This window comes from Lemur catta, chromosome 15 (assembly GCF_020740605.2).
Source record: "Lemur catta isolate mLemCat1 chromosome 15, mLemCat1.pri, whole genome shotgun sequence".
NCBI classification, from domain to species: Eukaryota; Metazoa; Chordata; class Mammalia; order Primates; family Lemuridae; genus Lemur; species Lemur catta.
In genome coordinates this window covers 38803085-38872407 of record NC_059142.1, presented here as the reverse complement: position 1 = coordinate 38872407, position 69323 = coordinate 38803085, and the positions used below count along the sequence as shown (strand labels likewise).

Sequence of the window (69323 nt, the reverse complement as noted above, 5' to 3'; positions counted from 1 at the left end):
ACCTGGTGGCTGTGCAGCTCGTGCTTTGAGACCACTGAAGAGCTTCAGCAAAAGGTAAGGTGAGGCCTGGAGCTCTGGCATCGACGGTGGGGAAAGAGGGCTGAGCACTGCTGGTGGGAGGCTTGGAGGGGCTCCCTGGGGGGCGAAATTCCCTTAACGTTCATGCTGATGGATTGAAGATGCCAGAAACAAACTTTGGTGCCGCCAGGGGCCCAAAAACTTGGCTCTACATCCAGCTCCACTCAGCCAGCACCGCTGCTGCCGGCTGTGATGAGAGGACGCTGGTGGGGAAGTGGGTTTCTCCACCATCCAGAGCCCGCCTTATTCAAGGATATGCTGCCATGCACTCACCAGCTAGGGAACATCAGTGCAGGTAATTGCCGCGCTGGGCGCTGTGGGGCAGACGCCGCCCACGGAATGAAGCCTCAACTCTTAGCCTGGCCTTCGAGGCTGCCGTGTTCTGAGCCTCAGTTCTCTTTATGGCTCCCCTCCCTCTAACCTTCTCCAAACGTCCCGTGCTTCTGCCAAGCTGCTATGTCACCCCCCAAAACATTTGTTCGCATGTGTAATGCTCTCTTTCTCGTCTTTGCATATCCACATTCTAGCTGGGCTTCGAAGTCCAGGTGAGATCCTGGCCTCCTGGAAGCCTTTCTGGGGGCTCACCCCACCGGGTTGGGTCTCAGCTTCCCCCGAACAGCCCACAGCCCCGTATTTAAACATCTCTTACGGCGTTCTCATCTTTCTCCTCTGCCCCGGCGTTCCCACTCTGTACAACGTGGTGGGAAGGAAGAAATACCTAGCTTCATTTAAGAAAAAAATATTAACCAATTATATAGTATTTTCTATTAAGTGCTGATATTCACTGGGTCGTGCCAGTCTGTGCGTGGTCGTTTGCACTAGTCTGTTTTGTTGCGGGCAACAATGAAAACAGTGGTTGTAATATTTCTGAAATCACCCTTGATTCTCCTAGATTTTCACATACCTCAAAGGGTTTCTCTGAACCCTTTTAACAACCCTCTAAGGTGGATATTAATATTTCTATTTTATTTTACCAGCTCTAAAGTCACAGAGCTGGTAAGCTGCTGAGCTGTGATATGGGGCCACATGACCACTGCATTGTTGTCTGGAGGAAGTGGACGAGGAGAAAAAGGGGGGTCAGGTGACCCTGGTGCAGGGTCATAGCTATGCAGAGCTGGGGTTCCAGTCCAAGGGACTGTCCCTGTGACCGCCTCACTGTTGCCGAAACCGTTAGTGGTGGTCCATCACTTCCCTGCTCCATAGTGGAGCAAGACGTGAAGCCCCACCTGTGTGTTTACACAGGCCCAGGGGTTGGCCTGTCCCATCATAGGTGGAAGCGAAACCTCAGATACTTCACACTGAAAAATACATCAGAAGGAAAGTGATGGAAACGTCCCTGTTATGGCCCAGGTCACTATTTATTCATTGCCATGAGCACATCCTCACAAATCACAGCGTCTCTTGTTCCCAGATCCTAAGCAGGAGGGCAGAGAATGCTGGCTTTGCCGTCCAGGTGGACAATGTGAAAAAGGCTGCGATGACTTTGGGACCCAGAGGGTTCACTGAAAGCTGGGAACCGCTGCTCCCAGATTCCCTTCTCTCTGCTTCTTTCGCATCCGGTACAGGACCTTCTGTGGAGGGAGGAAGGAGATGCAGCCTTTCAAAAGAACTCACCCAAGAAAATGTTTCCACTGACCTAGGAAGTAAAAAAATCCAGTCCCCCCCAAATTTTGGGATAATTTAATATGTGTTTGGTTAAGAATCAAGGCCTAATAAAAAATTAAGTCAGCAAGACAGGGTTGGGTCTGAACAGTCCCAGCTGTATTTGTTGAGTGTTTATGATGTGTCAGGCTCCACCCAAGTGCTGAACACAGATTATTCCATCTTCACAACAACCTGTAAGCTAAGAACTGTTATCCCCATTTTATAGGGGAGGATATTGAGGCTCAGAGAAAGAGACTTGCTCAAAGGTCCACCTGGCACGAGGTGGCACTGGGATCCAAACGACAGTCCACCTGCCTCCCACGTGTGTGATCTTAATTGCTGTCTTTGTGTGTGAAAATGTCTGGTGCATAGCAAATGACCAATAAGTATTTTCTTATTTTATTTAGTATCGAAAGATTTCCCCAATCAAACCTGACATACAGGTGCCCCTGACCAGAGAAGAACAAAAGGAGAGGGACGTTGGCTCAGATGCTCATGTGCCTCTGTTGTGACAGGTGCCCCCATGATCTTGGCCTGGTCAACTGGGGGAGACCAACAGCCTGCACAGGCTCCTGGGTGCTGTGAGTCTGCACCAGGGGGAGCTGAGGGTGCAGCAGGAGGCCCCGAGGCAGGAGCTGCCGTGTTTGGAAAAGAACCCTGAGCAGGTGTGAGCAACCAAGAAACCACAGAGGCCAATTTAAGGAGCTTGACCAGGAAGAGCGACAGGTCTTTTCCTTGGGTTTGCACCTGGGTGCTGTTCCCCACCAGATGAATTCTTCTCTCCTTCAGCTGACCTCACCCCTGCTTGGAATTAAAGACCCTTGGACCCAGGATCTTGGAAAGGCAGTGCTGACAAAAGCCACACAGGTGTCTCTGGTCCAATGCTCCCATTTTAGGGATGAGGAAACTGAGGCCCAGAGAGAGGAAACTGCGGTAGATACAGAAAAGATGTGGAGAAAGTATTTTGGAGGCTGGTCTCCTGCTTTCCGTGGGGAATGATTCAGATGGCTGATTCAAGAACTCAGAAAAGGATTAGATGTGGAGGGTCAGAGAAGGGAAGTGACTGACCCCAAGCCATGCTGCTAATCAGCAGAGTCAGGATTAGAACTCATGTCTCTTTCATGTTCTTTTCTTTCTTTCATGCTGCCATAGCTCAAATGTTTTTTAATAGGTAATGATTGTAAAAGGACAAAGACAACTCTGTATGGGTGTTGCTCTTTCTGATAAAGTAAAATTAGAGATAATTATGAGACCTTTTCAGACATACAGAGAGATGTGGATGAGGGGGCTGCCGTGGTGGCCCTGCCGCTCCTGGGGGTGCAGGTCTTCAGCGCCCACCATGCTGGTGGAGGGCGGGTGAATCCACAGGAAGCCCACACTCTGAGGTGCCTGCTGGGGGACAAGCTCCGGATTGAGCTGGACACAGAGCCCCCCACAGACCTGAGCAGGGTGCTGGGGGAGATGCGGTGCCAGTACGAGGCCATGGTGGAGACCAACCGGCAGGACGTGGAGCAGTGGTTCCAAGCCCAGGTGAGGGCGGGGCTGCCCAGCAGGTGACCCAGCTTCCATCTGGGCAGGGAGGTGACTGTGTCTCTCTGTGTATCTGTGCTCCAGTCCAAAGGCATCAGCCTGCAGGCCATGTCCTGCTTTGAGGAGCTGCAGTGCTGCCAGTCTGAGATTCTGGAGCTGAGACGCTCAGTGAACGCCCTGGAGGTGGAGCTGCAGGCGCAGCACGGGCTGGAGAGTCCCTGTGCATGTGTGGGAGACTCAGCTTGGCTCCATTTTCCATGGCGTGAGGCTCCAAGAACTTAACTAATTTGCCCCTAGTCAGAGAGCCGGTAAGGGGAGAGGGACAGACACTGAGGCTGGGGCTGTGGGATGCCATGCCATCCACGCGCCGCTCCCTGAGGCCACACACAATGGTACCCGTGTGACCTGCACCCCTCATAGCATCCCCTCCTTGAGCCCATCCTGTGTGTCCACCTGAGGCTTCTGGGGCATCAGCAGATTCTGCACACGGGGTTACCTGTCATCGCTGATGAGAGGGAGGCAGAAACGAGAGACTCACCCATGGCTGTGGCCCACCTTACAAAAGGCGGCTCACCAGGTGGGGCGGGTGTCCTGCACCTTTGCAGCTTCTTGGGAACCTTCCACCTGTGCTTTGACTTTCAAGGAGGTGCACGGTGGGGCCACTTCCCTCCTTTAGCGCTTGGGAAACTGCATCTTTCTTCTGGTTCCTGGCCGATAAATTAAATGAAGTTGCATAGTGAGAGTGAGTCTACTGTGGCCAGGTTAGCTCGCTGAGTCACAGTGAGTATCTGGTATAGTGTTCTTTTTAAGATAAATTTTATTGTGTATATTTAAAGTATACAATGTTGTGATATACACATATATAGTAGAATGGTTATTATAGGGAAACAAATTAACCTCCATCATCTCACATAGTCTCCCATTTTCCCCCCTCTGGCTAGAGCAGCTATAATCTACTTGTTTAGCAAAAATCCCTAATGCTATGAAATTTTATTAACTATAGTCCTCATGTTGTACATTAGACTTGTTCACCTTCCATATCTGCCACTTTCTATCCTTTGGTGTTCTTTAGGCTATGGCTGTGACCATTAACCATCTGTGAAGTCATTTTAGTGGGTTTTGATCAGCATGAGAGAGAGAGGGAGAGGAATGCACGAGAGAGCACACAAGCTACAGAATGAAATGAAACGATAGAAAACAGAAGCTTTTTTATGTAGAACTGGGGTCTCAGCATGTATGTGTGTGTCGGGTTGCAACGTACAATGTAATTCTAACTGGGTTGTGCTCACCAGAGTTCAAACATATTTCAGATGGGGAATGGGGTGCCCAGAGCAAGCTGACTTGTTTCAGGCCGCACAGCTCGTGGGTGGCAATGCTGGGAGCAGAGTCTGTATAGAAACTCCTCCCGCCACCACTTGAATGAGAACAAAGCCCTGATCCCACCTTGTTAGCCTGGAAAGACACTCTCCTGGGGGGAGAATGGGCCAAATAATTCAGTCCTGCCTGCCTGGGTCACCTGCCCTTGCTGTCTGTCACCAAGTTCCACGGCCAGGACTGGGGAGTCTCCTGTCACTAATCCTGGTCAAGGGTGGACAGACAACCCTGGGTTCCCTGTTGCTGGGTGGACGGGGGTGCTTCAGAGGAGACTCAGCTCCAGGCTGAGAACTGACAAGGGGTCTGGGGATCGTGAGTCTAGATGATTTGACTCATAGCCTGCTTGTGGGACACGCAGACCTGTCTAATCTCATGGCTCTAGGAGGAAAATGAACTTGTCTGAGAACCTCTCCTTGTAGCTCCCATTTCCCTCTGCTCGCTTGACGCCGTCGCCAACGCTGTGCTCCCAGGGGCCCCAATCCAGACCCTAGGCTCCTGGACGTCTAGAACAAGGACGAGTTAGCTTCCAACATGCTTCTTTCCCTTCCGAGAGTGTCCGTCCTCTGCAAGTGACTGACGTGTTGGATGGCACGTGCTTTCACCCTCGCAGACCTCAGCCACACATCAGCCCTCTAACCCTGGCACCCACACGACAGAGACACGAACAGCAGCGAGAGGGTCACTCTTCACACAGCCCCAGTGTCTGGGCTCCCGTCCAGACCTCCGGTGGGTACGGGGAAGCCCTTGTAAGCAAATGCATTGCTGATTCTGCCGTGCAGTGCACGGATACTCATACCAAGTGAGATAAATAAACACTATGCAAAGACTAACGAGTTACGAGACAACTTGGTTTTCAGAATTTTCTGGATTTCAGAATTGCAGATAAGGTCTGGCAGCCTTGTACTGCTTTATTCAAAGTAGTTGCATTAGCAACTGATGACCACTTTCTGGAATGCGAATCCTCCCAAGTTATTCCCAAAGCAGCTTTTATAATCCTTATTTCCAAAATGGGAAAATAAAAGCTCCATGGCTTAAAAGGATACAATAAAGCCAGAATCTGCACTTCTGTCTGACTCCAATTTTTTTTTAACCACACCACCTTTCCCATTCCCTCTTTTCTTGCTCTTCTAAGTCACTGCTTCTCGACCCTAGCTGCACATTGGGACCACCTGGAGAGCTTTAAAAAGTACTGATGCCTGGGTCCCAGCTCTAAGGATTCTGATGCCGTTGGTCTTGGTGTGGCCTGGGCATCAGATTTTCTGAAAGTTCCCCAGGGATTCCAGTGTGCAGGCAAGGTGAGAAGCTGCTCTCAATGGGTTTTCAAGGTGAGCGGGGCATGTTCACGCCAGATGTTTCCACTCACTGTGATCGGGATTGTCCCCTTAGAGCAGTGGCTATCAAGCTTGAGTGTTCATCAGACACTCAGAGGGCTCATTAAACTGCAGATCTCTGGGTCTCAACCCCAATTTCTGAACCCAGTGGGTCTGGGGTGGGATCTGAGAGTGCGTTTTTCTAACGAGTTCCCAGGTGTGGCTGATGCTGTTGGCTAAAGAACCAAACCTGGAGAACCGCCGTCCTGGAGGCTGACACAGCTAGCCTAGGGGAACGTCCAGACACTGATTTTATTTCAGCACAATGTAGAACCAAACATACAATTTTCTTCATCCAAAGGCATCTCCTCTGTGTTGGCTTATCCCTGCCTGATGCTTGCTAAATGCCTCGCTTGGGTCTGTCCCTTTCCTGGGTCACTGTCAGTATGTGAGAAAGGTCAGGAGTGACTCTTGGGGGGCGCATGCAGTTTCAGCAGGGAAGGGTTGTTTCTAGGGGTGTATGAACAAACCAGCTACTTCTGCCCTTTCCAGGGGCTGCCTGAGTTTGCGAGACCCCCAGGATCCAGCTAGGACCTTGGAGCTCTAAGGGGAACGGGAGCATTGCAGTGGCTGTTGAGATGATGAAGCAGTTATCCTTAGAGAGCGATTTTACTAGCATACTTCAGATCATGTATTTATTTTTTCCACACTGCTTAAGAATCCATGATATTACTTCCTTGATTTAACATGCAAGCGTTGTCTGGAAAGTATCCAGCCATTCATTGTTCATATAGTGAGAACATATTACGGGGCTGGATGTACATTACTTGTACGAGTGCCTTTGCTTGGTCATCTGTGTTGCTCATTACCTGCTTACTGAATTAAACCCCTACTGGTGGAGGACCTGCTCTGCTCTCAGACTCTGTGCGGGGCTCTGGGGACATGGGGATGAACGAGGAAAAAGCAAGAAAACAAACTCCCTGGCCTCGAAGGCTCCCAGGTCAGTGGTGGGGAGGAGCAGCCAGAGGAGGCTTCGCAGAGAGTGTGACTGAGCCCGTGTGTCTGGGATAGACACCAGCCACCAAGGTGTTTCAGACTCAGGATATTTCATAATCATAGGCTTGTCACGAGCAAAATAAGGCAGAGTGTTCATATTTCCCCCCACGAGGATCTTTGAACTCCGCCCAAGATCTGCTTTTTCTCTGGCTGAAACACAATTCTATATTTTCTTCTTTTCTTAGATCCCCGATTATCAAAGACCTTTCAACTCTCTCAATCCATCTTCTGAAGCCTCTTTCCCTGACCATCTGCCCCGGGCAGGGTGAGCCTCACGAACCTGAGCCCCCCGTGCTTGGGTTGCAGAGAAGCCGTGAGCAGCAGATGATGCCATGAGAGGCCAGTCTGAGGCTCCCAGGCAACAGCTCCTGGGCCTGGTCCCTGTGCCTGTGTGCAGAGCTGGCAGCTCAGGGTTGCACTAGTTTATACCCCATCCACAGGCCACAGCGGGACCCGCTTCCCTACACATGTGCCAATGCCGTGGGCTATCATCCAGCTTAAACAAATCTGACACGGAGAAAACAGCATCTCATTATTCTTTTAGTTTATATTTCTTATTCATAAATGAGCATACATTAATATATAGGTAAAATCCTATTTAATTTGAACAAAGAGAGTGCCTTTTCCACGTCAAAGGCTCAAGAGTAGGGTACCTAGAGTAATAAATTGATATGCTCAGTCTCTTCTCTCAAGAGTCTTCATGGCTTCCTTGACCTACGATTGTTTGGGGCACCATTTCCTAACACCCAGGAGACGTGGCAGTACTAGGATCTCTACATGGCGGTTGTCTTAAATCTCTGCATGTGCTATAGCGTGTGACGGGTGATACTCCCGCGCAGGGCGCAATTCCCTGGGTGCCCCCGACATCTTCCCGCAGTAGGAGCTGTGATGTAGACAAGGTAAGCTCTGGGTTAGGCACCATCTCCAGGTGCCAGCCTGCAGCTCCACACCTGTCTCTCCTGCTGGGTGAGATACACCCTATGCACCAACACTACGTTTGAAAGTAGCATCCCCAGACCACAGCTCCTCACCTGCACCTGTGGTAGACTTCATGCCTCTAGAGACTGGTCGTCTAACGTCAGAATCCATGCAGAGAACTTTGTGCTCACAGATCAATGAAGGAAGAGGGACTATAGGCTCCCATCTCTCACACTCTGTCTTCACCACTTCTCATCAATCAACCTGGCTCATACTTGATCATCAGGAGCCACAGGGACTCTTTTTAAAGGGTTGGGAAGGAAGACAATCTTAGGATTCCCACCCCACGTTGGCCTCCTTTGAGAAAAATGCAAAGCAGTGGAACCAAGCGACTTTACAAAGGGACATTCCACACGCCACACTGGTGTCATTATGCAAAGCAGCACACTCAGTAAAAGCCCCAGCCAGGGTCACAAGATCAAGCTTTAGCAGAGGGGGCGTCATCCGGATATATGAAGCTTCAGCAGTGATGCTCTAAATTAACAAGCGTCATGTATTGTGATTAGAAGAAATCACGGCTTTTAGCCTATGGAATGAATCCTGGCAGAGGATAAAGTCAAAAGATGGATTCTACTTAGCAAATCAAAGGAGACGACTTTAAAAGTCCAGTTCTCTGGTTTATAGAGGAGCTTGTTGCTATGTGATGAGGTGGAGGAGAGTAACAAAGGGGTGTTTGAAGATGTAACGTATGTAGATTGCACCCAGTGGCCTCTGAAGAGGGGGATGGCCTGGCCTGGCAATATCTCCTAATGCTGGTGTCTGTAAAGGGTTACTCGCTGGTGAGCTCTGACTAACCCTGAGGTTAGAGCTGACCACGAGTTACTTTCCTGGGAAACCCAATCTGGACAGAATTCTCAAATTCTATTTCTTGATAGAACTCCAGTAGAACTCACATAGATAGAACTCACATATACATATCTGGTCCCTACAGAGGTACCTGTTCAGCTTTTGTTCTGTGCTCGGGGTACTGGAAATAATCATTTTTCCAAACACCTAGTTATAAGCACTTTGGGGTCTTGTTCCACATTAGGTATTTCTTAGTCCTAGGGGCTAATTTATCTACTGCCACAAATTTGGAGAGAAAACTTTTGGTATCTCAGCAGTCAGCTGTCTTGGGTGCCCGATACCAAGAGCTATCAGAATGTGGACTGTAAATTATAACCATTTTAGAGACAGGGCTTTCCTCTGGGCATTTTTCTACTTAGTCCTTGGAGAAACCCTGTTCTGTTGCAGGGTATTCCAACATCTGTATTTTCTGAGACACAAAAAGAATAACACACAAGTTCAGATTTTTGTTTTATATCTTAATTTCAACTTCTTGGCCAGTTTCTAAGCCTTTTAGCCCTTCTTTGTTCTAGCAACGATACAGTTGTTCTCCTTGGGGGTGGGGCACATGGTGGCGATCGGTCTCTGGCGTCCAAAGATACGGATATTGAGAGCAGGCTTTTTACCTTATAATGGGGTTGATCTTAGAAAAATAACCTCACACCTCTAGTCCTCAATGGCTAACGCGTACAGTGGGTGCTCAATAACTGACTTTGGAATCAAGGAAGCAAGGCATGAAGATAGAGACTCTGATCTCTCAATGTCCTTTGACCCTCATGGCCAAGTTCTTATTTGGGGCTATTATTCACTTTTTGTTGTTGTTATTGTTGTTGTTGTTTCTGAATTCTTGAGCTCACCCTTCTTGGTCCAGAGAAACCATGGTTTTCAGAGTCATCCTCATACTGACGAGCTTCTTGGGCACCTTGTTTGAAACATCACGTCAGCCCAAGTTATGGTGGTTTCCTGCTTAACCAAGTGTATGTCAAGCATGTGGCACAGTGCCTGGCATATACAATGTTGCTTATGAGTGGACTTATCTAAGTCTTATGGCTCCTCAAAGTGAGTCTGAGAGGCAGACGACTGAAGAGAGAAGAAATGTTGATAACCAAGCACCATAACATCCACCAATAACAAGAATCAGTTTCTTCCATGCATAGGGAAGGCTGGTTAAATCTTAACCAGGTGAGCACCACTGTCATCACAGGGGTCTCCTGTGAACTGTGGACCAGCAGGAATGTCCACCCCTCCAGGATGGGCCCATGCATAACGAGGCCAACACCCAGTCAAGGTACATGCATCTGGTGGCTAAAAGAACTTTTCTTCTTTGAAAAATAATAAAAATCTTCTAACTTCCCACCACAGCCAACCTGATATCAAAGAGTCAAGAGCCACCTCAGATTCATCAACATTCCTTTAATGAGGTGAGCAACTTTTAATGGTAAACCCAATAGCTGAGTAACAGGATGATGGCACAACAACAGTGAGGTCAAAGCATTTGCACCAACACCCACCTGGGATGGGTATAAAAGGGCCGGGAGGTGAGGAGGTTCTCAGACTCCGTGGCTCGACCTTCCCTGCTGTTCTGAAACTCCTGTGCAGCCTCAGCCCAACACCATGACTTCCTCCTGCGTCAGCTTACCCTGCTCTCTGGGCTGCACCAAGCCTCTGGGAGCAAGAAGCCTCCCCGTCCCTGTGGTTGAGGTTGAGTGCCCGACCAGACCAGAGTGTCTCTTGGCCAACCTGGCCCACGCCAACCGAGTGCGTGTGGGCTCCACCCCTCTGGGCCGACCCAGCCTCTGTCTGCCCCCCACCTGCCATGCGGCTTGTCCCTTGCCGGGGACCTGCCACATTCCCGGCAACATCGGAATCTGTGGGGCCTACGGAGAAGGCAGCCTGAATGGGCATGAGAAGGAGACCATGCAGTTCCTGAACGACCGCCTGGCCAACTACCTGGAGAAGGTGCGTCAGCTGGAGCGGGACAACGCGGACCTGGAGGCCAAGCTCCGCGAGTGGACCAGATGCCACGAGTCGAGCGTGTGCCCGGACTACCAGTCGTATTTCCGCACCATCGAGGAGCTCCAGCAGAAGGTGAGGCTTAGGGTTGTCGGGGCGTGCTAGGTCTGAGAAGGTGGAAGGGCGTGGCAGGAAACGTCCACGTGAGCCCCAGAGAGCTCTGGGTTCTTGGATTCTTTTGAGACGTGGGTGTAGACACCACACACGAGCTGGAGCCCAGGGTGTGATGCTTTGTGCGTGAACTGTCTTCTTGGTTTTCCTCAGATCCTGTGCAGCAAGGCTGAGAACACCAGGCTGATTGTACAAATCGACAATGCCAAGCTGGCTGCCGATGACTTCAGGATCAAGTGAGTAAGGTCACAGAGGGCCAGGGGACTCCTTCCTCTACCCCATGTCCCAATGCCCCAATACTTATTGAATGAGTAGATTGTTATCCTTTTTCTGCTTTGCTAAATTCCCCAAATTAAAATTTTTTTTACTACCAAAACTAACAGAAGGTGGAACAGAAAAATCATCATTAAATCAAGCATGTATGTTAGTCTTCCTTCATGTATTTCCCTGAAATGATAGATAAGGCACTTGAGTTCCATTAAGCAGGAGAAAATAAGGTGATTTTGAGGATGAACTGAGCGGGACAGCCTTGAATTTCATGTGTAAGTCAGGGGAGCATTTGCAGATGAGTCATTGTCCACATTTACCTGTGGAGCCCTAAGGACCAGGTCTGTCCACTGGACAAAAATGAAAGAAGGAAAAGCAACTGAAAACAAGGAACACAGGAGCCGCAAATCATTGAGCAGGCGCTGGGCTATTGCTGTCCTGGCTAACTGACAGCTTTGGCATTGGCGTGAGTGTGGCACTGGGTCCTGAGATATGTGATCTTAGGCAAGTGAGTTGATCTTTCTGTTGCCTCAATATACAATGGTGAACCTGTGCATTGTGCGAGGTACTGTTGTGAACGCTTTGCCGGACCACATACTCTTTTAGAAGAGGGGCTATGTCTAATTCGACTTTGAGGTCAGAGGGCTCAGCAGAGTGAATGAGTGAGGGTCCCAGGTGGCAAGGAAGGTGGGCACCAGGGCAGCCGGCAGGGGCTGTCGTGGGCGTTCTCGTTGACCCGGCTCCTCCCGTGACGGAAGGTACGAGAGCGAGCGCGCCCTGCGCCAGCTGGTGGAGGCCGACATGTGTGGGCTGCAGAAGCTCCTGGACGACGCGACCCTGGCCAAGGCCGACCTGGAGGCCCAGCAGGAGTCCCTGAAGGAGGAGCAGCTCGCCCTCAAGAGCAACCACGAGCAGGTGTGGCCCTGAGCGCACAGACTCATGGGGTGGCTGGGCAGACAAGGGGCACCCGACCTGTGGCTCTCAGATGGGAGCCTGGGCCCAGCTGGCTTCAGGATGAGGCTGGTGTGGGCCTGAGGGTCCAGGTGGCCTCTGCAGAACGTGGCGCACGTGCCTCGTGCATGAGGAAGGTCTCCACGCGGCTCTTCCCACGGGGCCCTGGGCAAGACTTTGGCGTGTGCTTCCCTGTGGGGGCTCCCCTCCTGCTGCTTGTCAGGGGTGGGGGCCGGGTGCTGCCTGCTCTGTCAAAGGCCCTTCCCGCACTCAGGTATCTGTCCCTTCTGTCCCTCAGGAAGTGAAGATTCTGAGGAGTCAGCTGGGAGACAAGATCCGGATCGAGCTGGACACTGAGCCCACCGTGGACTTCGCCAGGGTGCTGGGGGAGATGCGGTGCCAATACGAGGCCATGGTGGAGACCAACCGGCAGGACGTGGAGCAGTGGTTCCAAGCCCAGGTGAGGGCGGGGCTGCCCAGCAGGGTGCCCCAGCTTCCATCTGGGCGGGGAGGTGACCGTGTCTGTCTGTGCCCCTGTGCTCCAGTCTGAAGGCATCAGCCTGCAGGCCATGTCCTGCTCCGAAGAGCTGCAGTGCTGCCAGTCTGAGATCCTGGAGCTGAGATGCACGGTGAACGCCCTGGAGGTGGAGCGCCAAGCCCAGCACACCCTGGTACGTGTCACCCTTCACCCTCTCTGCCTGAAGTCGCCACACTCCCCGGCCTGGTAGTATTTTATTCTGGAGGTCTCACTCCCTAGGTCCTCTGTTAAGTTCTTTTTTGTATTATTGTCAAGATCAGGTCAAACACAGAAACAGACTTTAAAAAATCAAAAATATTTTAGGATAGGCATTCAGTGCACAAAAATGTATTGAGTTCCAACTTTCTGTTAGGCGTTGGATATATAGGGATGGATGATACGCAGCCAGTTAAGCTTTGGCAGCAGTGCTAGTCCGGGAAAAGTCTTGTTCACAGTCAGCTTGGTTTACTGAGAGCTCTGGGGTGTGAGTTCCTGGAATTTGCCCTGTGCTGGGTGAGTTTTCATGTTGCAGCAATGGTGGCCATTGTTAGCGTCATTACGATGTGGTGCATGTAGCAGTTTCGCTGGAGGTCTCGGGTCTCTTACCCCCTCATTTCCCACCGCAGAAGGACTGCCTGCAGAACTCCCTGTGCGAGGCCGAGGACCGCTATGGCACGGAGCTGGCCCAGATGCAGAGCCTCATCAGCAATGTGGAGGAGCAGCTGTCCGAGATCCGGGCCGACCTGGAGCGGCAGAACCAGGAGTACCAGGTGCTGCTGGACGTCAAGGCCCGGCTGGAGGACGAGATCAACACGTACCGGAAACTTCTGGAGTGCGAGGACTGCAAGTACGTGTGATCTGGGCGATTCCTGGCTAAATCATTTACCCAGTGTTTGTGAGGTCAGGGCATCATGAGGGCTGTCTCTGCATAGAACAGGCTTTGTTCACTCCTTTGCAGGGGGTCACTGTCCTATCCTACCATGTGCCTTTGTGTGGTTGACAGAGTGTGAAGGGAATGACTGTCCACTTAGAGGACACTTGCCAGGTCTTTACTGGGGCTGCTGGGCATAGATATTGACTGATGAGAGCAGAAACGTGGTTGTTCCTCACACAGGAGATGTGACTATAGATCCCGCAGGTTTTTGGACTTGCTTTTCCTTTCTTAAATTCTTCCTAGTAATTTCTATCCTATGAGATGGAACCTGACTCTCATCTAGAAAACTTTAATTCTGGAAGGCACTTTAGAGACCACCGTGCCTAACCCTAGAGGTGCTCAGTAGGCGCTAGTGGCCATGGGCATCCGCTGGTCCATGCGCTGCTGTTTTGGAGGAGGGACCCCTTCCTCATGCCCCCAGTATCACTGAGGCTCCGTTCACTTCCCATCTCTAACTCTGCTCACCTTGCTACCTCTCTGCAGGCTCCCCTGCAATCCGTGTGCCACCCCACCCTCCTGTGTGGCTCCATCTTGTGCTCCTCGTCCGAGCTGTGCCCCTCGTACCGTCTGTGGGTCTGCGTCAGTCTGTGGAGCCGGCACCGGGAGCCGATTCTGAACACCTGTGGACCGGCAGGGGCTGGTTAAGGCGGGGTGGTACCCAAAGAGAAATGCTTGTTACACATTGAGAAAACCCGGCTTCTGACTATCACTGACTTTCTGAATGCACAGGACTGTCCAAAGGCTACAAGAGGCTGGGAACAGTGGAATCTTGATGGGGATCCTTCCTTCCTAGGTCCTGGCCTTCCCAGAGGAGCTCCGTGCTCTCGGTGGCTGGATTCCAACTGCCCGTTGTGGCTCAGAATATCTACACTGGAGGGACTTAAGGATGGGAATTAGGCTGAAGATGCATTTTAGGGTAGGAATAGGGCATGACTTAAGGCTGCATTTGCATTTCATGGACACCAATTTTAACTTGAAATTTTTATAGTTTGTGACAAGGGAAGTGAGGAACAAACGTCACTGTCTGGAATTCCCCACATTCATTGGATGGTTTATAACATCTCCAGGGGGAAATAGACCCAGAATCAAACACCTAACCATTGCCTCCCTTTGCCTTTCCTCCTGCCTCCCTGCCTTGAAAGTTGGTTAAGCGGAAACTTCCCTTGTACCAAATTCTGAGTTCTGTCTACTCAGGGCTCCTATCTTTGGCAAGGGACCAGGCTTGCTTCTTCTATGACAGCCTGGCCTCTTAAATATGACTTGTGTAGGTTCTTGCTAAGCAAAGGGAACTTTCAGATTAAGAAATCTCTCTTTTTTTCTCTATAAATTCTGACTCTTAAGACTTATCTGGCTATAACCCTTCTCCTTATCCAATTTTACAGTAAAATTTGAACAATGACTTCATTCTTTCTAGTACTTTCTCTGGAAGTTTTGGAACTATCTATTCAATGGGTGGAGAGCTACAGGGCATGATGATTTAAGGCAATGGAAAAGATATCATTACAATGTTTTCAAAAGTTCTATGCTTGCATACCCTCTACGCATCCACCTCTTCTCTTCCCACTCTCTGCCTTCCTTACCACAATCCAGCCACGCTGGCCTTTCTGTTCCTTGCATGTGCCAGGAGCCTGGCCCTGCTCCTCCTCCCTCCTTGTGGCTATTCAGGTCAGTTGAAATGTCTCATCCCTGAGAGCTCCGGCTTGACCATCAGACACCCTGACACACTCTGTCTTATTCATTAGTATCTCCCAACAGCTGAAATTTGCTTAGATATATATTATTTCCCCAATTAAAATGCTTACTCAAATTAGCAATTGCTTGTTGCTGTATCCCCAGAGCCTAGCCCACTGCTTGGTACAAAGTAGATGCTTAATAAATATCTGTTGAAAGAACAAATGCTTCGAGTCTTGACTTTATCTCTGACTTGTGGGACTTTAGAATCATCACATGTCTAAGCTTCAGTATTTTTTTCTGCTATAAAATGGGGATAGTGTTATCTTTCCTACTTACATTCCAGATCTGACGTGGATGCTAAATGAGATAACAGAAATGAAACAAAACTCTGAGAAGGAGAAAACACCAACAACACCTCATGTGGAGCCAATACACAACTAACCATTGTGTAATGGTTAGTTAGGAGTGCGTGTGTTGAGCGACACTGGCCAGGTTCAAGGGCCACCCATGACCTCAGGCTTCTTCCTTTAGGTCAGCAAATTAATTCCCTCTAGCAACTAAATTCAATCAGAAACAAAATGGTGCACTTAATCTCTTCCTTCCCAGAGCAAACTGTATTCGAATATCTGTGTGAGTTCAAAGGACGAGAGAACTTGGCTTTGAGGGGCCAAGACTTCTTAGCAATTCCCTGACCTTGAGTCCATCCAAGCAGAGGGGACCCCATTTCATGGTGGTCTTGTTTCTGTTTTCCCCGTTGGGTTCACCAGGGCTAAAGGGATGAGAGAACACACCTCAGCCCTGCGAGGCACTCAGTGATTCCAAGGGCCATTACGATTCCTGCAGATCTTCATTTTGGAGACTTAGAGGGAATGCAGATTATGTCCATTTGGGGTCCTGATTTCTGAATGTGGTTACCGGCTCGTTGGAAAAATAGCTCAGGTACTCTGTCCCTAGCTCATTGCTGCCTAACTCTTGCTAAATGCCTTGTCTGTGTTGAACATTTCATGGGCCAATATCAGTATCTGAGAAGGGGCAAAGAGTGACTCTGGAGGGGAGCGTAAGTCTTGGCAGAAAAGAGTTCTTGCCAGTGCTGTAAATCCAAACCAGCTGGTGCTGCTATTTCCAGAGGCACCTGAGTGAATGGTGGGGTGAAGCAGTAGTGGGCTACAAGGTGACCAGATGGCCACCTTAAATAATTCTATTCTTTCATCAAAGACATGGGTTAAATGCAGAATTAAATGATATCTACTTTTGAATGCTCTGTAGGATTTTTCACATAAATATTAATATGTTCTCAAATGAAAACAAATCTTACACTAATTTTGAACTAACTGATTAGGACCACCAGGTTTAGAAGTCAAGGATTTTGTATCATTGGCACAACATGCTATGGTTTGGCTTCATACCATGTCTATTCATTCATTCACACATGCATGAATTTCAGCCCACATTGACTGAGCATCACTATGCACCAGATACCAAGGAGCAGTGGTCCCCAGCCTTTTTTGGCACCAGAGACTGGTTTCGTGGAAGACAATTTTTCCATGGACTGGGGTGGAGGGATGGTTTTGGGATGATTCAAGCACATTACATTTATTACATTTGCAGCCGCTTCCCAGTGCTAGCATCACCACCTCAGCTCCACCTCAGATCATCAGGCATTAGATTCTCATAAGAAATGTGCAACCTAGATCCCTCAAATGTGTGGTTTACAGTAGGGTTCACGCTCCTATGAGAATCTCATGCTGCTGCTGATCTGACAGGAGGCAGAGATCAGGCAGTGATGCAAGTGTTGGGGAGCGGCTGTAAAGACAGATGAAGCTTTGTTGGCTCACCCAGTTCCTAACAGGCAATGGACTAGTACTGGTCTGTGGCCTGACAGTTGGGGACTACAGCCATGGAGGACAATACTGAGTGCGATTTGCTCCATAGCTGAGCTCATTTGGTCATTTCTTTCCTGTTTTTATTGATTGAATGCTTCCTTCATGTCAGGTGCTATTGGGCATTACAGAGATGAACAAGACAAAAGCAATAAGACAAAATCCCTGCTTCCAAAGGGCTTCCAAGTACACTGACAACAGAGTACATTTATTAAGAGGGCTACATTCAAGATACACTAAGATTCAATGTGAGTGGAGAAGAGGAACCCACAGCCCAATGGGGCACAGAACAGCAGAGATGGACCTTATCCACCAGAAGCATCATTCCAAGATGAGGGTACAGAGGGCAATGGGACTTCAAGTCCTGGGGCCAGAATGACATCTTCAACCACCCTGCTCAGCACAAAAGTCGCGGACTCCTGTGAGGGGAAATGGAGCCCAAGGGAGTTCAAACTCTCACAAAATACCAGGCTTGTTGTTGTTGTTGTTCATAAAAAGGCCTCTTAAAAAAACTAGCTTACAAAAATTATAAAAATAGAGCAAGTATATTGTAAAAACTTGGAACAGAACAAAAGACTACATCATGCAAATAGTCCACCTACACAAGTTAGTTTCCGTATATATACAAGTGAGGTGGGGGGGATATTTTGATGTATTAATGGAAGATTTGCACTCTATTTCCTGGCCCTGCCCTGTGCCCTTCTAGTAGCTGTAGACAGAGGAGCATCCAATGGTTCAGGGAAGGGATGGCACAGTAGGAGGCAGGGAAGGGCATTTTGAGTCTCAAAAGCCTAAGCCCCTGAATGGACAAGAACATAGACTTGTATGAAATGAATAATGTCAAGCGTCCCCGCCCTTTAGTTAGACAAAGGCACATGGGATCAGGGGATGAAGAGGAGGGAAGTGCAGAGAATTTGGATGTTAGCAGGTCCCTGAGAAGGGGTTCTTTGCTTGTCCTACTGCCTCTCCCAGGCTGAGCTGTAGAGTCAAGAGCAAGAGAAAAAAAGAAACCCCAGATAGGTTTGGGGGTTTATGAGCAAAGAGGATCTGTCTCCTTTCCCAAGGTAGAGCCTTGAGAAGCACAAAGACCCCAGAGGAAAAATGGGTCAAGGGATGTCTGGGCAGAAGGGCTTGAGAAACCATCATAGAGAATTCTGAACCCCATAGTGGTGCAGAAGCTGAAAAGTGACCCTGTGCATCAGAGAGTAGCACTACCATGACAAAGGGGTCCTGAGAGCTGAAAAGGTCTGTGCATGAGAATGAGGATGAACTGGCAACACCTGGGTGTTCTGATGACCAAGAACTAGGCAGGAAGACCCATGTGGGCCTCAATGGCTGCAGTGCAGATGGATGAATGCCAAGGACAGATCCCTACCCACCGCCTCTCCCCCAACTCTCTCTGGACCTTGGGGAAACCCTTTGAAAAGGGAGTCCTGAAGACGACCTAGATTAACTTTCTGTTACTTGGTGTAATGGGGGATTGAAGTAAAGTGCAATTTAGTTCAAGTATAAGAAAAAAAGTTATATATTTTTCATATCTGAACTTATTTTTTTGATATCTCATTGTGATTTTATTTTATTTCAGAATATTACAGGAGTATAAACGTTTTGGTTACCTGAATTATTTTTGTACCGTTTGAGTCAAAGTTGTAAGTGTGTCCATCACCCAGACAGTGTGCATTGTACCTGTTAGGTGTGAATTTACACATCCCTCCTCCACCTTCCATCTGCTTGATTTCCATTGAATTTTACTACCATATGTGCACATATGGTAGGAATGCTTTTTCTCTGTTTATCTAGAGGATCATATGGTCTGTGTTTTTGCTTCTATTTATGTAGTGAATCACATTTATAGATTTGTGTGTGTTGAACCATTCTTTGTATCTCTGGGATAAAGCCCACTTGATCATGGTGGATTTTTTTTTTTTGATGTGCAGCTGAATTTGGTTTGCAAGGATTTTATTGAGAATTTTTGCATCTAGGTTTATAAGGGATATTGGTCTGTAATTTTCTTCTTCTTCTTCTTTTTTTTTATTATGTCCTTTCCTGGTTTTGGTATCAAGGTGATATTGGCTTCATAGAATGAGTTGGGGAGGATTCCTTACTTCTCTATGTTATGAAATAAATTTTTGCAGTATATGTACCTGTTCATCTTTGTAAGTCTGGTAAAATCCTACTATGCAACCATCTGGTGTGGGACTTTTTTTCTCTTGGGAGATTTTTTATTGCTGTTTCAATTTTGTTAGTTGATATTGATCTGTTCAGGAGCTCTATTTCTTCCTGATTGAGCCTAGGGAGGTTGTGTGTTTCCAAAGATTCATCCATTTCCTTGACGTTTTCAAGTTTATGTGCATGGAGATTTTTACAGTATTCAGAGATGATATTTTGTATTTCCACGGTATCAGTTGTAATATCTCCTTTTTCATTTCTGATTGAGCTTATTAGAGCCCTCTCTTTTCTGTTTCTAGTGAGAGGCATGTTGATTTTTTTCACCTTTTAAAAGAACCAACTTTTTGTTTCATTAATCTTCTGTATGCTTCTTTTGTTATTGATTTCATTTAGTTTTGTTCTGACCTTAATTGTTTCTTTTCTTCTGCTGGGTTTGGGATTGGTTTGCTCTTCCTTTTCCAATTCCTTGAGATAATTCCTTAGACTATTGATTTGTGATCTTTCTCTCTTTGGGATGTAGGCATTTATAGTTATGAATTTTCCTCTTATGACTGCTTTTGCTGAATCCCACAGATTTTGATAACTTGTATCTCCTTTGTCATTTAGTTTTTCTGCATCCTCATCAACATTTTTTGTCTTTTATCTTTTTTTTTTTGATAATAGCCATCCTGACATGTGTGAAGTGATATCTCATTGTGGCTCTGATTTGCATTTTCCTTATGATGAGTGACTTTGAGTTTTTTTTCCATGTACCTGTTGGCCATTTTTATGTCTTCTTTGGAGAAATGTCTATACAAATCCTTAGCCCATTTTTTAATTGGGTCATTCATTTTTTAAAAATTAACAGTTGAGTTGTAGGAGTTCCTATATATTTTAGAGGTTAACACTTTATCAGACATATGGTTTGCAACTTTTTGTCTATTCTGTAGGTTGCCTTTTCACTGTGTGCATTATTTCCTTTGCTATGTAAAAGCTTTTTAGTGAGATTAACCCTCTGATCTTTGCTATCTTAAATAAGTAAAAAAATCATGATTTAATAAGTTTTTTTGAATTATGAATGATGTGAGCATCTAAACACATGATTAAAAGCTATTTAGAAAAACTATTAACATTTATCTACTGCTTACTGTGTACTATGTGCCAGACACTATTTTAAATGATTTACAGGTATCAACTTCTTTAAAACTTAAAACAAATCTATGAGCTAGGTGCTATTACTACCTCCGTTGTGCATAGGCTGAAACCGAGGCACAGAGAAGTCAAGTCACCAGCCCAAGTTCACACAGCTAGTGAATGGTAGAACCAGAATCTGAACCCAGGGAGGCTAGCTCTAAAGTTTGTGGTCTTAACCACTCTACTATGCAGCTTTAAATGATTTTGTAACAGGTCCTAGTATGAGATAAATAAGAGGAAATGTCTTGCCCTAAGAATGTAAAGAAACTCTAGGATCTGGGAACAAAGGAGAGAGGGAGTAAAGAGAATTTTTTTTTTTTTTTATCATTTAGTCTCTGATGATCTTCAGACTTGGGACAAGAATAAAACAGAATAATAATTTAAAAATACTTAAAATCAAACCAAAATTTCTCAAGTAACTAGAATTTAAAATCCTATTTAATAGAAGAGAAAATGGTGACTTTTTTTTCAAAGCCTATTGTAGTGGACTTTGAAATCATAAAGATTTTTTCAGGGTGTCCTTCCTCACATTCTGCTCTCCTTACCTAGAATGTTTGAGAGCCCTGTGGGCACAGCTATTCCAGGATGGACCACTTCTTGTAGTTTGCAAATGTTTTCCTGGTGTAAGTCACTTAGTGGATGCAGTGGGTGGGCAGCACATGTTTCCTTAGGTATCTCCAGAATTTTTCCCCTGCAGCTAGATGGGGTCACTGTAGATTAGACTCACACCCTGTGGACTCCTCCAATGCCTCTGATTCCCTCTCAGAGATGGATCAGTACCTTCCGACGACGCCATGACACTGAATGATGCTGTTCTGGACTCGGTATCCTCCCTCCCCCTGCAGAGAGATTGTAGCTGAAAAATTTCGGCTCCTTAGAGAGAAGAGGTGGCCCCTGAGAATGAAGGGGGGCTGTAGGACTACCTCTCTCCTCTCTCTTTGTCTCCAGTCCTACCCTTTATGGGATTTGGCTCATATGTTGTTCTCAGGGACCAGGAGCTCCTTTTAAAGGGGAGCAGGAGGAGGCAGTGTGGGATGTCAGGGATGGGATCCTCCTCCCCCACACAGCTGAGTGCATCTCAAACACCTGCCACTTGCCTTCCACTTACTGCCAGTTCCTTTGAGACAAAAGAAAATCAACAGAGCACACTGCTTTACAAAGGAGTAGTCGGCGTCAGTGTCATTATGCAAAATGGACCACACAGAGCCCAAGCCAGGACCACAAATCAAACTTTAGAGGGGGGTGTCAGGCAAAAATGCACAGCTTAAGCAGTGATGCTTAAGAGGTAACAAGTGTCACATGGTCTGAGTTAGAAAGAACCATGATTTTAGCCAATGGGACAAATCCTGCCAGAGGATAGGGTCAAAAGAGGGATCCTATTTAGCATATCAAAGGAAGCTATTTTAATGGCCCAATTCTCTAGATTATAGTGATGCTATGTGATGAGGTGGAAGAGAGGCAGAAATAGGTCTTTGAAGATGGAACACATGCAGATTTTACCCAGATGCCTCTGAAGGATGGTCTGGCAGGGAGAGGTCCTCTAAGGTTTGCCCCAGTAAAGAATTATTCATCCCCGACCTCGGGGCCACTGGCAGAGCCACGGCTGACCCAGAGCAAGTTTTCCTCTTGAGAAGAATTCCAGACCCCTTTATTTCTTTCTGAGAGAATTCCAAGAGCCCAGGTTTCACCAACACTCACATTCCCAGACCCCCATTTGGTTTTCATGAGGATGCTTGTTCTTGAACTTTTCTCGGAGCAAAGATCTATTTACACTTTTTTAAGAGCCTTGTCCCATTGGATCTTCCTCAGTCTTTAGGTCCCTCTGTTTTCCTTCTACCACTTTGGAGGGATGATTCCTGGCCCCATAGCCACTGGTTGACTTGTTCCCTAGCTCTACCAAAAATCTCCGGGACTTGGGGTATAGTCATGCACAGTGGAAGGATGCTTCACAGAGCTGAAAAATTCCTACCATCTAGTGATGGCATAGCTATTGTAACATCGTAGCACAACACGTTACTTTTTCTACATTTACATACACAAATACTTACCACTGCATTACAGTTGCGTATAGTATTGAGAACAGTAATATGCTGTACAGGTTTGTAGCCCAGGGGCAGCAGGCTACACCATATAGCCTAGGTGTGTGGAAAGCTATACTATCTAGGTTTGTGTGAGTACACTCTATGATGTTTGCACAACAACAAAATTGCCTAACAACGCGTTTCTCAGAATGTATCCCTGTTGTTAAGCAATGCAAGACTATAGTCCAAACTCCCATCTTTGAGTGTAAATTTTCTATGTGCATTTTATTGTCCTCACTGCTTCAGTATAGAAATATCTACTTTTGATGGAACACAAGGACCTTCAGTAATTTTATTTCTTTTCGCTTTGATTTCTTGCCTAATAACTAAATCTTTTGCCCTCTTCCGAGGCCCAGCAGTGAAGAGGCACTTACAGGCCATTCTCATTGGTGAAGTGGAAAGAGAATGGGCTCTTGGGCATGGTGGCTCAAGCCTGTAATCCTAGCACTTCAGGTGGCTGAGGTGGGAGGATTGCTTGAGGCCAGGAGTTTGAGCCAGAGCGAGCAGCATAGTGAGATCCCATCTCTACAAAAAATAAAAAATTAGCTGGCCATGGTGGCACGTGCCTGTAGTCCCAGCTACTTGAGAGGCTGAGGCAGGAGGATTGCTTGAGCCTAGGAGTTTGAGGTTACAGTGAACTATGATGATGCCACTGCACTCCAGCCTGGGTGACAGAGTGAGAAAATATTCCCCCCTAAAAAAATGAATGATTCTGCAGACATGAGACTGAATCAAGCCTTTGCCAGTTCATTAATTCTGTCAATCAGAAAATGTACTTTACTCTAGTTTCCTCATCTGCACAGCAAGGCTGGAACTACCTCACAGGTGGTAAGTTTTAAATAGGACGGGACATAGCAGAATACCCAATAACTGTTAGTTCTTGACCTTTCATTTGAATACTGCTTGAGCTCTATGTCCAATTTTCCTTTCCTGGATCAAACAAGGATTTTTTCTTCTTTTTTTGGTTTGTCTATTTGTTTACTAGCAGCTTTTCTCTAAATACTTCCTTGGTCAGGACTATAGTCCCTTATCTTTCACGAACCCTCACTGATCTACGGTTCTCATTCAAGTCGGTGTAAACCACCCCAAGATTTCTGTGGCACTGTTTCCTCCTGAGGAACAGCAAATATTTCATGCCCAGGAACCCGTACACTGTCTGAGTTAGGGGAGTGTTCAGGAGACATGCTGAACCAATGAATGAATGACAGAATGAACAGATGATTAGCACGGATGTTTCTGGATGCACTGATGCGTTATTGCTCTTCAAGAGGCCCATGCGATACAAAAGACAGAAAAAAGAAGAAACGGGGTCTCGCAATAATCAAATATCAGTAGACCCACCAGTTTTATGAACTCATATTTTTCTCTCTGGAGCAGAGGTTGGTTGAGTCTTGCACAGGTGAGAGGGCCAGTGGGTCCCAGGGGTTTTCTGTCTCTCCTGCTACACAAATCACTGAAGGAAAGACTTGACCCTTCACTGTGGCCGCATCCACGCAGACCAGCCCAGACGACAGAGAGGACACGTGAGGCCTGGATGAACTTCTGGTGTTTGTTGAGTAGAAATAATGAATGTCTGATCTCCTACCAACAGCCAACCTGATATAAAAGAGTCAAGAGCCACCTCAGATTCATCAACATTCCTTTAATGAGGTGAGCAACTTTTAATGGTAAACCCAATAGCTGAGTAACAGGATGATGGCACAACAACAGGTAGATAATCGAGGCAGTGAGGTCAAAGCGTTAGCACCAACACCCACCTGGGATGGGTATAAAAGGGCCGGGAGGTGAGGAGGTTCTCAGACTCCGTGGCTCGACCTTCCCTGCTGTTCTGAAACTCCTGTGCAGCCTCAGCCCAACACCATGACTTCCTCCTGCGTCAGCTTACCCTGCTCTCTGGGCTGCACCAAGCCTCTGGGAGCAAGAAGCCTCCCCGTCCCTGTGGTTGAGGTTGAGTGCCCGACCAGACCAGAGTGTCTCTTGGCCAACCTGGCCCACGCCAACCGAGTGCGTGTGGGCTCCACCCCTCTGGGCCGACCCAGCCTCTGTCTGCCCCCCACCTGCGATGCAGCTTGTCCCTTGCCGGGGACCTGCCACATTCCCGGCAACATCGGAATCTGTGGGGCCTACGGAGAAGGCAGCCTGAATGGGCATGAGAAGGAGACCATGCAGTTCCTGAACGACCGCCTGGCCAACTACCTGGAGAAGGTGCGCCAGCTGGAGCGGGACAACGCGGACCTGGAGGCCAAGCTCCGCGAGTGGACCAGATGCCACGAGTCGAGCGTGTGCCCGGACTACCAGTCGTATTTCCGCACCATCGAGGAGCTCCAGCAGAAGGTGAGGCTTGGGGTCGCCGGGGCGTGCTGGGTCTGAGAAGGCGGAAGGGCGTGGCAGGAAACGTCCACGTGAGCCCCAGAGAGCTCTGGGTTCTTGGATTCTTTTGAGACGTGGGTGTAGACACCACACACGAGCTGGAGCCCAGGGTGTGATGCTTTGTGCGTGAACTGTCTACTTGGTTTTCCTCAGATCCTGTGCAGCAAGGCTGAGAACACCAGGCTGATTGTACAAATCGACAATGCCAAGCTGGCTGCCGATGACTTCAGGATCAAGTGAGTAAGGTCGCAGAGGGCCAGGGGACTCCTTCGTCTACCCCACGCCCCAATGTCCTTTCTGAGGCTCAGTTTCCCCTCCAGTCAGTGGGCAGAATGATTCTTGTCCTGACCGTGAGCTCTGTAGCTACAGGGTGGAACATACAGAATGAACTGAACTTCAAGTGCATGAGTGAGGGTCCCAGGTGGCGAGGAAGGTGGGCACCAGGGCAGCCGGCAGGGGCTGTCGTGGGCGTTCTCGTTGACCCGGCTCCTCCCGTGATGGAAGGTACGAGAGCGAGCGTGCCCTGCGCCAGCTGGTGGAGGCCGACATGTGTGGGCTGCAGAAGCTCCTGGACGACGCGACCCTGGCCAAGGCTGACCTGGAGGCCCAGCAGGAGTCCCTGAAGGAGGAGCAGCTCGCCCTCAAGAGCAACCACGAGCAGGTGTGGCCCCGAGCACACAGACTCATGGGAGGGCTGGGCAGACAAGGGGCACCCGACCTGTGGCTCTCAGATGGGAGCCTGGGCCCAGCTGGCTTCAGGATGAGGCTGGTGTGGGCCTGAGGGTCCAGGTGGCCTCTGCGGAACATGGCGCACGTGCCTCGTGCATGAGGACGGTCTCCACGCGGCTCTTCCCACGGGGCCCTGGGCAAGACTTTGGCGTGTGCTTCCCTGTGGGGGCTCCCCTCCTGCTGCTTGTCAGGGGTGGGGGCCGGGTGCTGCCTGCTCTGTCAAAGGCCCTTCCCGCACTCAGGTATCTGTCCCTTCTGTCCCTCAGGAAGTGAAGATTCTGAGGAGTCAGCTGGGAGACAAGATCCGGATCGAGCTGGACACTGAGCCCACCGTGGACTTCGCCAGGGTGCTGGGGGAGATGCGGTGCCAGTACGAGGCCATGGTGGAGACCAACCGGCAGGACGTGGAGCAGTGGTTCCAAGCCCAGGTGAGGGCGGGGCTGCCCAGCAGGGTGCCCCAGCTTCCATCTGGGCGGGGAGGTGACCGTGTCTGTCTGTGCCCCTGTGCTCCAGTCTGAAGGCATCAGCCTGCAGGCCATGTCCTGCTCCGAAGAGCTGCAGTGCTGCCAGTCTGAGATCCTGGAGCTGAGATGCACGGTGAACGCCCTGGAGGTGGAGCGGCAAGCCCAGCACACCCTGGTACGTGTCGCCCTTCACCCTCTCTGCCTGCAGTCGCCACACTCCCCGGCCTGGTAGTAGCAGCTCTTGGAGTCTCTCTAATCAGTTCCTCTAACATGAAGTCAGCACTTGACCGGGGTCCCTGTCTGCAGGGTGTAGGTGCCTTGCTGTCAAGTCCAGCTTGACCCAGAGACACGGTTTGTATAAAAAGTCCATTCCCCTTCCTTTGGAATACAGTGTGGAAGTTCAGGCACTCATTTCACAAGATTTTACTGGGTGCCAACTTTTTGTCTGGTATTGGGGATACAGGGATGACTATGACTCAGTTCCTTATGTTACATTTTATTTTTTGCATATGAAAAGCCATGGTTATATTGACAGTGATTTCTCCAGAGCTCTTGCAATGTCCCCATGCCGGAGCAAGGATTTTCCTTGCTGAGTTTTGTGGCACCCGGGTCTCTTACCCCCTCATTTCCCACCGCAGAAGGACTGCCTGCAGAACTCCCTGTGCGAAGCCGAGGACCGCTACGGCACGGAGCTGGCCCAGATGCAGAGCCTCATCAGCAACGTGGAGGAGCAGCTGTCCGAGATCCGGGCCGACCTGGAGCGGCAGAACCAGGAGTACCAGGTGCTGCTGGACGTCAAAGCCCGGCTAGAAGATGAGATTAACACGTACCGGAAACTTCTGGAGTGCGAGGACTGCAAGTACGTGTGATCTGGGCAATTCCTCTCTAAGCCCATCCCTCAGAGATAACTGACGTGCTTGCAGAAGGTCTCATCTCATCTCATCGTCCTGTGCACCCTCACACAGTCACTCACTAACCTCTCCTGGCTGTGCAGATTAGATTGTTATAGAATGTTCCATAAAGGACAGCCAGGTCCCTGAGCCAAGTCTCCCCCAAAGGACTCCTGGATGTGGAAAGACATGTTGAGAGCAGAACTGTTGGAGCAGATCCTCTGCTCTGTGAGTCTTGCTGGAGGCAGGCTTGGCCTTCAACCTTTTGGTCTTTTTTTTTTTTTTGAGACAGAGTCTTGCTCTGTCACCTGGGCTAGAGTGCTGTGGCGTCAGCCTAGCTCACAGCAACCTCAAACTCCTGGGCTCAAGCGATCCTTCTGCCTCAGCCTCCCAAGTAGCTGGGACTACAGGCATGCGCCACCATGCCTGGCTTAGTTTTCTATATATATATATTTTAGCTGTCCATACGATTTCTTTCTATTTTTAGTAGAGACGGGATCTCGCTCTTGCTCAGGCTGGTCTTGAACTCCTGAGCTCAAACAATCAGCACGCCTCGGCCTCCCAGAGTGCTAGGATTACAGGCGTGAGCCACTGCGCCCGGCCCGTCCTTTTGGTCTTAATCTTCATTGTCTATCGTGGAGACATCTTTTTATGTCCTGTGCCTACCTCTTCTTCTCTCTCTCCCTGCAGACTCCCCTGCAATCCCTGCTCCACGCCTGCCCCCTGTGGCCTGTGTCCTGGCCGTGCCCCCACCACCTGTGGGCCTCCCCCTGCCTGTGGCACTGGCACCTGGAGCCGATGCTGAAGGTCCGTGGTCCTGTGCTGGAGGTGAAGGCCGGTTGTGCTGGAGTCAGGAGTGCTGTCACCTTGCTGTGTCTGCCTTCCCGGGAGACCAGACTCACTGGAGGCATTTTCCCTAAATCACGGGGCAGCAGGAACTTCCAAGGAGTGGCTGGCTTCCTGTCTGTGTCTTTAAGCTGCACTTTTTTCCCCCTGTGTTGTCATTATCTTCCACTAAAGCTATTGTTTTTCCCAGTGTCACTTCTGGGTTCTTTTGGTTTCATTTCAGTGTTTCAGAATCTCCTGAAATGTAACTTGGCTCCTGTGCTCAATGGTCAATAAACCTCCTTCCCATATCAAGTGCGTCCCTGGTGTCGGCAGTGCGAGGTGTGCTGGCGTCCTGGTCCTCGGGTCCTTGAGTCCTCACTGGTCCTGATGAGTCGCCACCAGGAGCTCTCGGGGTGCCGGAGTCTAAGCCTCTGGGTGGAGGCCCTTTCCTGACGCTGGGCGTGCAGTTACCTTGCCCAGGGATCCCTAAAGACTGGTGAAAGGAAGTGGTGATGCCAGCTGCCAAGTCTGAATTCTTTCGGAACAGCTCAGAACTAACATGTCCCTACCATGCTTTTGGCATCTTCGGCCTCTTGGTATTTTGTCCAAGAGCAAAATCACACACCACGTAGAGTTCCAACCTAGCCAAGGGGAGGTCGTGTTGAGAACTGCCTGCGCCAAGTTGCCAGGCTCTTTCTCTCACTCACATTGGCCCCTTTCATGGAGGCACGCAATTCCTGCCCACTCTCTTAGGCTTGGGGGCCCACGGGGACAGTGGTCTTGGTCCCAGCTCACCTCCCGGCTGTCGCGTTCTCTAGAGAGATGCTGCTGCCTTGGAGGTGCAGGTGCTGAGGGTGTGGCTGTCATCGGGACACTCCGAGTCCCTGCCCGCCTCTGGAACGTGGCTCTGGTACGACCACGGCGGTCCACAGCCGGACACAGCTAAGAGCAGCTGGAGGGGCAGCCCCGACAGGCTGTGCTGCCTTCCGAGCTGTGCTGGTCAGTTTAGCTTTTGGAGAGCACCAAGCGTGTTGGGAAGAATGAAACTCTCAGATCTCAGCTCACCCGGGTACCCTGGTGCAAAGAGCAATGCACAGGGGTCCTTCTTTGTGGTAGGAGCATAGTGTGATGGGAAGTGAATCTTCTCTAGGGTCGAGCAGAGCTGGCTTCAGATCCCACCTGGGTGGCTCTAGCTGAGTGCAGTTGGCCAGGTCACTCCATTCTTTCAAAACCTATTTCTCGTTTGTAGAAGTAGGACAATTGTGTTTCCCTGTCACTGTGGTTGAGGGATCACGTATATAACGTTCCTGGCACCTGGAGGTGCTCAGTGGATACTGGTCTGTGGGGGCCCCCTGGGAACCAGCGGGCACAGTTTTTCCTCCTCAGAAGGAGAGAGGAGCTAAAGAGGTGGCAGCAGGACCCACAGCAGCATCGAGGGCCCGGGTTCCCACGTGGGTGGCCTGGAAGTTTGGCCATGCTCCCCGTTCACTTGTATGTAGTAGCAAACACCACCCACCGCTGTCATCAGAGCTCAGTCTCTCCCTCCGAGTGGCCTAACTGAAACCAGGGAAGCATTCTTTGGGCTGTCAGAGGATGAGACAGTCCTGTGGGCTCTTGTGGGTTTCCTCCTAACAAGTAACCCGTGAGAGTCATGTTCGAAGGAGTGGCCATGACCCCTGTGTGTGACACGGTCGTGGAGATCTGGCCTGTCCTCACCTTTCCTGGCCAGGCTGCAGCCTTAGTGAGCTCCACCTGTAAGGCCCCATGGTAGGGGTGGCAGGAAGGGCCGCCTTGATGCATGGAGGACATGGGCCAGGGGCTGGCAGGTGGGTACCCAGCCTGGCCAGGGACATGGACGTTATTGCAGCCTGAGGCCTCTGGCCGCTGATCCCAGGCGCCTCTTCCTGCAGGTGGCGTCTCCCACCCGTGCGTCCTGTGCCTGTCTCTGGCCTCCCTGCACCCCCCAACCCCCCGGACTACATCCATGTGGCCCTGCATGTGCTACCTGGTGTTGTTTGGCCACAATAATTATAACCAGGTTGTTTTCGGGTGGCCCTTAGCTTCCTTCCCCAGAGACTCTGGCTCCCTGGCAGAGGACCACATCCAGTTTGGAGCCACTTCGTGCTGAGCCGGCACGGCCGGGGACTGATTTGTGATCTTTCCTTCCAGGCTTCACACTATGACACCAGTCCGGCCTCCGTGGGCCCCTGCGCTCGTGTGCTTTTGAAACTCCAAATGCCATTTCCCACCAAGCCCGGCAGAATGGAAAGGAGAGAGGGTGGCTGGCTGCAGGCCCCTGGGGTGGACGCTGCGTCCCTGAGCGAGCTCTGGGGAAGGATCCTCTTCTGTTCCCACCCTGTCTGCACTGGGAAGCCAACACAGTCAAAGTGCAATTCTGGACTTTCTGGAATCAGAGCATTTTTTTGGTGTGTGTGGTCCCTGAAGTGTGATGCTTACAGTGGATGGTGGCACCACACGCCCTCCCTCCTCTCAGCATCTTCCTGACCACGCACGGAATCAAATTCGTCCCTTCTCATGCCCACTTACAATAACCTTCATGAGCTGGGCTTGTTGCACCATTTTTCTTTTTTTTTTTCCCCCATCTAATTCAGTGTTTCTCAACCACGCCGTCCCACTCGATAAAGATACCTCGCCTTCTCACTTAACGTTGTCTTAACTTTCAAAAATATAAATGCCAAACTCACATCATGACTAAAAGACAGCTTATTTAGAATACAGGTTATGCTTGTTTTCCAATGACATTCCCTCTACCCCAAATATCATCCTGACCACCTGGTTTGGGAATTCCAAACATCACCTCCCCTCTGGGGGGGTGGAGTAGGGAGACAGAAACGCTCCCATTTAGAATCCCTGTTCGTGTCCAGGGATGAGCCCAGGGCTAAGCCCCAACCTGCTTTACCTGCCTGCCAGGTGTAGTAACTCTTAGTACCTGAGCAGGAGCGTTTCTCAGTGAGTCCAGACAACCCAGGCTGCTCTTTCCTGGCCCCAGGCCTTTGTCTCTGACCCCCTAGTGGCCAGTCCCAGGTAGCTACATTTCACACTCAGTGTCTCCGGACTTGAATGCAGTTTCTCCCCCCGCAGCTGGCTGTGTTCCTTGACTTCCCAACTCCCCTGAAGTATGCGATTGTTCTAGGAACCCAGGGGTGGCCTCAGGGCCACTTTTGGTTTCTCTCCCTCCTTGACTCTCACGTACAGCAAATCACCCCGCCTTGGAGAGCCCTTTTGTCACATGTCTGTCCTCTGTGCCTTCTTTTCCATTGGCACTGCTGGTGGCTGCTTTTGGTTTCCATCAGTCACCAGCACCAGCCTCCTCCTGCCCCTGTTTCTTCTGTGCCAAATCCATCCTGCCCACACCACCGCCCATCAATCTTTCCTGTTATATTTATTGAGCATATATTATGTGCAAGGCACTGGATTATGTGCCAGAGAGCACACAAAATGGACATTCAGTGTTCCCACTCTAGGGTGCATATTGGGGACTAGATTAATTTTCCTAAACTGCTCCTTTGCTAATCTCTCTCATCTGCTCAAAGACCTCTACATGACTCTGATCTGTCCTCTGCTGTATTTCTAGCTCTTTAGACGAGGGTGTGGCCCGGAGCAAGGACTCAGTCCCTGTTGTTGAATGAATCCAATGGATGCCCGTTTGATGGCTGTCTAGGGGCCTCGGCTTTGTGTTTAGTCTGGACCCCTCTATCTGGTCCCTTCTGGGCTGCCTGGCAGAGCAAAAGGGACTTGGGCTGGAGGGTCAGGCAGATTCAGGGTGACATTCCAGGACTGTGCTTTTCTTTCCAGCTTTGTGAGTTCAGACAAGTTACATAATTGCTCTGAGCTTCGTTTTCTTTATTCAACAATGGGATACTCGGAACTACTTTGTAGTGTAGTTATGAGCATGTGGTATGATACTCGGTGGCACATACTATGTGGTCAAATATGGTGGTGTATATGTACTGCGAGTGTATGGGGGGTGTGTGTGAGAGAGAGGGATTGAGAGAGAATTAAATAGAATACCGCATGGTGAGTGCCAAGCCTGATTCCCAGCATGTGCGTAAGAGCTGACAACAAATATTGCTTCCCTTGCCCTCTGTCAAAGGCTTCAGACACACTGTGTGTGCATTTGCCTTCTCGTCTCTCCTCTCTCCTTCTAGCTTAGATGTTCTCCTAAAACAAACCTCAGTGAAGAAGAGTGAACTAGGAAGGTACACAGAAGAAGAAAATGCGGGCCAACTGATTTTACTTATCTATTTTTTCTACGAGATTAGCTTTTTAATTTCTTTTTTCTTTAAAATTTTGTTTTATTTTAATAGGTTTAGGGGGTACAAGTTGAATTCTGTGACATGTTCCTATCACCCGAGTCTAACTGGTTTTGGACGTGGTCATTCAAATGTTGGCTCCTCTTGAACTCATTGGATACTGTTCTGTTACCTGGTGCTTCATTTACACAGGATGACAGTCACCGCAGAGCTCACCTATTGCTATAGAGCCGTGGTTCTGTCCTCCAAGTGTGGTCCCCAGACTGGCAGCACCAACAGCATCTGGGAAGGTGGTAGAAATGCAGACTCTCCGGCCTGACCCCAGACCTACTGAACCTGGGGCACAGGGCCGAGCACTCTGCATTTTGCAAGCCCTTCCAGATGATCCTGACACTGGCTAAAGTTTGAGAACCACCCATGGAGATGTTACAAAAACCGAAGCAGACTACATTTTTAGCATAAACGAGCTTAAACTTCAGTTTTATAGGCTTTAAAAATGCTATTGTGGCTCTTTAGGTTGACGTTTTAGTGTCATTTAAACTCATTTCTTTGAGGGTCTGGCTCATGGGGCAGCCACTTGGAGGCTGCATATTTGCATTTCTGAGGTTGCACCTGCTCCTCCTGAATCCACTTCTGCTTCCGAGTGCTCATCTGCGCTCTGCTTTCTTTTTAGAAATCCCCTCTCCTTTCCTGCCCATCCAAATCTTCTCAGGCTCAAGTTCCAGAGAAAATCTCTGATGCTTCCCTATGTCTCTGAGGCCCAGTCACCTCCCCTCTTCCTTTGAGTGGAGTGACCTAGTCTCCCTCTGCTCTTAGCTTTTAGAGAGGTGGGGGTCTCTCTTGTTCATCTCTGCACCCCCCACAGTGCCTTGAGAAGGGTTTGGTGTGGCAGAAGCTCAGGAATATTGGGCATTTGGAGTAGGTCCCCTGCCTGGTGAATATCACCCACGTCTGCACATAGGGTGGTTAGGAGGAAGTGTCCTTATGGGTCTCATTGACTATGTACAGGACCAGCTAGTGGCTGGGTGGCTGTCATGGCTGAACAGCTGTTGGCCCCAGCATAGTTCACACAAATGTCCTGGGCAAGAAGGTTTTCTGGGCCACCCACCAGCAGCCTCTTAATCTAAACTCATCAGAAATTCCATTCTAGGGCCACCACTTAGGAGTGATACTTATGATATAAGCGACTCTTTCTTATATGACGGAGTATATCTAGAGAGGACCATTCCCACGATGGCAGGGGACTCAGAACCACGCTAAATGAAGAACCAGGAGTGAGCCATCTCACATCTGTCACCAATGGCCTAAGGTCTGCCATACGGCCGAATGATTGGATTTATCCTCTGTGGGACCCCATGGGGAGAACTGGAAAGGAAACTAACTAAAGGGCAGACTCTCTGACTTACTTGCTAACGTATCACCAGCCTCCGGCACCAGCACCTGCCTGGCAGAGAGTAGGCACTCAGTAAACATTCGTTGAATGAATGAATGAAAGGCAGAAGTAACAGGGAGGTAGCTTTGTGCCTGCATAGAGACTTTCCAACAATTCTCTATATGGTGAGTGCCTTAAGACAGAGCAGGCTGCTGTTCATTTCTGGACCCTGGTATCTTGCACAAAGCCTGGGAAGTTGTTTGTGAGACGCAGGGGCTGAGCTGGTGTGAGCTGTCCTGGGAAATGATGGAACTGGACAACTAGTTGGGAATTATCAGAAGGGACTGAGTGCCAAAGGGTCTGAGGCTAGAGACATTGAGATCCCTTTCATCCTGGAGAGTCTACGATTTAGGGCCAGCTGAAACGTGTGCTGCTGCCTCACAGGCCCTCCTGGTGCATCCATTCATCTTAGCAATGGGGTCAGGGCTGCATCTTCGTTAGCATAGACTGGAAGCTGGCTGGCCGCCCTCTTCCAGAGTCTATTGAACAACTGGCCACCTGCTCATTTGTTTGAGAAATAGAGGAGGCTATAAAGCTTCTGATGCTCTGAGTGTGTCTGAAGATTAAGGAAATTTAAATTTTGTTCTAGAGTCTCCCAAGCAATGGACAATCAAGGTAGGTGCATTTCAAAGAAAATGTAAGAACATGTCAAAAGAAGAAAGATCAAAGTTCTCGAGTGTGTATCTTCTGTAAACAAGGATGAGGAGGCACTCAGGCTGCTGAGAGGGTCAGGAGGAAGGAAAGATGCCCGGGAAGGCAGGCGAGGCCTGGGAACAGACACCATAAAGTGTTAATCACTGCCCGCCCTAATTAGCCTGTAGGCTCCAATACACAGCAACGTAATTTTATTTCTTAAAAATCACAAATCACTCAGTTTTATTCATGAGCCTTTTCCCCACATCGAAAACTGCTTATCTGTTTCACTTTTGCACAGGGAAAGTCTTAATTGTCAGAATCAGTTTGATATGTCGAGTTTTCATTTTAATTCAGTTCAAAATACCTTTTAAATTTCTCGTTTGATTTCTTCTTTGACCCAAGGATTATTGAAAAGTGTGTTAGTTTTCAAACACCAAAATCAATTTGGTTTCTTTTTCATTGCTTTAGCTTGGTGTTTTCTGCTAATATTTATAAAGGAAAATTCCATCTCTGGGTACTTTCCTTCTTAAGGAACATGGCTACTTATTTTTCCTCCTAGTTGAGGAGAGGCAGCTTCCAGGGCAGATCCCTGCGTATGGACTGTCTTGGCATCCAGGGCTTCCCAGAACCTGGACTGAACACAACTTTCCAGGGCTCGCGGACACACGTCTCCATCAAAGCTCTCTCTTTTTGAAAAATGCCCTCTCTTATTGCCTTTATGATATTTTGGTCATTTACTTTCCTATCTCTCGTATTAAAATCTAAACCCCACTCCTCACAAGGAGGCCTAGCTCCGTGTTTGGCCCACACTGGGCATTCCATAAATATCTACCGAAACAAATAAATCCCGATTTTTCCCTTTCCTCCCTGTGCCTGATTGACTAATATTTTAGACTTTGCCACAATGGGAACATTTCGAGGTAGGAAAAGAATACAGGAGTGAGAGATCTTTGAGGAAATTTTAGGAGTCTCTGGTTCTTGATTATTTCACAGACATGGGCTGACAGAAGGGGAAAGAATTCACAGCCACAGAAAGTGGGCCGTGTGATGAAGACCTCGTTTTCTGTTTCCTAGGACCCTGCAGTGACGGCAAGCATCGTGTACGGGTTAAGGCCTCTTTCATGAGCTCATTAACTCTTTATAGGAAACGAAAATCACTGACTAATAGAGCGATTGTATAGCAATAGACATAAATATTCATGAGGAAAATGCCAGTTTTCTTGCATCAACACCCACTAAAGCCTATATAAGGTCTACAGGAGAAGGAAGGTTTTGGCTTCTAGCAAATTCAACTGTGGGCAAAGCAGGCATTATTGCCTTTTAGCACCATGACTTCCGACCGCTGCGGCTCCCTCTTGGTTGGGCAGGTTGCTGAGGCCAAGGCTGCCTCCCTGTGTCTCTCGGCCAACCTGGCCCACGCCAACCGAGTGCGTGTGGGCTCCACCCCTCTGGGCCGACCCAGCCTCTGTCTGCCCCCCACCTGCCATGCGGCTTGTCCCTTGCCGGGGACCTGCCACATTCCCGGCAACATCGGAATCTGTGGGGCCTACGGAGAAGGCAGCCTGAATGGGCACGAGAAGGAGACCATGCAGTTCCTGAACGACCGCCTGGCCAACTACCTGGAGAAGGTGCGTCAGCTGGAGCGGGACAACGCGGACCTGGAGGCCAAGCTCCGTGAATGGACCAGATGCCACGAGTCCAGCGTGTGCCAGGACTACCAGTCGTATTTCCGCACCATCGAGGAGCTCCAGCAGAAGGTGAGGCCGTAGATAGAGTTTCACTGGTTCATGGCCATGCTCATTCATTTATGTATTGTCTATGTCAGACCGTATGGTCTGCAAAGCCTAAAATATTTCCTATCTGACCTTTTATAGAGAAATATTACTAACTGGATCAGCAGTGGATTTTTTTTTTGAACTGTGGGAAAAGATTCTAGGAATGTGTAAAGGATGAGACGTAGAATGTGTCTCCCAGGATGCTGAGTTTATGCTTACTTAGTTTTAGCACTTAGAAGTCCTAAACTGCAGTTACAAAAACAGTGCTCATTTCAGGAAAGCCACCTAACTTCCATGTAGCACACAGGGGGAGGGGAGTCTTTTCTGATGTCCTTCATGAGCCAGTGTCCCTCCATCCAGCAGTGCCAGCCTCCTGTGCGTATCTGCGTTCCCCTTCGAGTACCCAGTCAATGCTTCTGAAGAGCCTACGTCTTAGTTTTGGGGTCAGGAAGACAAAGAATGGCAAACTAGGGGCCATGGAAACCTGGCTAGATGCAGTGAATGGCTTTGGGGAGGTTGGGCAACCAGAGTAAGGAAGTTCTTATTTAGAATGGGTTGCACTTTATCTAAGACATTCATAGCCAGTCCATTGTTCTGTGGTCTAGATTCCAGATCTTCTTGTTTATATTGGGCTAAGCATCGCATCTGGCGAAATCAAATCAAATCTTTCTTATGTGTCCAGTTGGTTCTACCTTCCATCTCCCGGTTCCTCCGACTCCATGCCTTCACCTTTTGCCAAGAACCCTCTTGCACATCCTCCTTCTGCACCACGAAAGCATCTCATACATGTCTGTGAGTTTGTGTTGTCTAAGGGGATGTTGTAATTTTGAATCTCAGCCAGTGGAACTTCCTCTGAGCCAAGGTCTTAGATGGCTCTGAGAACAGTATGTCACCCCCCTGAGCCTACTTTCTTCCCCAGATCCTGTGCATCAAATCTGAGAACAACAGGCTGGTCGTGCAAATAGACAATGCCAAGCTGGCCACAGACGACTTCAGGACCAAGTGAGTTGGGGTTGGACAGGGAGGGGGAGGAGCCAGATGCCCACCTTGGTATCTTCTCTCTTGTGCGGCACCAGGATGTAATCGACCAAGACCCCCACCCAACAGTAGTAACAGCAGGAGAAAACAAAGGACATTTAGCCCAAGATCTTGAATAAACATGCAGTCTCGAGTTGTTTAGCTTTCATAGTTTACGACATGCTCTAGAATGCATCATCCACCTGATGCTATTGTAAGAAACTTGTGCAGCAGGAGAGCAGGGACAGCGTCCCCTTCGCAGGTGAGGACACTGTGGCTCAGAGTGTGGAAGTGACTTGCCAGAAGCCACGTGGCTATTGTGTGCCAGAACTGGGACTTGGCCCAAATTTCCTACGTGAGGCCACTTTCTACAAAACTCTGCTTCTTCAAAAAGGTTACACTTCCATGCTGCAGCTCGACTAATTTGTGAGTGTTACTGATGCAAGATGGAGATCGTGCTCCACAGCCCGAGATGGGGGCGTGTGAAGGCCAAAGGGTTTATACCCTGGCTCACGAAAGGGTGCTATGTTTTATTGTTCTTCCTCAGGGCACTGTGGAAGCCTCACTATCTAGAGTGAAGACAGCATTTCCTTCCTCTCACTCTGGCAATGTGGCTTCTACTCTAAGAGAGAATCCAGGGTCCCTCTCAGTAGGGGCATTGGAGGAGGAGGGTCTGCAGAGATCACACCCTGTTGCCATTGCCTGGTTACGTTGCCGCCTCCCTTTTGGGCCATCGGCCTGCAAGGGCAGGTGCTCGCTGTGTGTCCATCATGGTACCAGCCACTCTGCCTGGTTCGTCCTAGGTGCTCAGTGCTGACTGAGTGGGGAACGTCCCGCTGCTTTCTGGGCCCTAAGCACACCACTCAGGGGAAGCCAACCCGGACTCAGACCGCAAAGGGCAGGCAGTGGGATTATGGCTGAGCGTGTGCTGGGGCCCCTTCCTGTCCTCTCACTCTGCCTCCCGCACCTGCCCTGTTACAGGTATGAGACGGAGCGCTCGCTGCACCAGCTGGTGGAGGCGGATGTCTGTGGCCTGCGCAAGGTGCTGGACAACCTCACCCTGGCCAAGTGTGACCTGGAGGCCCAGCTGGAGTCCCTGAAGGAGGAGCTGCTCTGTCTCAAGAAGAACCACGAGCAGGTACGGGGCACTTGGTGTGATGCCACGAGACATTCTAGGGTGAACTCGGGCTCATTTGGGGGGAGAAATGAGGCTTCCTCCTGCTCCAGGTGGAAGCTGTGAGGTGAGCTCTGGCATTCTGGGAGAGGCTGCTCTTCATGTAAACCCTCTGGAAACTGCTGGGCTGGTGCAGGCAGTGGCTCCTCTTCAGAGGAGCACAGGGAAGTGGCCGGGGAGGACAGGCTGCGGGAGCTGAGGTTCTGGGTGCAGGTGAGTGGGGGCTCCCTGAGGGCATCATCCTCCTCCTATGCCCACAGGAAGCCCAGATTCTGAGGAGTCAGCTGGGGGACAAGCTCCGGATTGAGCTGGACACGGAGGCCCCCACAGACCTGAGCAGGGTGCTGGGGGAGATGCGGTGCCAGTACGAGGCCATGGTGGAGACCAACCGCCAGGACGTGGAGCAGTGGTTCCAAGCCCAGGTGAGGGCGGGGCTGCCCAGCAGGGGGCACTGTTCTGGGACAGTGAGCTGACCATGTCATTTACCCGCTGTGCTCCAGTCCGAAGGCATCAGCCTGCAGGCCATGTCCTGCTCCGAGGAGCTGCGGTGCTGCCAGTCTGAGATCCTGGAGCTGAGACGCTCAGTGAACACCCTGGAGGTGGAGCTGCAGGCACAGCATGCGCTGGTGAGTCCCTGGGCATGCGTGGGTGACACAGTTGGCTCCGTTTCCCATGAACGGTTCCCTGGGGTCAGTATAGGCCTCACTTAAACACCCACCAGGGACACAGCTTAAACCTTGACTTTGTCTGCTTTGGAAGAACTTTCTTATTGATGTGGGTGCCGAGTCAATGAACACTAACCAGGGTGAGGGGGCTCTGCAAGCTTGTCTTTTTTTTTTTTTTTTTTTGAGACAGGATCTTGCTCTGCTGCCCAGGCTAGAGTGCAGTAGTGTCATCATGGCTCACTGCAACCTCAAACCCCTGGGCTAAAGTGATCCTTCTGCCTCAGCCTTCCGAGTAGCTGGGACTACAGGCATGCGCCACCATGCCCAGCTAATTTTTTTCTATTTTTAGTAGAAATGGGGGGTCTTGCTCTTGCTCAGGCTGCTCTCAAACTCATGACCTGAAGCAATCCTCCTGCCTCAGCCTCCCAGAGTGCTAGGATTACAGGCATGAGCCACCACACCTGGCCTCTGCAAGCTTATCTTAAAGGTCTACAATGAAGAGCAACAGCACCGTGTCAGTTCTTTCAGCTGAAGACTGGTAAAGGGAGTGCGTTGTTCTCCGGACCCAGGAATGTGTTGAGTGTCACAGCCTCACTGAAGAAGTTGAGGGCAGGGATTCATGATTTCTTTTTTTTTTTTTTGTCTTCAGATCCTTATGACATAGGACCGGTGATTTTTAAGCTGCTCTGCTTTTCTTTGGTACCGCAGAAGGACTGCCTGCAGAACTCCCTGTGCGAGGCCGAGGACCGCTACGGCACGGAGCTGGCCCAGATGCAGAGCCTCATCAGCAACGTGGAGGAGCAGCTGTCTGAGATCCGGGCTGACCTGGAGCGGCAGAACCAAGAGTACCAGGTGCTGCTGGACGTCAAAGCCCGGCTGGAGGACGAGATCAACACGTACCGGAAACTTCTGGAATGTGAGGACTGCAAGTACGTACCCTTTTGTTGTCTGTATCAACACCATGTGCAAAAGCAGAGACCTTTTATTGGGAATGACCTAAAAGGAGCCTTGGAGGCAAGCTGGGGGCAGCATTGCAGACCCCATCTTTGGGGACAAACTTGCTACCCAGTAGTTCTGGTGAGCTTACATCTGCCCGGACACAGATGAGGGTGTGCAGGAGTTTTCAGCTCATGGCGTTTGTTTTGCTGTACCACATTGCACTCCCAACTGCTGGTCACTCCCTCGCAGAGCTAAAATGCTGACTTTCAGTGCATTTAGTGCACTAGTGCATTTGCTAAGTCCTCTCTGGAAGAAGTGTTACAGTAACAGCTGGGAGCGTGTATACCCACTCTTCCATCTTAGTTCCACAATAGCCCTGGGAAAGGGTAATGGGATAACAGCTCTTTAAGCAATAAGGAACATGATTAAGGACTTCGTCTGAATTAAGAGAGTGGCTGAGGCCTGGCTGGTGCGTGTTCTGCCTTTCCCTCTGCCATGTTCCTTCCACCGGGGAGGTGACCCTGGCCTTGCACACAGGTACCCTGAGCTCTGGCCCCAGCTCCACTGTGGACTCCAGGGAAATCACTGCTTCTTTTAGGCTTAGAGGGATATCTACGGTCTAAAATTCTCCTTTGCTCTCAAATTCTAAAGCGTCTATATACTTCTTTCATGCAATGCTCACACCAGTGTTTCAAACACTGTTTTTCTCTCTGCAGACTTCCTTGCAACCCGTGCGCAACCCCCGACTTCAGCGCCCCCTGTCCAGCCCCTGCAGCCCGTACTCCCTGCTCTTGGGCCTCCTGTGGGCCCTGCTCGTTGACTGGCTGCTGACCGGCTCCTTGGCCCGCTCTACAGGCCTGCTACCCCGCGCCATCGGGGCGGGAGACTGAGGGAGGCAGCGCCTCTCTGTGGATGGGATTCTGAGCTTTGCAGCTCAGCCCCTGCTCCTGGATCTGTGCGTCCTCCCTTCAGGGTGTCTTGAGTGCTCCGTTTTCCCTCTTCCGTCGCCTCCTGCCCTGAGATGAGGCAGGCAATCTTGTTTTTATTTTGCTCATAAACTTCACTTCTGCAGCACGAAGAGCCCAGGGCCTGCGGGTGTCAGTTTCTCCATCCCATATGCTGAGAGCATTGCTGGGCGCTCCAGGGCCGGGTTCTGAGAGATGGTGAAGCCAGTGAAGACCCGGTTAAACATGAGACTACAGCAACGTGGCACAGAGGAGAGTCACCCAGCCCTTGACCTGACCAAACCTATTTGGAGCCAGATTCACAGAGCTTTCAGAATACAGATGCCAAGTAAAACCTCCCTTTTATCTGGATGAAGCCACCTGGGCCTTGTGCAAAGGAAAAGCTCAGGTCAGAAGTCTGCTGCCCCCCCAGCCCCCTCTGATCCCGGAGGACCCTACTTAAGTTAAGCTTTTGTGATGGGCCATCATGAGCACAGCACTGTTCTGAGCTCTGTAGACTTTGTGACACAGGTCCCCACAACAACCTGGCAGAGAGGGAGTGGCTGTTAATATTCTCAGCTGCTGGCTGAGTCAAGACTTGAAGCCCCGGTCTCCTTGAACCAGATCCAAAGCCCATTCTTAGGAAGCTTTGAAGGGGAAACCATAAAACATGAGAAAGTTTATGGCAGTGGTTCTCAAAGTGTGGTCCTCCAACCAGTAACACTGGCCTCACCTGGGAACTTGCTGGAAATGCAGTTCTTGAGTGCCACCCAGCCTTTCTGAATCAGTATTCTGTTTTCTAGAGGCTTCCAGGTGATTCTGATGTAGGCTCAAGTTTGAGAACGAGCGGGTTGGAGGTATGTTGGGGGAATGAGCCCTTGACTGGCCAGACACTCTACAGAAGGGTCCTGTGGGTGAGGAGCCCTCATACCATTGAGACAGTGCCTTTTCCTGGCATGTTGCAAAAGTCTGACAATGTTAAATGATGTTAATTGCTGTGCCTGTCAGACTCTCAGTCTAGAAAGGCCCAAACAAGCTGACCCACCCAAACTCTGAGACAAGCTCCACCAGTAAGTCCTTCTGGCCGCTGCCCAGCTTGGAATTTGCAGGCAATAGACACATGACCCAGCCATGGCTGAGGACCGGCACATCTCCAGAATTCAGCGTCACAGATGGCCGGAGATGAGGAGCAGTGAGTTCCCCATCACTGGAGACATTCAAGGGCAGGCTTCACATCCATCTGGCGAGGATGTTGAGAGGGGCTCTCAGGCATCTGATGGGGCTGGTTGTGATGGCTCTAGAGGGTCTTCCAGCCCCCAGACTCTGTGACTCCCTGCATTCCAGGTGTTATTCATCAGTGAAACCACAAGTGTTAAAGTGGAGCCACTAAACCTACTCTAAGAGCTGGTTTTTGTCTTTCCTCTCTGCTCTATGAACCCTCTGAATTGTAGTAGCTTGCTGAGAAATTTACAAGTGCAGTTGACGGTGGTTTAATCCAGCCCATCCTGGTGTGGGCTGTGGAGCAGGAGTGACCACAGTCCCCAGACCCAAGGGTGGAGAGGGCTTGGGCAAGAATCTGGTTTCTCTGTCTCCAACTGCTCTCAAGCCCGGAATCCTACCTGTTGGCCACTGTCCACGTGGACAGGACTGATTTGCTTGGGTGGCATCAGGACTTCCATCACAGGGAGCTCAGGAAGGGTCAGAGGCTACCGCACCCTCCCCTCCTCTCTGCTGTGCTCTTTTTCCCGAGTGGTGGAGGTGCTGGGCACAGGTGACACACCCTTAGGCACCTACCCAAGAGTAGGTCTCACTAAGAAAGAGTGATCTTGGTGAGTCTTAATTTAGCACCTGGCCCAGTCACCCTCAACTCCTCCTTTGTACTTAAATAGCTTCCTTCATCCAACAAGTTCAAAGCTGTCTAACAAAATAAACCCACTTATTCTCGTACCATGACAGCGTGGGCAAGCATTGTTCTTCCCATTTCAGGGAGAGAGAGAGAAGGTGAGTCATTCAGTGCTTGAGGGATTCTTCTGGGGACATGCAGTGAGTCAGTGGGGCCCCAGGGTGGTTGACCTGTGTTTCTTAAGTTCACAGCCAATGCCCTGGCTGTCATTTATAATGAAAACATTAGCTTTGATGAGACATTGTGTGTATGTGTGTGTGTGTGAAGTGGTTTGGACTCCTGGGAAAAAATGCCAGGCAGAGGGGATTATTATGCTTGGGGTGTGTGTGTGTGTGTGTGTGTGTGTGTGCGCGCGCGCATGTGTGTGAGGAGCTTTCCTGGAAACCAAACAGCCCATCATTACCACCACTACCACCACCAGAATCATTATCACCATCGTTGTCATCATCATCATTATCATTAAAGTGTACATTCATTGAGCTCTTACTATGAACCAGACAATGATCTAAATTATAGGTATGTTTATATGCATAAACTCATTTAATCCTTAAAGCAATCCCAGAAAGTCAACGCTATTGTTTCCCCATTTTGCAGATGAGAAGCCAAGGCTCAGAGAGGTTAAGTAACACATCCAAGGTCACACAGCTACTGGGCGGTGAAGCCAGGATTTAGATCCTGGCAGTCTGCCTCCAGCAACTCTGCTCTTAACCACTGTGCTTTACAGAGGCCAAGCCTCAGATTTTGTCATCAGCAGGATGACAGAGTCATAATGACTCCATTGTTTTGATTCCTTTCCTTGAAGGAAATGAGAATGTTTATGTGAGACAAACCGTTTCTGAGAATTTATGCCACAAAGAGTGGTGCCAGGCATGAAAGTTCTGTGGTATCTCACGGTGACTTGAAGCGAGAGGACCCTGGCAATGTTAATGACTGGGAGTCAGCGAAGCGGCTCAATCCACCCCCTGCCATTGCTAAAGCCACTTTCATATTGAGGAAGAGGAGGGTGGTATACATATTCATTGTATACCACTGACGAAGCACTTGCATACGTGTTATCCGGTTTGAGCCCCCATACAACCTGGAGAGGGGCAGATGGGGCATCACAGTCCCCATGTGCAGTGGGAGGGGTCCAGGCACAGGGAGGTGGAATGACTCCTCCATGGCCTGTCAGCAGGAGAGGGGCAGCTCCAGCCACTCAAGCCGGGTCTTCCCGCTTCCTCCCCAGCCAACCTCAACATTTCAGGCCAAGCATCTGGCCTGTGGCCGTCTCCTGGCCTCCGTCGGGGGAGGCTCCCCCTTTTTGCTGGTGATATACCCGAACATCCCATGCCTCCCTTTGGTCTCCAAAGCAACAAGAACCAAATATCGAAATAACTAATCTCTAGGGCCGGTTGAAGAAAAGATTCTTAAAGGGATTAGGATTCTAATGAGATCACTTCTTGAATCCTGCCTATGAGTCACCTAGAGAGTGGAGCACAAATAAATCTCCTTCGGGACACAGGTAAATAATCTGAAATGGCTTCAGCCCTTCCCCTCGTGGCTGAGAATCACGGACTGGATTGACATGGCCCGACTGCAGTTTGGGGCAGAAGTTCAGGTGTGGGAAGAAGCCGGAGAGGGGAGAGGGAAAGGAATTTTGGGAGGTACAGGTCCCAGTTATAGTACATTATGCTAGCTGTGGACCTGTCTGTCTGCTTAGCAGGTCTAAGAGCTCCTGGAGGGCAGGGGCACATCACACTGCCCTTCCCACCATGTCCCCTGCCCCTGGGACTATGCCACCCACACAGCATATGTTCCAACAATTGCTGCCTTCATGTCTCATGTGTAGTTTTCTAATTACATTCAGTACAAACATATTTCCCAATGTCCATCTCACAACTTCTAAATATCTCATCTCCTTCCCTTCCGGCTATTTCACTTATATTTTGGGGACCCACAGTGGCCTGAATTTTTTATAAAAAGATAATCCTTTACCAGAGCTATGATTCCTCTGTTTCCATTTAGTCCTGTGCCGCATAGAGAAGCCACCTAACAAATGAGTTTTGAATTAAATTGAACCAAATAAAGAATGTGGGTTTGATAATCCAATGACTGCTCAATTTCTCTTTGAATGAATAAAACGTGCAAATATTCCCATGAGGAAATCAAGAGAGTACATGAAGTCTACTCCCGACCTGTGTGAGCTCATTGGGAACTTACAGTCCTACGGGGGGGTCCCATTTACTCCACGAATTCAACAGGCAAATTCACTCAAGCCTATTGAGATTTTGCAAACATTGCAAGAAAGAGGCTAGATTGACAAGGGACAGAAGCATTGTGTTCACTCACCAGCCAGTCTGTCTGCAGGCTCCATCCTGAATCCTTGTGCCATTTTACCTTCTGCAGGGCAGCCAGCAGGGGAAAAGGAATCTCCGGGAGTAACCAGCAGATAACAGGGGTAACCTGTTCTCTCCTGCATCTTCCACGTGGCTGCCGATTGGCCGTGACCTGCAGCCAGTGCAGGACTGGCGATCCCTGCTCCCTTTTTCCTTTCTCCTCTCCACACTCCTTACTTGTCCAGGAACAGGTAGTGCCGCTCCTTTCTGCGTCCACACTGCCTGGGTGTGGACAGCAGTGTGTTTCTCAGTCACAGACAAGTCTCAGACTGGATCACCGAGGTGATGCTCCCGTCTGGACACCTTGGAACAATGTCGCTTCTTTCGGAGGCCTCCAAAGCTGTGGTCCTGCGTCTGTAGACCTTTCATGAGTCATCTCCATTTAAATCTTGCCGGACACTCCGCAGGATGGGCCACTCTTCTGCCTGTCAGTTCAGTTTGTCTTGGGTCCTTCTCAGCTTTGCGTTGCCCAGGTCAGCCCGTTTGAAGATGGGCTGGCTCTGTCTGATCCGTGCGGCCCTGCGTGGTTCTGAGGCTTTCTTCCAGGCTTCCTCCTTGCCTCCTCTTCTTGCCCTTACCTCGCCTTGTCTTCATCTCTCTCCCTTTCTCTGATCTCTCTGCATTGCACGAAAATTCCTTTTTTGCTTTTTTGTCCATCTGATCCTTGAATCTTCTCATACTTAAAACCTAAACGTTCTCCTCTGACCAAAGCCTCCATGAGGTCACGCCAGCCGATCAGCAGATAAGACCAAAGAGCTTGGAGAACGGTGCTGGGATGCGTCTGTGCTCAGGGTGAAACCTCCCTGGGTGGGGAGGAAGAAAGGGCTGAGGAGGTAGCTCCTTGCTGGAAGGCCAGCGCTGCGGCACGGGCTGACACGAGTTAGCTGCAGGAGGCCTGTGCTGGCCCCTCCAAGTGAGCGCTCTCCAGCTGGATGCACGAGCCCTTCCCTTCATCCCAAGCCCAGATGAAACGAGACAGAAGCCGACGCTGACAGCCGCTGCTCGGCCCGCGTCCTTCCGCTGGGCGGTCTCAGTGGTACCTGCCGCCGGACCCACCTATTTCTCCCCTCTTTAATTGTCTTGGAGGAAAACAAAGAAATTTTGGTTTTATTATATTAATAGGTCTAGGGTTTCTTTGTAGTGTGGTGGGGCTTTTCATCCGAATGGCATTCTAATAAGCGGCGATAATGGTCTTGCAGGGTGGAGATGAGGGACCTTTTATCCGAGACTCATGCAGAGCGCCAGAAGAACACTGGCATGAAAGCTCAACGGAGGGAAGGACTCCAGTGCGTTGTCAATAAAACTGCTGCTCTGGCCGGCAGCCAAAGCCCCAGTGGAGCTGAGGGTGCTGCCTCCGGGGATGCAGTGGGGACCTGGCGGTGCCTGTAATTACGTGGTTTTTGCATATCAAGTCAGCCCCAAGTGACTGCTGCCTGCCTTGCGAACCCCCTGCTCAGGCTGTGCTCAGCGTGTTCTTTCCCGGCGCCCAGGTCCTTGGATTCAATTACACGACCACAGAGCCCTCCTTTGGTCCCTTTATGCCTTTGGTGCTTAAAGCAGGTGGCACGTACACCAGTAGGGACAGAACATGTCGCATCCCCCTGGTGTATCCATTTCGTGTAGAGAATTGGGCAGACGGTCAGAAAGTTTAAGTGGAAATTTAAAAGTGATTTTTAATGTTAAAGACAACATGGATACATTATGGAATATAAGGTCAATTCATATGAAGTTTTAAGGTCAATTTCAAGTGATTTCCTGCCCATGGAGGGCTCTCTGGGCTGGCTCCTGACTTTCCTAATGTACACGCTCACTCTGTTCTGACGCTGCGGACAGCAGGTGGAAAAGTTCGACAAACTTCCGTTCCTTTCTCTCACATCTGCCTCCAGATACTTTTCTTAGATCGTTTAAATCCATTTATATGGATCTCTCATCATTTTCCAGCCCTCTTCAAAATGATCTCTTCCTCCAGAAACTTACTTATTCTCAAACTAATTTTTGATGCCCCTACCTTTACAATTCTCTCCTCTGCAACTCCCTTACTTGATACGGGGCATTACACGGCCCCTTAAAATGCAGATAGCTGTCCCATCTTTTCAGCCATGGCCCACATTACCCATAATCTTCTACCTCCAGGGTTCCAAGGCTTTGGATGCTACACCATTTAAAGATTCTTCTCTTAACGCCGAGGGGAAGAGTGTGCACTGCTGCTACTTAATGAAACTTCTTCCTTGAACCAATCTATGTTTCTCCCTAGAAATGCCAGGTGGACCAGGACGTGAGTATGATTACGGGTCTGCAGGATCACGGGACACAAAAGAATGTCATTGGACGGACCAACACCCAATTAATGAGGGTAGATCCTTGGGCTGGACTGGGTGGCCCCTTTGAAGGTTTACCGCAGAACTCTGATTTCATGGGTGTACTGCCTGAAGAGGAGTCCTGACTTAGCAAGAAGCCCAAGTAAAGAATTTTATGGGACAAGAGACTCTTCTGAGGAAGGCAAATAACAGACTGAAGGAAAGGGCGTTTGAAAACCAACGAAGAAATAAAAAGAAAAAAGACATTGCATACTGTGTCCACACCCTCTGCAGGGGTTTATAAATCCTGGGCAGAGGAAGGGGACCCACGGCTCTGCGGCTTGGAGAACTCGGACTCTGTCTTCAGCCAGGCACACGCTCCCTGCCAGCACCATGTCTTACTCCTGCTTCCTGCCCAGCTTCAGCTGCCGCACCAGCTGCTCCTCCCGGCCCTGCCTGCCCCCCAGCTGCCACAGCTGCACCCTGCCCGGGGCCTGCAACATCCCCGCCAACGTGGGCAGCTGCAACTGGTTCTGCGAGGGCTCCTTCAATGGCAGAGAGAAGGAGACCATGCAGTTCCTGAATGACCGCCTGGCCAGCTACCTGGAGAGGGTGCGTCAGCTGGAGCGGGAGAACGCGGAGCTGGAGAGCCTGATCCGGGAGCGGTGCCAGGAGCAGGACCCCTTGGTGTGTGCCAACTACCAGGCCTACTTCCGGACCATCGAGGAGCTCCAGCAGAAGGTGAGGGGCCTTGCTGTCATCTCCAAGCAAGGGGAGTTCGCTGTGATTCTCAATCTGTAACAGACAAACGTGTTTCTTCCATGCTGGTCTAATTCTTGCCCTTTTTACCTTCAAAATGGCTTTTTAAGTCATTTAAAAGAAATCGATGACTTCACATTTATTTTCAGCCCTCATTAAGAAACCTCTTGCTCCCCAGATCCTGTGCACCAAGTCCGAGAACGCCAGGCTGGTGGTGCAGATTGACAACGCCAAGCTGGCCGCAGACGACTTCAGGACCAAGTGAGTTGTTTGGAATTTGCACTGGGGTCTGTTTCTCCCGTTTAACTTCTAGTTAAAGAAAAGGGATTTCTTCAACTTTGCTGAAGAACAGATCAACCCATCAGTTGTGAAGGACTCTGCAGAGGATTGGGGAGAACCTAGCAAAGGAATTGAAAAAGTAGATGAGAACTCAAATCAACCTGTTTGAGACAAACATTGGGTCTTGACTGAGGCTCCAGAAGTCTCTATCTCCTGGGTCTACTCATTGCAGAAAGTGGGAAAACAAGGCAAAGGAGGTTATCAGATATTCCTACGAGTCTTGAAGATCTGCCAGGTACTGCTCTGACCTTGTCCTTGTGCAGGTATGAGACTGAGCTGTCCCTGCGGCAGCTGGTGGAGTCGGACATCAATGGCCTGCGCAGGATCCTGGACGAGCTGACCCTGTGCAAGTCTGACCTGGAGGCCCAGGTGGAGTCCCTGAAGGAGGAGCTGCTCTGTCTGAAGAGCAACCATGAGCAGGTGAGTCCGGAAATGAGAGATGAAGAAACCTGTTGCAGCCTGGAGCTGAGGGCAGCTTTAGGGACTTGGAAGAGCAGAATCCGGAGTGTGAATACAGCCTGAGGATGTCTTTATAAATTTCCTTTAAAAACACCAACACATCATCATGAAAGAAAAAATTGGAAAGAGATAAAACTCATCTATGTTCCCAGACAGGATGTATCTTTTACTCAAAACGGGTGCATGATTAGAGTTTCCCAGAGCACCTCCATCTGCTTGTCACTGGTCCCCGGGTGGTAGAATGAGTCCCAGCACGGCTGCGTATGGCTGTGCAAAGTCCTTTAATGAGTCTCTACTCATTCAGAGTCTTGGTGAAGAATGTTTGGGGGTCTTTCTCTCTCCTGGGAGGAACCACGACATGCTCCTACCTCTTACTTGATAGCAAGAATTGTTTGATATACAATCTGAAATTGTACAGCCAATATTGTGCATTCTGAGGTCCTCAGCCGATCTGTATACTGGGAAAATTGTGCATCAATCAGTTCATCCTTCAGTGGCATCCAGGCAAAACCTTGGAAATTATTTGTGAAGCCAAGTGCCCTGGCACAGCAATGGTGAGGAGGGGTCCGTGCCATGCGGAGTGCAGGCCATTTTGCCTTGAGCTGTCACAGACTGCTCCACTCAAAGTTTCTTTTTGGAGGAAATAGACTAACAGGGCTTCTACACACAATGTCATTTCTTAGAGTCCATTCTTTGTTGAGGAGAGTAACTCTTGTATTTTCTGCATTCACAGGAAGTCAACACCCTGCGCTGCCAGATCGGAGACCGCCTCAACGTGGAGGTGGACGCTGCCCCCACCGTGGACCTGAACCAGGTGCTGAACGAGACCAGGAGTCAGTACGAGGCCCTGGTGGAGACCAACCGCAGGGAAGTGGAGGAATGGTTCACCAGGCAGGTGGGTATCGCTCAGCACGTGGCCACTCAGCCCCCCAGACCCCCCAGGGCCCTTGAGGCAGGGTCTGATCCTGTGTCCTCCCCTTGTGTGTTTCAGACCGAGGAGCTGAGCAAGCAGGTGGTGTCGAGCTCGGAGCAGCTGCAGTCCTACCAGGCGGAGATCATCGAGCTGCGCCGCACGGTCAACGCCCTGGAGATCGAGCTGCAGGCCCAGCACAACCTGGTGTGTGCTGCTCAGTCCTGCTGGAGAGCCAGGGGCAGTCGGGGAGGCGGGGCCACGGGGATGCCCTTTGGGCCACAGGCTCTCCTTAGTCTTGGATCTTGTGGAGTCTTCGGACTCCATGGAGAAACCCTTTAAAGGAGCAGCTCTCTGACATGCTTTATCTCCCCCTCGCAGAGAAACTCTCTGGAAAACACGCTGACGGAGAGCGAGGCCCGCTACAGCTCCCAGCTGTCCCAGGTGCAGGGCCTGATCACCAACGTGGAGTCCCAGCTGGCCGAGATCCGGGCTGACCTGGAGCGGCAGAACCAGGAGTACCAGGTGCTGCTGGACGTCCGGGCCCGGCTGGAGTGCGAGATCAACACGTACCGGGGGCTGCTGGAGGGTGAAGACTGCAAGTGAGTACACAGCCAGAGGTGTCTGACGAAGCTGCACAGATGTGAGTCTACTGCTCAGTTGGGCACTGTGCAAAGATTGCATAGTTGGGAAAGGAAATTATGCCTTCACACCAGACTTGCTCAAACAGAGCTCAGAAAACATAATATGGGCATCATTTAAAACATAAAATGGTTTGGTAGCAAGAATTGTTTGATACATAAACTGAAATTGTACAGCCAAGTCTTTGCAGTCTACTATGATGACATGTATGATTGCATGATACGCGATCAATATCTTACTTTTTACAATACTGTATTGTGCAGAGGGTGTGTTTCCATACTCTACCTTATTTGGCCTTATAATTACCACCAGGTAGCTTGGGGCAGTATTTCCCTCATTCTATAGGTGAAGGAACTGGGCCTTGGAGAAGGTAAACTTACCTGAGGTCACCAGCTAGGAAGGGCGGTTCTGAGTGTAGAAGTCAGAGTTTCAGAGTCTCTGTTAGCACCTTGGCGCTCTATGATGGGGAGACCATTAGTAACTTGGTAGTTAGCCTTGTGGCAGGGAGCCGGTGCCTTCTCTGTTCAAGGCCAGGCCAAGTCCAGCCAGGTATTCCACTCTTGGAGGCTCTCTGGCATAGGGTTTTAAATCTCCGTCCTCTCACCTTTCCACGTCATTCTTTGTCTCTAGGCTGCCCTGCAACCCCTGTGCCACGACCAATGCATGCGGCAAGCCCATCGGGCCCTGCGTCTCCAGTCCCTGTGCACCCTGTGCCCCTCCTGTCCCCTGCACCCCCTGTGTCCCACGTCCCCGCTGTGGGCCCTGCAACTCCTTCGTGCGCTAGAACCCAGGGGATGCCAGAGGAGTGAGGGCGCAGGCCCAGGGTTCCAGAGAACAGAGAAACACAGTTTGCTGGAGTGGCCCCAGTAAGGCAGCCAAGACACTCACCCGAAGCCTCCAGCTTCACCCTTTTACTTCTGTTCCTCCCTCTGCCTGCCCAGAGATTTCTCTGATGTGCCAGCGGCCCTCCCTGGTAACCTCCTAATAAACGTGATTTCCCTGGCAAAGCAGACGCTTTTCTCATTGGTATTCATTCGTTTCAAGGTGCTCATCACTCGGGTACTCTATGAAAAGCCACTTGAAAGACAGACCATATAATGGTGTGACTCTTGGATACAGGAGCCGTTCCATGCCTGGCGGGCAGACGGCTGGCCTGGCGCCCTGGCCCCGCGGGTGAGGCAGGCAGGCTGGCAGGAAGCAGGGTGGCGTCACTGCAGTGCTGCGGTCCCTATGTCCCCTTGGCCAGTCCTGCATTTTTCCCTTGACCTGGACATCTTCCAGAGCTGCTTGTATCCAAATCTGAACGCAGGAGGCCTGAATGAGCTGGGGGCTGGCAAGAGGCTCTGGAAAATGTATCTTTTTCCAGCAGGAGCTTTGGGTCCAGCGCCGTATCGTTCCAGGTTATTGTTGATCCAGGCAGTCCCAGTGAAGGGACCCTCTGGCTTGCCCTGCCACACCCAGGACTTCCTTCCTGCCTTATGTGGTGGATCATTACCAGCCTGGGCTACCAGGCGCTCTCTGCCCCTTCCCAACTCTGGGTCTTAGAGACCCCATCCACTCTTCCTTTGGAACTTTGGCCTTTCTCAGTTCAGTCCAGCCAGTACCTGTTGAACACCTACTCTGTGCCGGCACTGGGTGGTGGGGTGGGGAGAGACACATGAAAAAAGACACAGTTCCCACCTGCAACGTATCCACCATTTGTTAAAAGGGATAAAACCAGTCCCCAAGTAGTACCACTGTAAGTCCCAGTCCCCTGGCACTGTGAACAGCTAGGTGGATCCTAGAAGGGACAGCACTGGGGCCTGATGGCATCAAAGTTTGTCAAGAAAGGGCGTCTTTAACCCTAATGACGACCCATGCATGTTGGAAGCACAGACCTCCTGAAACCTCAGGGGACTCTCACTTTTCCCACTAACCTTCCTACCACTGAGGCTTTCCCAGGCACGTATCAGACTCCACGTGGGTGAAACATACTCTTGTGTTCCAAAATAAATGAATTGAAATTATATATATATGTATATATATATATATTTTGATAAAGCAACTATTCTTTCTATCATAATTTCTCCCTCGAGTCTTATCTTAAAAACTGAAGTTTCAGGATGGATTCAGATTTGCACGCTTTGTCACTTGGCTTGTGAGAAGCCTCTGACCTGGGAGTCCTTCTCTGCTATGATTCACCCCATCTGTGATTTCCTACACATCCAAGGTCAAACTCCGTCTAGAGGCCCCCTGTAGTTTTGCTTGTTTCTTTATTCCATATCCTGCTTACGTGTATTATTTTGCAATAATACAAAAGTCATGCTAATAGCTCCTGTGCTAGGTAGAATAATTGTCCCCTACCCCAACTGCCACCAAAGATGTCCATGTTCTAATTTCTGGACTCTGAGGATATGTTCGATTGCACACAAAAGGAAATTAAGGTTGCAGATGGAATTCAAGCTGTTCATCGGCTGACTTTATGACAGGGATTAATCCTGGATTATCAGGTGGGCCCAATGTCATCACAAAGGTTCTTTTTTTTTTTTTTTTTTTGAGACAGAGTCTTGCTCTGTTGTCCAGGCTAGAGTGCCGTGGCTTCAGCCTAGCTCACAGCAACCTCAAACTCCTGGGCTTAAGCAATCCTTCTGCCTCAGCCTCCCGAGTAGGGGGGACTACAGGCATGCGCCACCATGCCCGGCTAATTTTTTTTCTATATATATAGTTTTAGCTGTCCAGATCATTTCTTTCTATTTTTAGTAGAGACGGGGTCTCGTGCTTGCCCAGGCTGGTCTCGAACTCCTGACCTCGAGCCATCCTCCTGCCTCAGCCTCCCAGAGTGCTAGGATTACAGACGTGAGCCACCGTGCCCGGCCGCACAAAGGTTCTTAAAAGCAGAAGAGAGTGAGAGGGATATATGACTAGGGACAAAGGTCAGAGTGACGTGATGTGAGAAGAACTTGCGCCGTCCTTGCAGGGTTTGAAGAGGGAGGAAGGTGCCGGAGCTAAGCAGTGCAGGCAGTCTCCAGCTGCCGGGAAGGCAAGGAAATGGACTCTACCCCGGGACACAGCCCTGCCAACACCTCGATTTTCTTTTTTATTGTGATAAAATATGTGTCACATAAAATTTACCATTTTAGCCATTTTTATGCACCCTATAGAGGCATTAAGTACATTCACATTGTTGTGTAACCATCACCATTATCTATGTCCAGAACTTTCATAATCCCAAACTGAAAGTCTATACTCATTAAACATTAAATCCCTTCCCCCCAGCCCCTGGTGACCTCTATTCTACTTCCTGTCTCTATGAATTTGACTGTTCTAGGGAACTCACATAAGCAGAATCATACAATATTTGCCCTTTTGTGCCTGGCTTATTTCACTTGGCATAATGTTTTCAAGATTCATCCATGTTGTAGCATATATCAAAATTTCATTCCTTTTAAGGACTAAATAATAATCCAGTGTATGTATATGCCACATTTTGTTTATCTAGTCATCTGTTAATGGATATTTGGGTCATTTACACCTTTTGGCTGTTGTGAATACTACTACTATGAACATTGGTGTACATAGATCAATTCAAGTCCCTACTTTTAATTCTTTTGTATATATACCTAGAAGTCAAATTTTTGGATTATATAGCAATTCTGTATTTAATTTTTTGAAAAACTGTCATACTGGTTTGTACAGTGGCTGCACCATTGAATATTCTTACCAGCAATGCACAAGAGTTCCACTTCTCCACATCCTTGCCAACAATAAAATCCTTGTTATTTTATGTTTTTTTTGGATAGTAGCCATCTTAAGGAGTATGCAGTGATATCTTATTGTGATTTTGATTTGTATTTCCCTGATGATTAGTGACATTGAGCATCTTTTTATGAGGTTATTGGCCATGTATATATCTTTTTTGGAGAAATATCTATTAAGTCCTTCACCCATTTTTTAATTGGGTTGTTTGTTGTTTTTGTTGTTGAGTTGTAGAAGTTCTTTATAAATTCTGGATATTAATCCCCAGGAGGTATATGATTTGCAAATATTTTATCCCATGAGTTGCCTTTTTACTCTCTTGACAGTGTCCTTTGATGCACAAAAGTTTTTAATTAATTTTGATGAAGTTCATTTTACCTATTTTTCTTTTGTTATTTGTGATTTTGATTTCACATCCAAGAAATCATTGCCAAATCCAACATTATGAAGCTTTTCCTCTATGTTTTCTTTCAAGGAGTTTTATAGTTTCAGCTCTTGTGTTTAGGTCTTTGATATTTTCTTGAGCTAATTTTTGCATATAGTATAAGGTATGGGTCCACCTTTCTTTTGCTTGTGGATATCCAGTTTTCTCATCACCATTTGTTGAAAAAAACGATTCTTCCTTCACTGAATGATCTTGACACCCTTGACAAAAATCATTTGATCATAAATGTAAGGGTTGGTTTCTGGGCTCCCTATTCTATTCCACTGGTTTATAAGTCTGTCTTCATGCCAGAAACACATTCTTTTGATTATTGTAGCTTCACATTAAGTTTTGAAATAGGAAGTGTGAGTTCTCCAACTTTGTTGTTCTTTTTAAAGATTGTTTGGCTATTTGAGGTCCCATATAAATTTTAGGATGGGTTTTTTATTTCTGAAAAAAGTTTCATTGGGATTTTGATAGGGATTGCATCGAATCTGTTGATTACATAGCTTTGGCTAGTATTGTCATCTTAACAATAGTAAATCTTCTAATCCATGAATATGGACTGTATTTCCATTTATTTGTATGTCTTCTTTAATTTCTTCCAGCAATGCTACATGTCTTTTGCCTCCTTGGCTAAGTTTATCCCTAAGTATTCTATTTCTTTTGATGTTATTGTAAGTGTAATTTTTTTCTTAATTTCCTTTACAGGTTCTTCATTGCTAGTGTATAGAAATGTGACTTAATGCCTTAATTTTAACACAGCATATGACCTCGATTTTAGATGCATTTTAAACTTCTGACCTACAGAACTTAAAGGTTATAAACTTGTGTTGTTTTAAGCCATTAACTTTGTAGTCATTTATGACAGCAGCAATGGGAAACTAGTACAGCTCTCATCTATTGAACATCTACTATGAGTTAGGCAAAATAATAGGAAAGTATCTTCATTAATCTTCATAACAATGCTGGAAATTAAACGCATTTTACAGATCAGGGAACTGAGCTGTGAAAACTTACTCAACATCATGGTTGGTTATTAGCAACTGAAGGATTTGAACCAGGTTCTATCCATAGTTGCACATAAGACACAACTATAAACTGTGGAGAATGATTTTTACGAGTCAGAGCAGAACAAATACATACAGGTCAATAACATTCTTCAAAATTGTCCCCTATGCACGAAGTTCAACTAATTTTTGGCAACTCTCTTTAGGAATTGGTGTTAGAGTCAATTATGAGTCACAATCACAAGGAGGTTTTTTTTTTCCTTGTTTGTTTTTTAAATTATCTAATTTGATTGTCTACCTCATTCACAAGGTTTCTCTTTGAATGGCTTCAAACAAGTCAAACCCATCCTCAAAGTACAAAAGGTTTGCTATCAATAAATCGGATATTAAAAAGATACAGACATTACCAAAACAAAAATCTCGAAACATGCTTTGAATACAGATAGCATCCCGGAATAAGGAAAAATTCTGGCCAGAGGCAAAACTGATAGGATTTGTAAATATGCATGTTTTTTTTTAAAAATAAAAATCTCGATGTTTGTAATTTTGCCTTAATTTTGTAAATAAACGTGATCTACCGCTCCTAAACACTTCCACGTGGCTTTTAAATTATTTCCGGTTGCTCTGTCATCATCATCAATCACACAGGACGGCAGTGGTTCTCAACCTTGGCTGTGCTTTGGAATCACCCAGGGAACATAAACAAATTTTGAGTATTGTGTCTGCCCTCTGAAGATCTGATCAAATTGGTCCTGGACTCAGCCTGGCCACTGGGAGTTTCAGATTCTCTAAAAGTGATGAGACTTTCATGAGCCAGGTTGAGACCCACTTAGCAGAACCTGGATTCTAGTTCTGACTTGCCCCCTTGACAGCTCTGTCTTTGAACAAGACACACGGCTTCTCTGAGCTTTATTTTCCTCACAGGTAAAGTGGAGCTAACAATCTCTTCTCTGTTTACTTTATATACTTGCCAGGAGGAGCATGGAAAATTGTGTTTATGGAAACACTTTGTACACCAGATATTTTTATTAGGATTATTAATCATTTTGGTTATTGCTGGTCCCAACAGGTAGCTAAGATTCTTAAGGGTAGAAAAGTCCAGTTACCTTTTTACTTTTCGGTTTTATGCCCAACAGTAGAATTTATATACTGTCTCGTTGTCTTTCACACCACCAATTCTTCCTTCTTTAAATCCAGCTCCGCACCACCAGCTCTGTATGTTCTACTCGGCATTATTTGACATTTGTTGGCCCCAGACTCATCTTGTGAGGGGCCCAGGTTCCTTCTCGGTTGGCTGGGCTATTTGGCATGTCTAGTGGTCTTTGGTGACCTATTTTATGGGTTCCTGGGCTGTCCTGGTCTAAACTCTTAGCCTGCTGTGCATATTACTCTTGAATATTTGACTTTCCCCCGAGCTTACATCCGGGATACTTTTGCTGATTATTTTTCCCTTTTTTCCCCCCCTACAAGTCTTATATTTGCTATGGGATAGAGCTAAGGCACTTTGTTTCATCCTTATACCTGGGGTCAAAGCCATCATTTGAGTTCTTTGTGGCCTGAGGCTGCTGTCAGCATCTGAGGGAGGAGCAGCAGGGCTGCCCAGGAGTGCTCAGCATTTTCTTCTATAAAAGCCCATCCCATCACTTCCAGGCATCATGGCTCATGACAAGCTTATAGAATTTGCTACTTTTTAACTCCCAGTTTACTAAGGAGCAGAGCCATGTGCAGGAAGCCTAGAGTCTTCTTGCCTGTGTGCTCACAGCTGACATTGGAAGCCCCGATCTCTCTTCTGCATTTTCTCCCAGCTCTTGTGTTTTCTCCCACCCTAGCCTAAGTCAGGGTCTCAGCTCTTTAACTCACAGTCAGTGATGGGCCAGGCAGACTTGAGTCTGTTTATTTATGTCATTTTGGACAAGTTAAATTTCCACCTAACATCTCAGATTCTTCATCTCTGGTACATGGTGACAATAATGGAATCTGAACACTCAGGGTTTGGGGTGAGGATGAAATACTGTGTGTGAAGGTATTCAGCAGACTGTCTAACTAGAAAGTGATCTATTGGTATTCATTGCCTTACTATCTCGCTGTCTGGGCACTAGTTTTATCCTCCATAAATTCAACTCCTTCTAGCTTTAGAATTCTTTGATTCTTTAGACTTCTTTGATTCTGGGAAACAGAACTTCCTTCTGAGGTAAACTTTTACAGGGTTAAAAGTTTGGGGTTAGGAAGGTAGGCTTCCTCCTAGGTCTAAATCACCTTAGGTCACGTGATTGTGCATCTTCATTGCTTAGTTGTTCTTAAAAGGCGATCTAATTTCACATCTAGACTTATTAACCAACTACACAAAAGGATAGTTGTTTCCCCGTGGAGAAAAGTAAATGAGTGAAACTCTTGGTCTTAGTTCAGGAAGGTATCATAGACAGTAGCTCAGTGCCCAAAGGCTTAGGCAGAGAGGCCTTTGGAGGACTGATGGGGCATAAAGGGGGTGTGGAACAGGGCCCAGCAGGGACTCGAAAGAAAAACTACAAAGCAAGGGGCAATGGGCAGCAATGAGTCTAAGATTTCCTTTCCCTCACAAAACCAGAGAAGTCTTTGTGCTAAATAGGAGGTTTTTGCACTGTGTTTAGGTATTCAGGATCGGAAGTCAGACACTTGAGTTGCTCAAATCTCTGCTCCATCCCTTATTGGCTATATCTTGGGCAAATTTTGAGCCTTTCTCAATTTGTTTCTTTATCTGTACAGTGGGAATAATAGGCCAAACTTATAGGGTTGTTGGGAGGATCAAGTGAGAAATGTGCCAAAGTGCTTAGCACCTAATTTGGCACCTGATAAGTATTCATGAAATGGTAGAATCATCACCATCATCGTCACCATCAACAATAACAACACTGCCATCATCACCATTATTATTGATGCTTGCCCAGAGCTGTAAGACTGGAAGATTCCCAGAGGATGAGTAGGGCCTGTTTCAATGCCAGACCAGAAAGGAGGCTTTGGTGATAATATAATTCCATGGTCCTCCTCAAGAACTACCCCAAATAACCAACCTGACAAGCTTAGGCACTCAACAGAGAAGGCAGGGGACAATGGTCGTCAACCAACTTCATATTCCAGACACTAAATTAATGTCAAAATTTGCATTTTTTGTTGATTGATTTATGAGTAGAGTTCTGTGTCCCTAGTGTTTACCAGGTATGTGAGTGAGGTTTGCTCATCACTGGGTTAGCATGGGCAATGTGCCCAGGTATCTACTTAACAAAGTCGTATTTTCACAAAATACTTCATCTGGATATTCTGGGCCAACAGTGGGAAGGATGAAGTTTACAGAAATAGTCTTCATCACTCCCTCCCATAACCATGTTCACACACAGTATATTACTCAACTTTCACACAAAAAAACTATGAGGGAGGCAGCATTATTATGATTTCAACTTAAGAGGTGAGAAAAACAAGACTAAAAAAAGGAAATTGACTTCTCTGAGCTCATCTCATAGGTAAGGATGTAAATCCAAGTCATTTAACTTCAAATGTGTGGTTTTTTTGGGAGTGATATCTGCAGGATGATAGAATCGGAAGCCTCCATGGACACACTGATTCAACAACGATATGCAGATCGATTCCCTTTGTGAGAAATTCAGTAACTAGTTGAGAGAGTCTTGCACCTGGGTGAGTGCCAAAGCAGCCAATCAGAGCTGGCAGAAAGATTGTAGACACCCTCTCACAATAATCCCCACCTCCCAGCTTCATGTCATATGGTCAGGTGGAAACCCCAAGCTCCCAGCTCCTTGGTGGGAGGGAAGGAAAGGACCGGACCATATATCCAACATTCAGATTTTTCTGGGGCTGCCAAGGCACTAGCTTCTGACTTGCCTATGGTAGAGTGTGGATGGGACCCAGCAAACACTAGACACAGGAGCCATTGAGAACAAGGATGGAGATTTGAACTAGCACAATGACACCCACCACACCTCCTTCCCCGGCCCAGTGCAGAGTGAGGCAGTGAAAAACTCTAGATCCCAGGTTCCTCCTGGGGAGAGAATGAGTTGGACTGTTTGTCCGGTATTCTGAATTTTCTGGGGACTGCCTGAGGGATGGGCTTCTGTCTCACCTGTGTGAGCGTGCTGATGGAACTGGGCACACTCAAGATGCCTGGAGGCTGCAATGAACCAGCATGGTGTTTTAGACCAGCACAAAGACTGGAGAGGCCCCCAAGTCTCTGGCAAGGCAGATCAGAGAGGGTCTACTCCTGTATGGGGCCAGCCCATAAAGAATGGGACAGGTGGCTGTTTTGTCTAAGACACAGATACCAGCATAAAGAGTCAAGGAAAATGAAGAATGAGGGAGAGATGTCCCAAACAAAGATATGAAATAATTCCTCTGAGTAATGGGGAGAGCCTTTCAGATAAGGTCACCATGGATACAGAGATAGCTCTGAGCACCTTGTTCTGGTTTTCCTTTCTTGGCAAGTCTAAGGCATTATGCTTCATATTTGTGCTTAACACTTCCACTTGGGCTAGCACACTTCTGGACTATTCTCAGCAAAATTTTCCTTCTAAATATTTCTTCTCTTTCTCATCTTTAGAGAGAGTGTTGCTGCATTGCAGGTTGGCAAACTTTTTTATTTTAGGCTTTGCAGGCCCTGTAGTCTTTGTTGCAACTACTCGACTCTGCCAGTGTAGTGCAGAAGCAGCCATATGCAATATCTAAACGAATGGGTATGGCTGTGTTCCATTAAAACTTTATTTACAAGAAATGCAGCAGGTCAAACTCGGCCATGGGCCGTAGTTTGCCAGTCTCCCCCTTGAGTGCTATTCCTGTTCATCACCCCCCAGTTTCCATTTTGCTTTCTCATTTCCCAACCAGGAACATACAATGGTTCTCAATCTCTCCACGTGTTGGCAAATTCCCTAAACCCCAGCCAAGAGCAATGCTCAGGATCCTTACAGCTAACATAGGACGAGTTTCTGGTGGAAGGACAAGTTGAACTGAACACTGAAACATGGATAGACTTGGGAGGAGAGGGCACTTTGAACAGTATTCACCCAAAGCTCTTTTTCCAGGGAGTACAGTGGCAGAATCTTGTGGGTGAGGAGTTCCTGATTCCCAGGTGACTCCACCCCATGTCCCTGGCTGTCCTCCCCTCTGAGTAATGGGGAGAGCCTTTGGGGCTGTAATAATTCTGCCTCCTTTGAAGCTATCTGATGAAACTCTGATTTCACCAACCACTGGCACCCAGGAAGAGCCTGGTGTGACACAAGCTGAATGGAATAATTTTATGGGATGAGGGGGGACTCTTTGGAAGCATCTAAATAGCATATTTTGGAGAAAAATTAGCTAAAGCATTAGGAAATGAAACTATGCTGTATGCCAAGCTCCCACCCACCATTAAGGGTATAAAAGGACCATAGAGAAAGGAGAGCCTCAAACAGAACTCACGTCCACGTCCAGAAGCTCACCTGCTCTCCCATTACCTGTCCCAGCACCATGTCTCTTACCTGTTGCCGGCCCAGCCTCAGCTGCCGCACCAGCTGCTCCTCCCGGCCCTGCGTGCCCCCCAGCTGCCACAGCTGCACCCTGCCCGGGGCCTGCAACATCCCTGCCAACGTGGGCAACTGCAACTGGTTCTGCGAGGGCTCCTTCAATGGCAGCGAGAAGGAGACCATGCAGTTCCTGAATGACCGCCTGGCCAGCTACCTGGAGAAGGTCCGTCGGCTGGAGCGGGAGAACGCGGAGCTGGAGAGCCTGATCCGGGAGCGGTGCCAGGAGCAGGACCCCTTGGTGTGTGCCAACTACCAGTCCTACTTCCGGACCATTGAGGAGCTCCAGCAGAAGGTGAGGGATGGGCCGTGTGGGGGCCCAGCAGGTGCTGGTTCTCTTTGAACAGTAAAACATTCTTAAGTTCAAGTGGACCTCACAAGAGAAATTTCTTTTCAGATTCTGTGTGCCAAGTCTGAAAATGCCAGGCTAGTGACGAAGATAGACAATGGCAAGCTGGCCTCTGATGACTTCAGAACCAAGTATGTCGAGCCCTCTGGGCCAGATGACCAAGACCCCTGTGGCTCTTCCATGTCCATACGGGCCTAACGTTGCCTGGAAGGGAAGAGGAAGCCGTTTCTCCCTTTTTAGTTCTCCTCTTAAGGCTGGCTAAGGAACGTCAGTTTCAAACAGGGATCCACGCTCACGGATGGCCTGCTCTTCAGTCCATATGGGTCTTTCTGGAAGGGCTTCTTAAATTCAGAGATTGAAATTAGTTCTTTTTTGGAATGGATTGATTTGGTGGTATATTAACCAGCAAAATTGGGAGCAGAGTGAGAGACATCTCATGAGCGCTTGGGTGTTGGGGTGAGTTGGGAGATCTCTCCAGCCTATCCGTGCATAGCTTGAGGGAAACATACAGAAGAGAAGAGGCAGAAAATGGTGCAAGTTCAAAAAGATCTAGGGCAAACAAAACAGGAGAGAGGAAAGTGGGCTTCTTTCCTGGCTTATCCTCTGATCTGTGTGTGCAGGTACGAGACCGAGCGGTCCCTGAGGCAGCTGGTGGAGTCGGACATCAACAGTCTGCGCAGGATCCTGGACGAGCTGACCCTGTGCAGGTCTGACCTGGAGGCCCAGGTGGAGTCTCTGAGGGAGGAGCTGCTCTGCCTCAAGAAGAATCACGAGGAGGTGAGAAGAAAGTGAAAAATGCAGGCTTCCCAGAGCCGAGCCTGTCCCTTGGGGAACCAGGAGGCAGTTACTGTTAGGCTGCCTGGTCTGGGACCCTTCCCTGGGGAACGCAAAGTTAGCTCAGAGGATGTTGATGCTAGACCCATATTGAGGAGGGAGGTGACCTGCTAATTCTCAAGCAGCTGGGTAAGGGTTTGGCAGGTGTTGGACTCGTGCAGGAAGCACATCGTTTATTAAGCCCTGCTCTCTGCTGGCCACTGTCAGGTCCCGAATTTGGTGGGAAAGATGGAGGAACAAAAGAGAAATAAGACGTGGCCCCTCCCTTCAAAGAGCTCACAGTCTAGTGTGGAGAGACAGCCATGTAAACACAGTGTACATTACAAGGCAGAGTGAAGCGAGCACATGTGAGGGGCAATGACCCCGTCTGCCCGAGGGGAAACGGGGGACTCTGCTCAGGTGCAAGGAGGAGCCTTTCAGTACTCGGGTGTTTCAGTCTGAGGGAAGAGGCTGAGCAAAGGCGCAGGAGGAGCAAAGCAGGGCATGTTTGAGGACGGCTGGGGACATACGGTACCTACGGGATGTGACGGGAAGGTGGGGGGACTCGCACATGCCAAGGGGTTTGGACTTAGTCTTACAGGAAATGTGAAGTTGTTTCAGCTTTCTGGGGAAAGGTATTGCTGTGATTTCTATTTGAGTTTACTGCTTCTCCATGTGATGTGCTAATCTTTGGGAATGAGCAGGATATTCCTTTTAGTGCTTTCATGGCGGGGTTGTGCTCACTTTCCTAGAGCAGGAAGGCAGCAGATCCACTGCTCTGGGTTCATTCTTGTCCCTTTCTCCAACAGGAAGTCAACACCCTGCGCTGCCAGATCGGAGACCGCCTCAACGTGGAGGTGGACGCTGCCCCCACCGTGGACCTGAACCAGGTGCTGAACGAGACCAGGAGTCAGTACGAGGCCCTGGTGGAGACCAACCGCAGGGAAGTGGAGGAATGGTTCACCAGGCAGGTGGGTATCTCTCAGCGTGTGGCCACTCAGCCCCCCAGACCACCCAGGGCCCTTGAGGCAGGGTCTGACCCTGTGTCCTCCCCTTGTGTGTTTCAGACCGAGGAGCTGAGCAAGCAGGTGGTGTCGAGCTCGGAGCAGCTGCAGTCCTACCAGGCGGAGATCATCGAGCTGCGCCGCACGGTCAACGCCCTGGAGATTGAGCTGCAGGCCCAGCACAACCTGGTGTGTGCTGCTCAGCCCTGCTGGAGAGCCAGGGGCAGTCGGGGAGGCGGGACCACGGGGATGCCCTTTGGGCCACAGGCTCTCCTTAGTCTTGGATCTTGTGGAGTCTTTGGACTCCCATGGAGAAACCCTTTAAAGGAGCAGCTCTCTGACATGCTTTATCTCCCCCTCACAGAGAAACTCTCTGGAAAACACGCTGACGGAGAGCGAGGCCCGCTACAGCTCCCAGCTGTCCCAGGTGCAGGGCCTGATCACCAACGTGGAGTCCCAGCTGGCCGAGATCCGGGCTGACCTGGAGCGGCAGAACCAGGAGTACCAGGTGCTGCTGGACGTCCGGGCCCGGCTGGAGTGCGAGATCAACACGTACCGGGGGCTGCTGGAGAGCGAGGACTGCAAGTGAGTTTGGGGCAAAGGATTTCTGGGAAGAATATACGTAGTGGGATATTGTGGGCACACACATGGTGGCCACATTTTCAACTTGCCAAACAACACCCATTAACTGAGCATCTACTATGTGCTCAGCAATCTGTGATAGCTGAGCCAATATGGAAGGAAAAAGGGGAAGGGAACAGCCCCTGCCTCTGGGGGCTAGCCCTAGAGAAGTGGTAGGGTGCTGGCCCGTCACAGCATTACTGTTGAGTAAGGCAGATTGTGTTAAGTTCCATGAGAGTTCAAGGGCATGAAAGAATATTTTTCAAGAGGACAATTTCCCACCTCTGTGTATGGCATTCCGGGAAAGAGAGAAGGATTTGATGACAATCAAAATTTGATTCCAACTAACTCCAACCACTGGGAATTCATAGATTGTCTCATTAAGCACAAGGAACTCTGTGCACCTGAGGGCTTTCTCCGTTCCCCAATCCATTCTAATCCTCCCTGTCCCCCAGGCTCCCCTGCAACCCATGCGCCACCACCAATGCCAGTGGCAACTCCTGTGGACCCTGTGGCTTCTCTCAAAAGTGTGGCTGTAATTGAAAACCTTGTGTCCTCTTTGAAGACGTCAACAAAGCCACTTAGATCAAGGACAGGAAAAAAAAAACCCTCAGGTTCTGCCTTTGCTGGAGCTCAGCTGACATCAAGAAACCTGCGTCATGCCAACTGTGATACTTCTAGACACCGAAATGCCTTCCCAGTCTAACAAGCAAAGACACATATCATCAACTTCCAATGTCTGGAAAGTGCCTTTGGGTTGAGAGTTGAGCCTCTTTGTTTCTGAAAATGTTCAGCTCCCTGTCATCTGAGCTCCAGTTATTAGTTTAGGGTGTTTCCTGTACCTACTGGATTTCCTGCTTTCCTTTCTTTGGTATTCTCTGGAATGCAAGGAGGTTACTTCATTTACTTCCCAATAAACTTTATTTCTCTGGCATAGTAAATGTGCTTCTCATCCATATTCATGCATTGTAAATTACTCATGATGGCTGTTTCATAAAAATACCCCTTCATTAGGAGAATAAAGTGGATTGAATGACTGTGCTCAGCCATTAGGCACACCCAGAAAGACCGATGAAGAGGGTGGGATGCCCTCCTGCAAGGCTCCCACCATGGGTGGGCCATGCAGAAGGCCAAACCTGGCCTTCATCACTCATGCCCATCTTGCCTTGACTGCAGGGCCTTTGGAAATTTTGAGAATCCTCCCCAACCCTCACTGCTATCTCCCGCAGTCACCCTCATCAGAATGGAATTTTCTGCCTCCTTTTCTCCTAAACTGCCTGAAGACCAGGTTCTGTAGAAACTACTTGAAGAGCAGCGAATCTCTACTCTCAACCTCTCTGCTGCACCTGCATTGCCAGTATAGATACCTGCTCCTTCCTCGAAATGCACCTTCATTGATGTCCATAACCCTGTATACTCTAGGTCCTTTTGTAACAGTTCGGATAACCTGTCTTCCCTTTTTTGTCCCAAATGAAGGAAACACCTAGATCCCGAGCCCTCTGTTTTTCTCCTTCTATATCCCTGTTCACGGAGAATCAGCACCTCTATCCTGATGGCTCCCACATCTCGCTCTCACCTCAGCTTAAGTTCCAGGTTTTCAGCTGCCCATAAGACAGTTTCACTGGGCACCGGACCATTACATCATGTTTAATTGGACTAAAACTTATCTTTGACAAACGGGTTCATCTTGCTACCCACTTGTTATACCTGAAATGTCCTCCAAAAGGACCCTTTAAGTGCACAGTCAACCCTCTCTCCTTACCTGTCCGTCTTCAAGTTTCTTCTTTCCCCTTCTTTGCTCTTATCTACAATGTTCTTCCATAGCCTCCTGGTCATTTCATTTCCTATAATTTCAAGAAAGGCTGATGTTCATTAGACATCTCCCCAAAAACCGCCAATTTTACTGCACCACTACTTGCCTCATCTCTGAATTTTTAAAGCTCTCAAGTCCATATGCCACAATCTCAATTATCCATTCAAATTAATTCTATCTGATCAACACGACTGCCTTTGATCATCTATTGTGTGTGCCCGGTACTGTGTGGGGTACCGAGAAGCACAAATAAGTGAGCCCCAGTCCTGGCCCCCAGCACGTTTACAGTCCAGAATGGACAAGACAAACAGGTGGCCACACAAATCAGTGCGGCTGGAGAAAGGTGTAAGTAAAGAATTGTGAATTTCAGAGGTGTAAGAGAATGGTAAGAAGAGGCTCCAAGAAGGAAGTAGCATTCACACAGGACTTTGAAAAGCCAAGTGCTCTTTTCATGTAAATTTTGTCTGCCTGTCAGGTGGACTACAGGCCCTTCAACAGAGACAATATCACCACCTAATTGGAGCCTAGTGTGCACTGTGGAATACTGGCAGTGGAATAAGTAAGGAAGAGTGACACTAATGAGAATTCATGGGAAGGTTATTAAAACTTTATATACTTCCCACAGTTTTAACTTCAATCAGCTATTACTATATGATATTAGCATAATTCTGAAATAAAGTTTGCTGAGATATGTTTGGACACACGAGTGTGTGTAGGCCTGAGAAGAGGGAAAGTTTTTCCAAGCATGAACTTTGCCTGGTAAGGAGATGAGGAATCAGGAGGTGTGTTTAGAGACCAACAGCCCAATTCCTAGCCTAGAACAGAGGGTAAATGTGGTACTAGAAGACGAAACTGCAAGGTAGTTAGGTAGGACCATATCTGGCAGAGCTTTGAATGGTTCATGAGATGTTCTTGCAAGGAAGGCTGCCATAGGGTATGTCTGGCAGCTGTGTATAGGCTGCTTAGTGAGGGGGCCTCCAAGTTGGTGGGGTTGGGTGAAATAGAAAGAAGATCAATTAGGAGGTGAGTGACAACAGGACTGAGGTGGGTGGAGCTGGGTGGGGCAGAAGAAGGGCGGATTTTAGAAGCATGACTTACAATAGGGAAGCTGATTTGAGGTGGGAACAATGGAGAGGGAAGGAAGGAAACTAGTACTGATCAAAGACGATTAGTCAGGGCTCTCCAGAGAAACACAACCAACAGGAGATATATAGAAAGAGTTTTATGATGAGGAGTTGGCTCATGTGATTATGGAGGCTGAGGGCTCCCACAAGGTACTGTCTTCAAGAGGGAGGTCCAGGAAGGCTGGTGGCTTGGTTCTAACACAGGCCCAAAGGACCAGGAATCAGAAGGACTGCTGGAGTAAGTCTTGGCCCAAGTCTGAAGTCCCAAGAACCACTGATGTCAGAGGGCAGGAGATGATGGATATCCCAGCTCAATAAGAGAGGAAGAATTTGCCCTTCCTCCACCTTTTTTTTCTATCTGGGCCCTCAGGAGATTGGATGGGGCCCATCCACACTCGGGAGAGTGATCTTCTTTACTCAGTCTACTGATGCAAATGCTGATCTCTTCCAGAAACACCCTCACAGACGCACCCAGAAATAATGTTTTACCAATGTCTGGGCATCCCTTAGCCCAGTCAAGTTGACACATAAAATTAACCATCACAAACACCTATTGTGGGTCTGAACTTCTTGAGCATGAGAAAATGAAACAACAGTGGGTCTCCATTGGAGAGAGCTGGAAAAGAATGACTGGATTTGAGAGAGATATCAGAGAGTTAAATAAAGATGATCGTTAGGGCTGTAGGACTTAAGGCTGCCAAGGGGAAGATGGTAGAGTGTAGAAGAACCTTGGGGACCACTGATAGGAATGATAGAGCTGACCTGGGGCTCTCCAAAGTCCCTGACATGAGGTTCAGCCCTGGTTTTGCCAGCTCTCAAGGACAGAAATGACAGCTGGGTATGAGCAGTTGGAGAGGGACATGGAAAAGCAGCTGAAGTGACACAGAAGGCAAAGGAAGAATTGCAATGAGGGAGTGGCCAACAGCACCCATGGCAAGGACAGTGAGAATCAGAAAAATCTACTGGTTCTAGCACTGGGGAGATCACTGATGACTATAAAGAGAACAGGGACTGTAGGATGCTGGGGAAAGAAACCATATTTCAGTGTTTTTTTTCCAAGTCTGTCTCAAATCACCAACTTGATAGTGAATTTAATGCAAAAGTTCAACATGACACATGCATAGTAAGCATGAAGCTTACTTTATCCTCTGTGTACTGCTTAAAATGTTTTATCACCTGTTTTTTCCCTTGATCTGCAGAGCAGTCTACATAAACAGGCTTTTCACCCCTTCTCTGAGCGGTCAATCCAGCTTGCCCAGGAAGTCGAGCACAATTAAATTACATTGCCCTGGATTGTTTTATGTTCTCCTCTCTTCTAGACTGGGTAGAGTTGAAAACATAGCATGGATGAATGTTGTGTTTTTCTGACTTGGCTTGGTCCCTGAAAACTCCAAGCTCCATTCCCACCAAGGGACCAGGATGGAGTGTAAGAGGAACAATGGCAGCTTGGGACAGGGTTTGTGGAACTAGCTCCTGAATCCCGATTGGAGGTGTCTGTAGCTGTCTTTGCTCAGCCTGGCTTACAGCTGACACAGCTGATTCTCCAAGTCTCTCCTGCTTGTTCCTCACCAGAAGCCCTGCTGAACCCAAGCCTGTTGGCTTAGTTCCTGGATTTCCACCACAATTTGTCCCCTCAATGTAGTGAGGCTGGAGGATTGCCCAGTTGGCCACCATTGCCTTTATGGAGCAGCTTGTGGAAGCCCTATCTCATGTTCTTAGAGGCAACTCTAATGGGCTGGCCCAGCACCATGGGCTGGGGTTGATATTGGACAGTGTTTCTGCTTTTCTAATTCCCCTCTGGGCTCCCTCTTTGGCATAAAGTCAGTCTTCTTGCTCTGTGTGCAACCAACGATACTACTCCTGGCCTCTCCTTGCTAATTGTACACATTAAAATATACTTAATTTGCAAGTGGCTCAATATGTTACTTTGCATTTCTAAAAGAATACGTTTTCCATTTTTCATGGTGAGAATTTTAGGCACCAGGACCTGGCCATCCGGGAAGATGGTTTTGGGAAGTGGGGAGGCCTCCTCATGTCTTTAAAGTCCTGCTCCAGGGAGGGTGGCCTTAGGAGAAGACCTGTCCTAGCTCCACTCCATGACTGAGCACCACTGGTGAGTTTGCATGTGATCTCTTTCCACAGAAATAGCCTTGGCTTCCATAATAAATAGTATCCTTAAACCTCAACTGCAATTTGCTCACATCTTAAGACCAAAAGCCTCAACCTCAGCGTCAGCCACAATTACATGGGCAGGTATAAAACCTTTCTGTTTGTTAGGATTTGATTTGGTCATCATGTTTATGGAAGGGTTGTTGACCAGAGACAATAACATTACTTATGTAAAGGTAAGAATTCACACTGCAGTAAGTGGAATAAATAAAAAGCAATTACCTTCTAGACTTCCTGGGAAGCTCATTGGTACTTGGCTCTTTTCTCAATAAACCCAAGTCCTCTCAGCCATTGTTATCTAATGGCCATGTAGCTGTACAGAAATCATAGTTACTTCT

At 48.7% G+C, this 69323-nt stretch overlaps 5 protein-coding genes across 5 annotated transcripts; all 5 read left to right on the top strand.

Annotated features, from left to right (window-relative positions):
* Window positions 1-10347: 10347 nt before the first annotated feature.
* LOC123620920 (keratin, type I cuticular Ha8-like) lies at window positions 10348-14204 on the top strand. Its single transcript, XM_045526503.1, has 7 exons — window positions 10348-10883; window positions 11073-11155; window positions 11945-12101; window positions 12436-12597; window positions 12683-12808; window positions 13281-13501; window positions 14072-14204. The coding sequence occupies exons 1-7, from the start codon at window positions 10410-10412 to the stop codon at window positions 14202-14204; spliced, it is 1356 nt and encodes a 451-aa protein (XP_045382459.1). The 5' UTR covers window positions 10348-10409.
* Window positions 14205-24425: 10221 nt separating this feature from the next.
* Window positions 24426-27823, top strand: LOC123621187 (keratin, type I cuticular Ha7-like). Its single transcript, XM_045527023.1, has 7 exons — window positions 24426-24899; window positions 25089-25171; window positions 25440-25596; window positions 25931-26092; window positions 26178-26303; window positions 26767-26987; window positions 27709-27823. The coding sequence occupies exons 1-7, from the start codon at window positions 24426-24428 to the stop codon at window positions 27821-27823; spliced, it is 1338 nt and encodes a 445-aa protein (XP_045382979.1).
* A 7693-nt stretch (window positions 27824-35516) lies between these two features.
* Window positions 35517-40589, top strand: LOC123621186 (keratin, type I cuticular Ha7-like). Its single transcript, XM_045527022.1, has 7 exons — window positions 35517-35945; window positions 36883-36965; window positions 37962-38118; window positions 38415-38576; window positions 38655-38780; window positions 39528-39748; window positions 40475-40589. The coding sequence occupies exons 1-7, from the start codon at window positions 35517-35519 to the stop codon at window positions 40587-40589; spliced, it is 1293 nt and encodes a 430-aa protein (XP_045382978.1).
* A 7016-nt stretch (window positions 40590-47605) lies between these two features.
* Window positions 47606-51170, top strand: LOC123620919 (keratin, type I cuticular Ha1). The gene is made up of 7 exons (XM_045526502.1): window positions 47606-48018; window positions 48215-48297; window positions 48639-48795; window positions 49568-49729; window positions 49826-49951; window positions 50126-50346; window positions 51017-51170. Exons 1-7 carry the CDS (start codon window positions 47671-47673, stop codon window positions 51168-51170), a joined length of 1251 nt encoding a protein of 416 aa, XP_045382458.1. The 5' UTR covers window positions 47606-47670.
* Window positions 51171-60912: 9742 nt separating this feature from the next.
* LOC123620918 (keratin, type I cuticular Ha4-like) lies at window positions 60913-64837 on the top strand. The gene is given in 8 exon segments (XM_045526501.1): window positions 60913-60984; window positions 60986-61387; window positions 61490-61572; window positions 62062-62218; window positions 63064-63225; window positions 63322-63447; window positions 63623-63843; window positions 64335-64837. Coding segments are annotated over 8 exon segments (1311 nt in total). The 3' UTR covers window positions 64423-64837.
* Window positions 64838-69323: the final 4486 nt, after the last annotated feature.

Coding starts and splice junctions, on each gene's coding strand:
- LOC123620919 (XM_045526502.1), top strand. CDS start 47,671: ATGTCTTACTCCTGCTTCCTGCCCAGCTTCAGCTGCCGCACCAGCTGC. Junction 49,730..49,825: donor AGGAATGGTTCACCAGGCAG/GTGGGTATCGCT, acceptor TGTGTGTTTCAG/ACCGAGGAGCTGAGCAAGCA. Junction 49,952..50,125: donor TGCAGGCCCAGCACAACCTG/GTGTGTGCTGCT, acceptor TCCCCCTCGCAG/AGAAACTCTCTGGAAAACAC.
- LOC123620920 (XM_045526503.1), top strand. CDS start 10,410: ATGACTTCCTCCTGCGTCAGCTTACCCTGCTCTCTGGGCTGCACCAAG. Junction 11,156..11,944: donor GCCGATGACTTCAGGATCAA/GTGAGTAAGGTC, acceptor CCGTGACGGAAG/GTACGAGAGCGAGCGCGCCC. Junction 12,809..13,280: donor GCCAAGCCCAGCACACCCTG/GTACGTGTCACC, acceptor TTCCCACCGCAG/AAGGACTGCCTGCAGAACTC.
- LOC123621187 (XM_045527023.1), top strand. CDS start 24,426: ATGACTTCCTCCTGCGTCAGCTTACCCTGCTCTCTGGGCTGCACCAAG. Junction 25,172..25,439: donor GCCGATGACTTCAGGATCAA/GTGAGTAAGGTC, acceptor CCGTGATGGAAG/GTACGAGAGCGAGCGTGCCC. Junction 26,988..27,708: donor CTGGAGTGCGAGGACTGCAA/GTACGTGTGATC, acceptor CTCTCCCTGCAG/ACTCCCCTGCAATCCCTGCT.
- LOC123621186 (XM_045527022.1), top strand. CDS start 35,517: ATGACTTCCGACCGCTGCGGCTCCCTCTTGGTTGGGCAGGTTGCTGAG. Junction 38,577..38,654: donor AGCAGTGGTTCCAAGCCCAG/GTGAGGGCGGGG, acceptor GCTGTGCTCCAG/TCCGAAGGCATCAGCCTGCA. Junction 39,749..40,474: donor CTGGAATGTGAGGACTGCAA/GTACGTACCCTT, acceptor TTCTCTCTGCAG/ACTTCCTTGCAACCCGTGCG.